The sequence below is a fragment of the Myxine glutinosa genome, chromosome 1 (assembly GCF_964187855.1).
Source record: "Myxine glutinosa chromosome 1, kmMyxGlut1.1, whole genome shotgun sequence".
Classification (NCBI taxonomy): Eukaryota; Metazoa; Chordata; class Myxini; order Myxiniformes; family Myxinidae; genus Myxine; species Myxine glutinosa.
In genome coordinates this window covers 110,979,844-111,037,712 of record NC_136261.1, presented here as the reverse complement: position 1 = coordinate 111,037,712, position 57,869 = coordinate 110,979,844, and the positions used below count along the sequence as shown (strand labels likewise).

The 57,869-nt window shown below is 45.8% G+C and overlaps 1 protein-coding gene and 1 long non-coding RNA gene across 3 annotated transcripts; both read left to right on the top strand.

Moving 5' to 3' along the window:
* Positions 1-4,622: 4,622 nt before the first annotated feature.
* On the top strand, positions 4,623-8,165 carry LOC144891769 (uncharacterized). The gene is made up of 2 exons (XR_013623089.1): positions 4,623-5,264; positions 7,298-8,165. It is a non-coding gene; the product is annotated as an uncharacterized LOC144891769 (long non-coding RNA).
* Positions 8,166-15,429: 7,264 nt separating this feature from the next.
* On the top strand, positions 15,430-57,364 carry LOC144891768 (uncharacterized). Of its 2 annotated transcripts, none has more exons than XR_013623088.1 (4): positions 15,430-15,445; positions 17,456-17,555; positions 54,320-54,463; positions 56,497-57,364. XR_013623088.1 is itself a non-coding variant. In XM_078776070.1 (4 exons), exons 1-4 carry the CDS (start codon positions 17,041-17,043, stop codon positions 56,520-56,522), a joined length of 303 nt encoding a protein of 100 aa, XP_078632196.1. In that variant the 5' UTR covers positions 17,016-17,040; the 3' UTR covers positions 56,523-57,364. The 2 variants fall into 2 exon arrangements, 1 of the variants encoding a protein (XP_078632196.1); XM_078776070.1 differs by lacking the exon at positions 15,430-15,445 and adding an exon at positions 17,016-17,073.
* Positions 57,365-57,869: the final 505 nt, after the last annotated feature.

Below are 57,869 nucleotides of genomic sequence, written 5' to 3'. Positions count from 1 at the left end.
GCTTTTCATTGTGAGGCAGTTGCAGGAGAAGTACATGGAGAAGAGGAAGAAGTTGTTTCTTGGGTTTGTTGATCTGGAGAAAGCATTCGATCGGGTTCCACGCAAAGTATTGACATGGGCATTGAGGAAGTTAGGAGTGGAGGAATGGTTGATCAGAGTAGTGATGGCAATGTACAAAAGAGCACGCACAGCTGTAAGGACGAAGGACGGGAACAGTGGTGAGTTTGAGGTGAAGGTGGGAGTGCATCAGGGGTCGGTACTAAGTCCACTACTATTTGTAGCTGTGATGGAGGTGCTGGCTCAGAACATAAAGGAGGGTTTACCGTGGGAGTTGTTGTATGCAGATGATCTGGTGTTGATTGCGGAAAGTATGGATGGACTGAAGGAAAAGATGAACACGTGGAAGGAATGTATGGAGACAAAAGGTCTGAAGGTGAATATCGGAAAGACGAAGGTGATGGCAAGTGGTAAAGCATGTGGTGAGGTGGAAAGAACTGGGAAGTGGCCCTGTGCTGTGTGTAGGAAGGGTGTCGGAGTGAACTCCATTCAGTGTACAATGTGCGCTGAGTGGGTTCATCAAAAATGTAGTGGTCTGAGAGGGTCATTAACCAGTGTGGCAGCTACATTCAAATGTAAGGTGTGCACAGAGGGAGCTGCAGATGGAGGAAATGTTGAGTTGGATCTTGGAGATGGCGTGAAGCTGGAAGGTGTGAAAACATTTTGCTACCTCGGAGACATGCTGAATGGAGAAGGTGGATCAGACTCGGCAACGGTTGCTCGAGTGAGATGTGCATGGAAGAAGTTTCGGGAATTGAGTGGCGTGCTGATGATGAGGGGAGTGTCGTTGAAGCTGAAGGGAAAGGTGTATGCTGCATGTGTGAGAAGTGTTATGATTTATGGGAGCGAGACATGGGTAATGAACGTAGAGCAGCAACGAAGGTTGGAAAGGGTGGAAATGCGAATGGTTCGACGGATGTGCGGAGTATCGTTGAGAGAGAGGAAGACAAATGATAAATTGCGAAAGATGATGGGAATAGAGCCTGTGATTGATGCTGTGAAGAGGAACAGGTTGAGATGGTTTGGTCATGTGTTGAGGAAGGATGAAAGTGACTGGTTGAGAAGAGTGATGGAAATGAATGTAGAAGGAAGTAGAAGACGGGGAAGACTGAGAAAGACTTGGCTAAAGATGGTGGAAGAAGAAATGCGGGCAAGGGGGTTAACAAGGAGAGATGCAGAAAATAGGGCAAAATGGAGAAGATTGTCATGGGGACCGCAAGGCTAACCCCCGCTCTAGCAGGGAAAATGGCCTTTAAAATGCATGTTGTGTTGTTGTTGTATGTCGGGAAGTTTGCCCGGCAAAAGCTATACCGGGCATGCCCGGGTATCAAGGGCGAGCCTTGGAAAGGTGAGTCTGGACCTGCCCGGGCGTGTTTGGCTGCGGCCTGGCAAGTCGAGGCTGGGCGTGCCCGGGCGCTCTGGACGAGCACTGGAAAGGCGATAGCGGGCATGCCCGGACGCTCTGGGCGAGCCCTGGAAAGGCGATAGCGGGCATGCCCGGACGCTCTGGGCGAGCCCTGGAAAGGCGATAGCGGGCATGCCCGGACGCTCTGGGCGAGCCCTGGAAAGGCGATAGCGGGCATGCCCGGACGCTCTGGGCGAGCCCTGGAAAGGCGAGAGCGGGCATGCCCGGGAAAGACGAGACCGGGCGTGCCCGGGAGGTTCGGGCGTGCCCGGGAACAGTGAGTCCGGGCATGCCCGGGAGAGGCGCGTCTGGCCGTGTTCTGGCCGGTGCAAGGCGAATGTGTGCATCCAGCGGTAACCGCTACAGAATAAGATATAACTATCGAACAGGGGTATTCTATTATTGGCTGACGTGTATGCTTGTGGACTAGTTATGGGACGCCCTTTTGACCTTTACACAGCTCCGGCGGAGGCAGGAGGCGCAGAATAACAATAATAATAATAATGATAAAGCACACAATCAAAAAAAAATACAGTCCTCATATCCGCAACAATATATATAAAACATCTTTCATGATGACAGAGTATTGTGATGCAGTTTCTGATTCAGGAGACCTTAAATCACCAGAAACCATTTAAAAACATTTTATGTGCACAACTTCATGTTGTTGGACTTAAATTATCTAACTTAAATTATATTATCTTAAATAACTTAAATTATCTAAAATATATGCATCTGGCAACTGGACTATGAAATGTTTTTCCCAGAATGCTTTGCCTCCATTCCCTTTGGATTTCCTCTCATCAAAACACAGTTAAATAGTTTATTCAGGACCTGAACCCCATGTTCACCGAGGCAGGTCCATACTTCACTCATATCTCCTCAGGTCCTCCTGATTTGCTAATTTTTATCACTCTTAAATCGGCTGTCTTGTCTTGCAGTACTTTTTTGTATAAATCAAAGATTCCAGGAGCAGCGTTTGAAAAGGAGTAGGTCAGTGAGTGTTGGTACACAGTTGAAATCCCACATCCAATCTTCCTTGTCTGACATTTAAATCGTTGCGATCCATCTTTGCCATGAGGATGTGATGAGGAATATAAAGAGATTTATGCTCAGTTGGAAACTTCAGGTTAACTTTCCCCACCAAGTGAAGTTAGAATTTGTCCTATCAAGGCAAAATCTTCTTCATGGTCGTGTCAACAACATGCATTTTAAAGGCCATTTTCCCTGCTAGAGCGGGGGTTAGCCTTGCAGTCCCCATGACAATCTTCTCCATTTTGCCCTATTTTCTGCATCTCTCCTTGTTAACCCCCTTGCCCGCATTTCTTCTTCCACCATCTTTAGCCAAGTCTTTCTCGGTCTTCCCCGTCCTCTGCTTCCTTCTACATTCATTTCCATCACTCTTCTCAACCAGTCACTTTCATCCTTCCTCAACACATGACCAAACCATCTCAACCTGTTCCTCTTCACAGCATCAATCACAGGCTCTATTCCCATCATCTTTCGCAATTCATCATTTGTCTTCCTCTCTCTCACCGATACTCCGCACATCCGTCGAACCATTCGCATTTCCACCCTTTCCAACCTTCGTTGCTGCTCGACGTTCATTACCCATGTCTCGCTCCCATAAATCACAACACTTCTCACACATGCAGCATACACCTTTCCCTTCAGCTTCAACGACACTCCCCTCATCATCAGCACGCCACTCAGTTCCCGAAACTTCTTCCATGCACATCTCACTCGAGCAACCGTTGCCGAGTCTGACCCACCTTCTCCATTCAGCATGTCTCCGAGGTAGCAAAATGTTTTCACACCTTCCAGCTTCACGCCGTCTCCAAGATCCAACTCAACATTTCCTCCATCTGCAGCTCCCTCTGTGCACACCTTACATTTGAATGTAGCTGCCACACTGGTTAATGACCCTCTCAGACCACTACATTTTTGATGAACCCACTCAGCGCACATTGTACATTGAATGGAGTTCACTCCGACACCCTTCCTACACACAGCACAGGGCCACTTCCCAGTTCTTTCCACCTCACCACATGCTTTACCACTTGCCATCACCTTCGTCTTTCCGATATTCACCTTCAGACCTTTTGTCTCCATACATTCCTTCCACGTGTTCATCTTTTCCTTCAGTCCATCCATACTTTCCGCAATCAACACCAGATCATCTGCATACAACAACTCCCATGGTAAACCCTCCTTTACGTTCTGAGCCAGCACCTCCATCACAGCTACAAATAGTAGTGGACTTAGTACCGACCCCTGATGCACTCCCACCTTCACCTCAAACTCACCACTGTTCCCGTCCTTCGTCCTTACAGCTGTGCGGCTCTTTTGTACATTGCCATCACTACTCTGATCAACCATTCCTCCACTCCTAACATCCTCAATGCCCATGTCAATACTTTGCGTGGAACCCGATCGAATGCTTTCTCCAGATCAACAAACCCAAGAAACAACTTCTTCCTCTTCTCCATGTACTTCTCCTGCAACTGCCTCACAATGAAAAGCGCGTCTGTCGTTCCTCTTCCTGGCATGAATCCAAACTGCATTTCGTCGATCTTCACTTTCTTCCTTATCCTCCTCTACAACACCCTTTCCAATACCTTCATTCCATGCTCCAATAACTTTTTCGCTCGGTACGAGCCACACTCCAGAGGGTCACCTTTCCCCTTGTATAGAGGGACGAAGGTACTCAGTTCCCAATCCACTGGAATGCAGCCTTCTTTCACCACCAGATTACAGATCTCTGTCATTCTCTTCACACCCCAACTTCCTGCTGCCTTCAACATATCTCCCACAACTCCCGTCGGCCCTCCGGCTTTTCTACCCTTCATTGCTTTTATCGCTTCCTCAACTTCCTTCTCAGTTATCTTCTCTGCCGGTCCTAAAACTGGGTTACTCTCTATGTTGCCATCCCATTCATTCTCTGTATTCAACAGCATTTCCATATATCTTTTCCATCTTCCTTTATTTCCATCTGGGTCGACAACGATTTGTCCCACTTCATCCTTCAAGCAACTCACCCCCATCACATCACACCTCTCTTTCGCCATCTGCTTTGCAATCCTGAATACTGCTTTCTGACCCTCTTCCGAATCCAAGCGTTCTCCGAACATTTTCCTACATGCCTCCTGCGCCTTTGCTACCTCTTTCTTTGCAGCCTTCCTGGCTGCCTTATAACTTTCATGCTCTGCTGTTTCTGCTCCCGTACCCTTTGCCTTCTGCCACTCCTTGAACTTCTTCCTCTTCTCGTCAATCCTCTTTCCAACTTCATCATCCCACTTCCAAAATGTTACTTCCAAATGTGCCCTTGGTCCAAACAATCGGCCCTCCAACATGGCCGTCTCATTACTTCCGGCTGTTTCAAAAGAGAGGCTTCATCGGCTCTCCAGATTGTATTTTTCACTCCGTGGGCAGCTGCGACCGGGCATAAATTTGACGAACTGACTTGTTGCAAAGGTGGCATCCTTTGACGGTGCCACGTTGAAAGTCACCGGGGATGGGGGGTTCGGGTCCGGGTTCAGGCTGAAGGCTAGCCCAATAGGAGTGGTCGGCGTTTGCCCAATGATTATGGTTCAAAAATATCGTAAACGTATCGATTGCATACGTTTGATTTGACAATAATTGATTGTCCTTTCTACAGGGGAAGAAGAGGTGAACAATCCAACCCATCCCGACTTTGTCCCGTCACCGTTTCTGCAGCCAGCTGACACAAGTGGACGTGCCGACCAATCTGCCGAGAAGATGCAACGCTGCGGGGGAGCATCCAGGCGGTCAAGTGCTTGTGGTGAGTGTTCTTTGTCACAATTTTAAGGAATGCAGACACGGCACTATGGCTCAGATTAGGCAGTGGCTCAGATTAGCTACAATAATTATGGTAAATTAAAGTGACCTGAAAAAATAACTCTTAGATGCCATTTCCTGGCACTTCGAGGCACACTCTGCAATACAATATTATTATTGGGTTTGTTGGCATGTAGGTATATTAATAGTGCTTTGAATGTCACGAAACAAATGTCAGTGATTGTGACCTTGGCAATGTGGGTGTCGGTGGATTATAGTCAGATTATAATATTGCTTGGGTTTCAGGCCAATACGCAGCTACGTTGTCCCGAGGGCCGAACGGCCGAGGTCAATATTCCGCCCTCGGGACAGCATAACGCGCATTGGCCAAAAACTCGAACAATATTTCCATTCTTATTATGATGGATGAAGGCAATGGTAATGGCTCCAATAATCGCAGACAAGCCCAAACTGCGCCACTCCCTTGTGGGAGTAGGCCTACATGACATGTATATGTGGTCGTGCACAGGCCACGCCCACGCGTGGCCAATATTTAGGGTGAATGTTGTTCGTATGGCGGCCATAGGCCATATTTTAAAACTTCGTTGCACCCACCCCCACCTTGTGTAAACCGACATCCCCAATAATTTCATTAAGTGCACCCATTTGGACCACATTAGGAGGGTTGTCAAGTTGTCGCGGTGTGCGGGGGTTTACGACAATGCGATTAATGTCTGCCGGTGTCAGGGTCCAAACGCGTTTTCTTGAATTCTTAAAATCACACATCACTCTGCCAATAATGGACATAGAGGGTCGTGTGAGGTGTCAAAATGATCAGAGTACTTCCATACAATATGGAAGCTGCAACCCAGCTGTCGGTGACATCTGCGGTTACCTCTGGGTCAAGAAATCTGTAAAAATGGTGAAATGTATATTTTGTCTTACATTTTGATACATCATAAATTGTCTTCATAACACAGAGAATAACGAAGGTATTGGTTTAATGTGTACTCTAAAAGTTTCCCAGTACACTGTGCAAAATAATGATACCACACAAATATATCTGATATTAATATTTCTGAGTTTAATACCGCAAAACCGAAGTGTACCCCCTTATTTTCTTCATGGTATATGCAATATGCATACAACATAAGTTTGGATACAGTCGATGTGATATTGGCAATTACTTCAGGTATAACATCGAGATAAATATCATGATTTTCGCGACTGCATTGCACATTATCAAGACTAAAGAGACCTGAATTAAAGATGCCTTAGATTATTTTGGCCACCTGTGGAATAATACACACAAACACAAAAATACACCATAAATGTTTCATTTGGAGATACAAATGTGTTTCATAATACTAAATGTTTGTCCAACAAAATCAGAATTCACTTGAATGTCCATCATATTTTCTATTCAGTTGAATGCCCATCATGTTCATGATTTAACTGAGATGTCGAGCAAAATAAAAGTTCACTTGAATGTCCATCTTGGTAACTATCCATTTTAATGTCTATCATGTTCACAATTCACTTAAATGTCCACCATACGGTAATTACAATGCATCTGAAAGTCCATCGGTTAGTCGAATCATCTGCTTCTGAATCAGATGTCTCATCACCAGCCAGAGAGTTTGCCGGCTTTGTGCATCTTGGTCCGCATTTACATGCACCAATGCATGGAGACGGACATGCTTTTACACGAGCATCTTGACGATGCACAACTTCTCTGGCATCCACAGCTTATTAACTCGCGGCAGGCATCTGGTACAGGTACGAGGCTCATTAGCTTTGGTACTAACTTCGCGCCATCGATGTGCTATCCACATTCCTCTGGTGGAGGAAGGTCAGGATATGCCTGTCCTGCATGTGTCCAGATCAGGGCTCGATAGGTAGCTCGCATGATGTCAAATGTCAGGGCATCTTTTGTTGGCGGTCGGTAGTCATTTTCTGAATGTTGCCAAATGATATTTCAGGATAAATGATGCAACATTCCCTGAAATATTGTTGTCGTCCTTGTCTTCCTTTCAGGTTGGGCAAGAACAGTGCTGTGGTGAAGTAGCTTGAATGGAGGCCTGATCTCGATTACCTTCGGGGTGATTGATTCGTTTTGGCAGTGCCAGGACCGGTGATGTCCTGGCACCACCTTGCCTGGTGTTCATGCTCATCCACCGATGGAAATGGAAAAATGAAATCCACCTCATTCAGCGGTTTTATACATCATGAATACGTCGAACGTCGATGTTATGATTGTTGCTTGACGTGTGATTCTTGAACAGCGGTTGTTCAAAACATTTTCGTCTTCAAGAAGAATCGAGGAAAAAAGGCATTAACCGAACTGTTACCTTTTCGCTCCGTTACCTTCAAAGTTATAAATGCTTGGGCAATGGGCATTCCGCCCGCCCGCCCGTGTCCATTTTTCTTGTGCTCCCCCCATAGTGTTCCGTCTTCCCCAATATGGTCGCTCCATTGACGAAGGGTCATTTGTTACAGCCTTGTGAAATAGTTTTAAAGCTGCAGTCATTGCAAACAAAATAATTGTACCTTTAACATTTCCCAATGAGAGAGAGCAAAGATTATTCATGAAAAAAGAAATCATTTGTGCAGAGAATGATCAGTTTTTGTTTTTACTCGTATAATAACGTTCTCAGTGACGCAATGAATGTGACATGTGACATGTGACATGGATATGGATATCACCCCAGGTATTTTCTATATGTGGTGTTTGCATTTTGTGAAGAGCTTTACATGAATGAACGAATGAATGATCGAATGATCAATAAATTAGAATTTATTCGAGAATGCCTCCACATATAAAATGGCAAAAGGAAAAGTAGTGTTTCAGGTTATTGGATGAATGTGCAATTGAACGTGAAATAAATCAAAAAATGTAAAAATACTTTTGAGTTTTTTTTAAATTTAATGTTGTACTCAAAAGTGTGGATATATTGGCGAAGGAAGGGTGCTTGATTTATTTATATATACTAGCGTCCAGCGTGCGTGACTCGGCGCGCCCCGCGCGCTTCACCGCACGTCGTATCGGAGGGGTCGGCATCTTTGACCATTTCGGGGTGCTTTGGGTCTTCGGGATGTTTTGGGCCTTCGGGGTCTTTTGGGGTATTGGTGGCCTGAAGGGTCTTGGCGGAATTAACGCAATTAAGAGGGTTAATGTAGAGTGTGGTCATTTTATTTGAAGAAGAAGAAGAAGACTTTTTTTTGTTTGTTTTGTTTTTTTATATACAGAATCGAGGCTCGTGAAAGAGCTAACATTTATCAAACAAAGTATATAAAAAGGGGACCGGTACACAAGATGGGGAGAGAAGGGGAGGAAGCACACAAACACAACATTTGAGAGCAGGGACATCGGGAGATGTGTGGGAGGGAGAGGGCTTGGGGGGAGGCAGGATCGGTATAAAATGCAAGGACACCAAGGACTTTCAGCAAAGAAGTTGGTATTTCAAAAAAGTGGATTTGGGGTGAAATTAGCGGGGGTAGAAAAGATCAAGGTTTTGGATTGGGGAAGATAAGAGATGGTGGCGAACAGCTGTTTTAAAGACCTGGAGGGAGGAGTGCGATTGAAGAGAGTGAGGGAGTTTGTTCCAGAGGCGGGACAAAAGAAGAATGAAGGAGTGAAGGTGAGCGGAGAGTCTTGATTTTGGCAGTTTAACCACAAGAGGGTTGCAGGCAGATCTTGTGCGACCTGTAGGAATATTTGGGGGACAGAGCACAGACAGGGCTGGGGGGTGAGGGGGCGGGCTACGCCGGAGATGAGTCGGTAGAAGACGGAAAGACCACCAACCTGCCTGCGGTGAGTAAGTGAAAGGCCCTCGGAGATGGCGTCATCGCGGGAGATTCCAATGATTCTGAACGCTTTGGTTTCAACAGCGTGAAGATGAGCTAGGTGTGAGGCAGGAGCACCGGCCCAGAGGGGAGAGCAATACTCCATTGAGCTGCGGACGAAAGCCTCGTATGTGGCGAGGAGCTCAGGTGTGCCAAGGAAGGACTTCGCACGACGGAGGATGCCCAGTCGGCGACTGGCTTTGGAGGCCGGCTTGGAAATGTGCTTTTTTTCCAGGAAAGATCATGGCACATAGTGAGACCCAACCCAAAAGCTTGAGTGACAGAACTTCTTGGAGAGGAATATTCAGAAAGTGGATGGGAGGGTTGTCCAGTCGGTCTTTTCGGAGAGACATCGTAAGAGTGTGAGATTTGTTTCGGATTGAAAGACACGTTCCACTTGTTTGCCCAGTCTGTGATTTTGTCCAGGTCTGCAGAGAGCGAGGAGGCTGCAGACTGCCGATCTGAGGGATGAGCAATGGAGCGGCACAACAGAGTGCAGTCGTCAGCAAAGAGTCAGAGAGATCATTGATGAAGACCAGAAAAAGCACAGGGCCCAGAACACTGCTTTGGGGAACTCCAGCCTGAACAGGAAGAGGAGGTGAGAGAAAGCCATTCAGGGCCACACGCTCACTACGACTAGAGAGGAAGTCCATGCGCCAGCCATGCGCGGATATTTCTATGGATACCAAAGGAGGAGAGTTTGGTGAGCGGAGCGGCGTGCCAGACCGTATCGAAGGCACGTCGTATGTCGAGGGAGACGCCTCTGATTTCCCGTTTGGCATTGAGGACCCCTCCCTCCCTCCATCCATTGTTGAGACAGCAGAAGCAGCATGTCCAGAGTGGAGTGACCTGGTCTGGAAGCAAATTGATGACCAGAGATCAAGCCATTGGAGAAGAGGAAACATTTCATATCCGAAGCAATGATGCATTCCAGGACTTTGCTGATAATAATTGGGAGAAGGCTGATTGGTCTGTAGTCGCTAGGATCTGTTTTTGTGCAAAGCGGTGATGTTGGCTGATTTCCAAGCAGATGGCAGTTGACCTTGAGCAAAAGAGAGGGTGAAGAGAACAGAGAGAGGGAGTGAAGGAGCGGAAGAACAGCATTTTCGGACCCGTGGGCTGATGCCGTCAGGTCCAGTTGCAGAATCGGAGTCGAGGGTTGACAGAAACTTTTCCACCTCGTCGGGCGGAAAGGACACGGAGCACCTGGGTACGACTGGGTACAGAGAGGGATGGGTGTGGCGCACAAGATTTAGAGGCAAACACAGAGTTGAGGCATTCAGCTTTTTCACGTGCGGAGGCAGCCGTGTAGCCGTTTGAGCTGAGGGGGGGGATGGAGGGGGAACAAACACCAGAAACAGATTTGACCAGACGCCACCAGGATTCGGAAGAGGGAGACAGACAAGACAGTTCGGTATTGAGAACGGAGAGATATTGTTTCCTGGCTCTCCTGAGGGTGGACACACACTTGTTTCGGGCTTTGTGAAAGGAAATGACATTTCCTTCCGTTGGATTTGCTTTCCAGGAGACGAAGGCAAGTTGTTTCTGGGCAACAGCCTCACCGCAACATTCCGTGCTGCACCATGGACGGGAGGAAGCGTACGACAACTGAAGACGACATGGCATAAATCTGTGCATGAGAGAGAGAGAGAGAGAGCAATTTACTTTGGAAGAATTCCCAGGATGATGTCAGTTGCTGTCAGAGGTGGTAGAGATGGGAGACCAGTCCAGATGATTGATGGCTGCTTGAAGACCGTGCCAGTTGGCCTGAGTGAAATGCCAGACTCGTCGACGCTGAGCAGAGCTCCCTGAGAATGGTCAGAGAGATGTCCACTTTAACAAGCACATGATCAGAAGAGCCGATTGGAGCAGAAGAAGAGCAGCAGACATTTTCAGGTAAGTTAGTCATAACCAAGTCCAGAAGAGAAGATGCTCCGTTGACTGAGATCCGGGTGGGGAAATTGACAGATTGTGTCAGTCCCAGTGAGTCGCAGAAGTCCTTTGCTGAGGAGCCATGGCTGGTGAGAGAGGTACCCACACCCAGCCAACTGGCATGGTGACAATTTAAATCACCACATATGAGGAAGAGAGACTTGGGATGAGTGCATAGAAGTGGGTCCATATTATCAGACAGCGACATGTAGATGGAGTCATCACCGTTTGGTGGACGGTACAACACACATATGAACAAGAGGTGGGAGCGAAGGGGAAGCCGTAGCCACAGGTATTCCAGGGGGTGAGGTGGAGAGAGTGCAGTGCAGTGCATTGCAGTGCAGGGCGACTGAGGAAGAGAGTTTTTGATAAAGACAGCAACCCCGCCTCCAGGACGAGGCTCAGGTCTATCATACCGGAGGAGGGAGTAACCTGGGAGAGATACCAAGGAATCAGAGACATCATGAAGGAGGAAAGTTTCTGTTAAGCAGATCACGTCTGCTTTGTCAGAAGCAACCTGTATGGAGAGATCGGTCAAGTTTGAACGAAGGCCCCAGATGTTTGAGGTCCATACCGTTCGTTAATGAAGAGGAAGGGGGACCATCGGATACAGAACAGGGGGGACGAGGGGTCGGGTAAGATGTGCAAGAGGTAGGGAGAGCCGTTGAAGGTGTGTCAGAGATTTCAGAATAGCTTGGAGAAAGGGAAGGATGGGGCGGACAGTCTAACTCTAATGACTGACTCTTTCTAGTGGTGGACTCGTGCACTTTGACATCGACGGTGACGAGAGCTACCTGTAGGTCCCGTGATGACATTCTGGGGTGCTCGGAAGCTTATTTCAGCATCTTGCGGTCTGCTCTCGGGCTGAACTTGCCGGGGCGGCATGGCCCGAACAAGTTGGCAGTTGTTTGGAATCTTCTCCACCTGTAGATGATCTTCCGGACAGTCGAATGATTCGTTTCAAATTGTTTGGAGATCTTTTTAAATCCCTTCCCAGACTCGTAGGCATCTATAACCTTCTTTCTGAAGGCCGCAGACAGCTCTTTTGATCTTGGCATGGTGACGCCGCACACTTCAACAACAAAGAGCAAACCAAACGAAATGTCAGATTTAAATAAGACAGGTTCCTCCAAGATCCTCTCCAACGATGTTCTAATCATTTGCACCTCAGCTGGTGCACCTGATTCTAATTTTAGGTATTTGAAGTAGTAATAAATGTAGGGGTGTACTTACTTTTTCCACATGCGAAATTTGCATTTATGTTTATTTAAAATATACAATGGACTACAAAATGTAAATATTTCATGATATTTGTTTTATTATATCATCTTTAAATATCAATATTGTTGAAATGAAGATCAAATAGCTGTATCTAAACTCTCTGGTCACGCACAGTCAGTCATGGCTGTTGTCTACCGCCCTCCCAAACCACACCCATCATTCCTGTCTGACTTCTCCTACTTTCTGACCCAGCTATGTTCCCTCTCCCCCTCAATCGTCGTCGTCCTTGGTGATTTCAATATCCACATGGACTCCACTGACTTCACTGATTTACTCACCTGCTTTAACCTCACTCAACATGTCAACTTTCCTACCCATAACCGTGGTCACATTTCGGACCTTGTCTGCTCTACTGGATTGATTTTGCACCATCTCTCTGGCTCCGACCTCACCCTCTCTGACCACTTAGCCATCACTATGACCGTCAACGTTCCCACCCCAGCACCAAGGCATTATCGCACGATCAACTTCCGTAAGCTAAACGCTCTTTCACCTACCTCATTGTCATCCACCCTCTCTGAAAAAATGTCCACTTCTCCCTTCGTTGACCTCCACACCCCTTCTGACCTCACTGACTACTACAACCGCACTCTCTCCTGCCTTGACCAACTTGCGCCTATAAAAACCAAAACCGTTTATTTCACCCATTCTGTTCCCTGGTTTACCCCTGAACTCCGCCTGATGAAAACTCGTGCTCACCAACTTGAAAGACTCAGCAATAAAACAGGTCTCACAGTTCACTCCCAAGCCTACAAGGACCACCTACAACACTATAAAGATGCCCTCTCCCGCGCCCGCTCCGCCTACTACTCTCAACTTATCCACTCTGGCTCCGGAAAGCCAAAAGCACTCTTCTCTACAATAAATAAACTCCTCAGCCCCCTGAACACCGCCACCCAGTCATTCACAGTAGACAACTGCATCTCCTTCCTTTCATTCTTCCAACGCAAAATTGAAAACATCTACAACAGCTTGACCACCGCCGCACCTGCCCCCCCTTATCCTGCCATCCCCTGTCTCAATTCTCCCCAGTCTCCCCTACTGACCTCTCTGAACTCCTCATAGGAATGAAAACTGCCACCTGCACTCTTGACCCCATCCCCTCCAGCTTTGTCAAGGCCTCCCTTTGTGCTCTCTCTCTCTCCACTTATCATTGCAACAATAAACTCCTCCCTGTCTACAGGCATCGTCCCACCATCCCTCAAAATTGCTGCTGTTACCCCCATTCTGAAAAAACCTGGACTAAACCCTGACACCCTAAACAACTTCAGACCCATCTCCAACCTACCCTTTGTGTCGAAAGTTTTGGAACACGCTGTAGCCACTCAACTCAAACATCACCTCTCTGCCAATGACCTGTATGAAACATTCCAATCCGGATTCCGCTCCAACCACAGTACTGGAAACTGCTCTCCTCAAAATCACCAACGACCTTCTCCTCTCCTCTGACGCTGGCAACCTCAACATTCTCATCCTCCTCGACCTGAGCGCCGCGCCGCCTTTGACACTATCGATCACACCATCCTCCTCACCCGACTTGAAACCACCTTTAACGTTACCGGCACTGCCCTCTCTTGGATTAAATCATACCTCTCTGACAGACGCCAGTTCATCTCCATCAATAACTGCAAATCCCCCACTGCTCCCCTCCCCCAAGGTGTCCCCCAAGGTTCAGTCCTTGGCCCCCTCCTCTTCATCCTTTACCTGTCCCCCCTCGGTCACTTAATCCGCCGTCATGGTCTCCAATTCCACTGCTACGCCGATGACATCCAGCTTTTCATCTCCACCAAGTCCATCTGCACCGCCACCCACTCTATCCTGACAAATTGCATCACTGAAATAAAATCCTGGCTTCAAATCAACTTCCTCAAACTTAACTATGATAAATCTGAAATAATCATCATTGGCCCAAAAACGCTCATAAAATCCACCCATAACTTTGCCCTCAACATCGACGGTATCCCAGTATCCACGTCCCCTCACATCCGGAATCTTGGCATAATCTTTGACCAATCCCTCTCCTTCGACAAATACACTAAACAGATCACAAAGACAGCCTTCTTTCACCTGAAAAACATCGCCCGTCTCCGTCCATCCCTCTCCTCCACGGCTGCAGAAACCCTCATCCACGCCTTCATCACCTCCCGTCTGGACTACTGCAATAGCCTCCTCTATGGTTCACCCTCAACAATCACCAATAAACTCCAATACATTCAGAACTCCGCTGCCCGTCTACTCACCCATTCCCGGACCCGTGACCACATCACCCCCCCGATGGCTCCCCATCTCCCAGAGAATCCAGTACAAAATCCTCCTCTTGACCTACAAAGCCCTCCATGACCTGGCCCCATCCCCATCCTACCTGGCTGACCTCCTCTCCAGACACACTCCCACCCCCATCCGGACCAAATTCAGATCCTGGGGGGACAGGGCCTTCTCCATCGCTGCTCCCACCCTCTGGAACTCACTACCTCACACCATCAGAGACTCGTCCTCCTCCTCCTCACTCACCACATTCAAAACATCACTCAAGACCCACCTGTTCAACACTGCATTCAACATTTAACCCACAGCATTTAACCCCTGACTATCTGTTGTCCTTCTCCCTCCTTTTTGCTTTGAATATTTCCCTGTTGATTCTTGTCTTTTTTGCAATTGTTTTTATGTTTTACACTCTGTCAAAGCGTCTTTGGGCTTCCTGAAAAGCGCTATATAAAATAAATGCATTATTATTATTATTATTATTATTATTATTATTATTATCTATATAATAATACCGTAAGGACTCGACTTTGTTATCCCTTTTACGCCGCACCCAGTGACCCAATGCCCCGGCACTAATGGATTTACGATCTACGAACCGCGCTCTTTGTTTATCACCTACAGCCATACTCGAAAAATCTGAATTAGCCGACGTTGGGGCCCAAAAGCATCCGATTAACGGCCGATACGACGCCATCTTACGACTCCATCGTATTGGCGTCTGCTGGGTGAAGGCGCAACAAGCCGTCCGCTGATTGGACAGTCGAAGGCGACAGCAAGCCGTCCACTGAGTGGACAATCCTGATCATGCATTCCGCCATTTGTGCCGGTGTCGTCGATCGCGCTGTACGCTAACCTCATCAGGTGGGTTTACCATAATGTCTTCCATATACTGTGATTACAACGAAGTGAAACTGATCAGCAGCCCATCAGTATCATATAAAGCAATAAATACCAAGGCTTCAGCTTCTGAAAGCTTAAAACAAAGTGTATTTCGCCGAGTGACGAAACGTAGGCGTAGGCCTCGGCCCTACCTATCCAGTTGTTGTTTCCGTTGTGTAAGGGGGGGAAAAAACAAACATTTTGGCCTCAGACCTTTGAGAGTACGTCGTTCCGTGAACTTTTTGAACGGGCCTCGTATGCCATGCTTCGTCAACGTTGGGTTGTTTTTAAATGATTTGAAGGATTAACTTAAGCACCTTGAATAGAGCAGTTTATTGTTCCTCAAAGACCAGTGTGTAAGTTGACTCAATATGATGGTAACTTTGCAATTCCTGCGTTGTCTCTGAATCAGCTGGCTGAGTCATATTGGCGTAGGGTAGGTCATGATCAGCCCCCCCCCTCCCCCTCCCTTTCGTTTCACCAACTCCTGCATCTGCCACCGTTCATGATTATCAAAGTAGGCTTTACCCTGTTCACGATAAGGTAGAAATCAGAGTTGTATACGAAGAGATAAAAGGATGCCATTGAATTCGAGACGGTACGTGATATTTTCAAAAGTATATCGTAGCGTTGTCATTTAATTAGCTTGCAATAAATACGTTGTTCATATACGCACTCTTCATTCTCATCTTTCTTCCTAACTCTTACTCGGACAAGCAAATCCCCTATGCCATCCATAATGGTACACTCTATCCATACACCACATCCTCCCTTCCGTGGATGTTCCACGGGTTTCGGCTAGTTATTATTATTATTATTATTATTACGTTGAAATACGTTGAAAAAGTCAAAACTTCACATGGGGTGTAGGGGAAGGCGGGGCAAGTTGAGCCAGTTTTTGTTCTTGGAATGTTAGGACTGAACTTACTGATGATCTTGCACAAATGAGTATCTTGCCTTCTAATTTAATCCTTGGGAAACATTTTGTAGCTGGTTCTCACTTTCATTTCATCACATGCAGTGTTATTTGTAAAAGTTTATGCATGCCTGCCTGCATAATAAATCTTACGCTTCCATGTAATAAGAATAATAATAATTAGTAATATAATACCGAGTGTTTAGACAATACTCAATAGTCAATACAAATGTGTTCTACTTGTGACTCGGCGCACCTCTCATATATCTAACAGTAACATGTACGCAACTACAAGGATGTAATATTGTAATGACAATATACCATCAGAACAGACAACATGTTGTTGTTGTTCAAGGAATATTATTAATATTATTGTCCAGCAATTTATGTATTTACGATTTTAGTCCAACTCCAATAGCTGATGATTTATTGGCATAAATGTGTTGCTCGATATTAATATTAATATTGTAGCGACCCATTGGTCCCCCAAGCGAGACCAGCAGCAGAATCGCCTTGCTCCAGCCGGTGACGTAACCTTGCTCCAGCCGGTGACGTAACTAGATCAATCACATGGGGGTTAAATGCATGTTCCAAGTGAGCTCCAATCGGTGGAGGCGTCGTGGTGCACCGGGCTAAGGCGGGCCACGATGACGTATCAACGATGAGATCGAGAGCTGCAAGCAAACTGCTAAAGGTTCGAACCCTCGATCCTGGGCCCCCGCAGGTGTTGCGCCGCGGAAAATGAGCCTTCAAGCCAAAGACGTCCGGACGGACGCCCCGGGCACCCGGGCCTCCACCCTTTTGAATCTAAACCAATTAATCAATAATTAATCACTGAAAAGCTAATTAATGCATTTGAAATCGTCCACCGTTCCTTGTCGTGACGTCACATTCAACCGACCGTAAAATGAAATGTTGTTGTTTTTTTGAAAGATATTTAAATAATCTCGTTGACCCTTAAGGACTTATATATATATATATAAAACCCTTCGGTTTATAATTATATATAAAATCGATGGACCATCCACAGGGTAAAGGAAAGAATAAAAGAAAAAAAATATCACTTCCCGTTCCAGATCCAGGAAGTTGACCCCCAGAGGAAGAAGAAGAAGAACAACCACCCTCCGGCTCGTCACTCGTCACTCGTCACTCGTCGTCCTCGGGCACACTGCAACTGTAAGTTGTAGGTGCAGGTAGTTGCACAGTCTCTGTGGTACGCTGCTTGTAGGTGCAGGTAGTTGGACAGTCTCTGTGGTACGCTGCTTGTTGGTTTCGGCAGTTGCACAGTCGCTGTGGTACGCTGCTTGTTGGTGTAGGTAGTTGCACAGTCTCTGTGGTGCGCTGCTTGTTGGTTTCGGCAGTTGCACAGTCTCTGTGGTACGCTGCTTGTAGGTGTAGGTAGTTGCACAGTCTCTGTGGTATGCTGCTTGTATGTGTAGGTAGTTGCACAGTCTCTGTGGTATGCTGCTTGTTGGTGTAGGTAGTTGGACATTCTTTGTGGTATGCTGCTTGTATGTGTAGGTAGTTGCACAGTCTCTGTGGTATGCTGCTTGTAGGTGTAGGTAGTTGCACAGTCGCTGTGTTATGCTGCTTGTAGGTGTAGGTCGTTGCACAGTCTCTGTGGTATTCTGCTTGTAGGTGTAGGTAGTTGCACAGTCGCTGTGGTATGCTGTTTGTTGGTTTCGGTAGTTGCACAGTCTCTGTGGGATGCTGCTTGTCGGTGTTGGTCGTTGCACAGTCTCTGCGTTATGCTGCTTGTAGGTGGAGGTAGTGGGACAGTCTTTGTCGTATGCTGCTTGTAGGTGTAGGTAGTTGCACAGTCTCTGTGGTATGCTGCTTGTAGGTGTAGGTAGTTGCACAGTCTCTGTGGTATGCTGCTTGAAGGTGTAGGTAGTTGCACAGTCTCTGTTGGATGCTGCTTGTCGGTGAACATAGTTGCACAGTCGCTGTGGTGTGCTGCTTGTAGGTGGAGGTAGTGGGACAGTCTTTGTCGTATGCTGCTTGTAGGTGTACATAGTTGCACAGTCGCTGTGGTATACTGCTTGTAGGTGTAGGTAGTTGCACAGTCTCTGTGGTATGCTGCTTGTAGGTGTAGGTAGTTGCACAGTCTCTGTTGGATGCTGCTTGTCGGTGAACATAGTTGCACAGTCGCTGTGGTGTGCTGCTTGTAGGTGTAGGTCGTTGCACAGTCTCTGTGGTATGCTGCTTGTAGGTGAAGGTAGTTGCACAGTCCTGTGGTATGCTGCTTGTAGGTGTACATAGTTGCACAGTCGCTGTGGTATGCTGCTTGTAGGTGTAGGTAGTTGCACAGTCTGTGTGGTATGCTGCTTGTAGGTGGAGGTAGTTGCACAGTCTCTGTGGTATACTGCTTGTAGGTGTAGGTAGTTGCATAGTCTCTGTGGGATGCTGCTTGTAGGTGCAGGTAGTTGCACAGTCTCTGTGGTACGCTGCTTGTAGGTGTAGGTAGTTGCACAGTCTCTGTGGTGCGCTGCTTGTTGGTTTCGGCAGTTGCACAGTCTCTGTGGTATGCTGCTTGTAGGTGAAGGTAGTTGCACAGTCTCTGTGGTACGCTGCTTGTAGGTGCAGGTAGTTGGACAGTCTCTGTGGTGCGCTGCTTGTAGGTGCAGGTAGTTGCACAGTCTCTGTGGTACGCTGCTTGTAGGTGCAGGTAGTTGCACAGTCTCTGTGGTGCGCTGCTTGTTGGTTTCGGCAGTTGCACAGTCTCTGTGGTACGCTGCTTGTAGGTGCAGGTAGTTGGACAGTCTCTGTGGTACGCTGCTTGTTGGTTTCGGCAGTTGCACAGTCTCTGTGGTACGTTGCTTGTTGGTGTAGGTAGTTGCACAGTCTCTGTGGTGCGCTGCTTGTTGGTTTCGGCAGTTGCACAGTCTCTGTCGTACGCTGCTTGTTGTTGTATCTAGTTGGACAGTCTCTGTGGTATGCTGCTTGAAGGTGGAGGTAGTTGGACAGTGTCTGTGGTATGTTGCTTGTCGGTGTACATAGCTGCACAGTCGCTGTGGTATGCTGGTTGTAGGTGTAGGTAGTTGCACAGTCGCTGTGGTATGCTGCTTGTAGGTGCAGGTAGTTGCACAGTCTCTGTGGTGCGCTGCTTGTAGGTGCAGGTAGTTGCACAGTCTCTGTGGTACGCTGCTTGTAGGTGCAGGTAGTTGCACAGTCTCTGTGGTGCGCTGCTTGTTGGTTTCGGCAGTTGCACAGTCTCTGTGGTACGCTGCTTGTAGGTGCAGGTAGTTGGACAGTCTCTGTGGTACGCTGCTTGTTGGTGTCGGCACTTGCACAGTCTCTGTGGTACGTTGCTTGTTGGTGTAGGTAGTTGCACAGTCTCTGTGGTGCGCTGCTTGTTGGTTTCGGCAGTTGCACAGTCTCTGTCGTACGCTGCTTGTTGTTGTATCTAGTTGGACAGTCTCTGTGGTATGCTGCTTGGAGGTGGAGGTAGTTGGACAGTCTCTGTGGTATGCTGCTTGTCGGTGTACATAGTTGCACAGTCGCTGTGGTATGCTGCTTGTAGGTGTAGGTAGTTGCACAGTCGCTGTGGTATGCTGCTTGTAGGTGCAGGTAGTTGCACAGTCTCTGTGGTGCGCTGCTTGTTGGTTTCGGCAGTTGCACAGTCTCTGTGGTACACTGCTTGTAGGTGCAGGTAGTTGCACAGTCTCTGTGGTACGCTGCTTGTAGGTGCAGGTAGTTGCACAGTCTCTGTGGTGCGCTGCTTGTTGGTTTCGGCAGTTGCACAGTCTCTGTGGTACGCTGCTTGTAGGTGCAGGTAGTTGGACAGTCTCTGTGGTACGCTGCTTGTTGTTGTATCTAGTTGGACAGTCTCTGTGGTATGCTGCTTGGAGGTGGAGGTAGTTGGACAGTCTCTGTGGTATGCTGCTTGTCGGTGTACATAGTTGCACAGTCGCTGTGGTATGCTGCTTGTAGGTGTAGGTAGTTGCACAGTCGCTGTGGTACACTGCTTGTAGGTGCAGGTAGTTGCACAGTCTCTGTGGTGCGCTGCTTGTTGGTTTCGGCAGTTGCACAGTCTCTGTGGTACGCTGCTTGTTGTTGTATCTAGTTGGACAGTCTCTGTGGTATGCTGCTTGGAGGTGGAGGTAGTTGGACAGTCTCTGTGGTATGCTGCTTGTCAGTGTACATAGTTGCACAGTCGCTGTGGTATGCTGCTTGTAGGTGTAGGTAGTTGCACAGTCGCTGTGGTATGCTGCTTGTAGGTGTAGGTAGTTGCACAGTCTCTGTGGTATGCTGCTTGTAGGTGTAGGTAGTTGCACAGTCTGTGGGATGCTGCTTGTAGGTGTAGGTAGTTGCACAGTCGCTGTGGTATGCTGCTTGTTGGTGTACGTAGTTGCACAGTCGCTGTGGTATGCTGCTTGTATGTGTATGTAGTTGGACAGTCGCTGTGGCATGCTGCTTGTTGGTGTAGGTAGTTGCACATTCGCTGTGGTATTCTGCTTGTATGTGTAGGTAGTTGCACAGTCGCTGTGGTATGCTGCTTGTATGTGTAGGTAGTTGCACATTCGCTGTGGTATGCTGCTTGTATGTGTAGGTAGTTGTAGTGTCGCTGTGGTATGCTGCTTGTTGGTGTAGGTAGTTGCACAGTCGCTGTGGTATGCTCCTTGTATGTGTAGGTTGTTGCACAGTCGCTGTGGTATGCTGCTTGTCGGTGTACGTAGTTGCACAGTCTCTGTGGGATGCTGCTTGTAGGTGTAGGTAGTTGCACAGTCTCTGTGGTATGCTGCTGGAAGGTGTAGGTAGTTGCACACTGCACAGTCTGTGGTATGCTGCTTGTAGGTGTACATAGTTGCACAGTCGCTGTGGTATACTGCTTGTAGGTGTAGGTAGTTGCACAGTCTCTGTGGTACGCTGCTTGTTGGTGAACATAGTTGCACAGTCGCAGTGGTGTGCTGCTTGTAGGTGTAGGTCGTTGCACAGTCTCTGTGGTATGCTGCTTGTAGGTGAAGGTAGTTGCACAGTCCTGTGGTATGCTGCTTGTAGGTGTACATAGTTGCACAGTCGCTGTGGTATGCTGCTTGTAGGTGTAGGTAGTTGCACAGTCTCTGTGGTATACTGCTTGTAGGTGTAGGTAGTTGCATAGTCTCTGTGGGATGCTGCTTGTAGGTGCAGGTAGTTGCACAGTCTCTGTGGTACGCTGCTTGTAGGTGCAGGTAGTTGCACAGTCTCTGTGGTGCGCTGCTTGTTGGTTTCGGCAGTTGCACAGTCTCTGTGGTACGCTGCTTGTAGGTGCAGGTAGTTGGACAGTCTCTGTGGTGCGCTGCTTGTAGGTGCAGGTAGTTGCACAGTCTCTGTGGTGCGCTGCTTGTTGGTTTCGGCAGTTGCACAGTCTCTGTGGTACGCTGCTTGTAGGTGCAGGTAGTTGGACAGTCTCTGTGGTACGCTGCTTGTTGGTTTCGGCAGTTGCACAGTCTCTGTGGTACGTTGCTTGTTGGTGTAGGTAGTTGCACAGTCTCTGTGGTGCGCTGCTTGTTGGTTTCGGCAGTTGCACAGTCTCTGTCGTACGCTGCTTGTTGTTGTATCTAGTTGGACAGTCTCTGTAGTATGCTGCTTGAAGGTGGAGGTAGTTGGACAGTGTCTGTGGTATGCTGCTTGTCGGTGTACATAGCTGCACAGTCGCTGTGGTATGCTGGTTGTAGGTGTAGGTAGTTGCACAGTCGCTGTGGTATTCTGCTTGTAGGTGCAGGTAGTTGCACAGTCTCTGTGGTGCGCTGCTTGTAGGTGCAGGTAGTTGCACAGTCTCTGTGGTACGCTGCTTGTAGGTGCATGTGGTTGCACAGTCTCTGTGGTGCGCTGCTTGTTGGTTTCGGCAGTTGCACATTCTCTGTGGTACGCTGCTTGTAGGTGCAGGTAGTTGGACAGTCTCTGTGGTACGCTGCTTGTTGGTTTCGGCAGTTGCACAGTCTCTGTGGTACGTTGCTTGTTGGTGTAGGTAGTTGCACAGTCTCTGTGGTGCGCTGCTTGTTGGTTTCGGCAGTTGCACAGTCTCTGTCGTACGCTGCTTGTTGTTGTATCTAGTTGGACAGTCTCTGTGGTATGCTGCTTGGAGGTGGAGGTAGTTGGACAGTCTCTGTGGTATGCTGCTTGTCGGTGTACATAGTTGCACAGTCGCTGTGGTATGCTGCTTGTAGGTGTAGGTAGCTGCACAGTCTCTGTGGTGCGCTGCTTGTTGGTTTCGGCAGTTGCACAGTCTCTGTGGTACACTGCTTGTAGGTGCAGGTAGTTGCACAGTCTCTGTGGTACGCTGCTTGTAGGTGCAGGTAGTTGCACAGTCTCTGTGGTGCGCTGCTTGTTGGTTTCGGCAGTTGCACAGTCTCTGTGGTATGCTGCTTGTAGGTGCAGGTAGTTGGACAGTCTCTGTGGTACGCTGCTTGTTGGTTTCGGCAGTTGCACAGTCTCTGTCGTACGCTGCTTGTTGTTGTATCTAGTTGGACAGTCTCTGTGGTATGCTGCTTGGAGGTGGAGGTAGTTGGACAGTCTCTGTGGTATGCTGCTTGTCGGTGTACATAGTTGCACAGTCGCTGTGGTATGCTGCTTGTAGGTGTAGGTAGCTGCACAGTCGCTGTGGTATGCTGCTTGTAGGTGCAGGTAGTTGCACAGTCTCTGTGGTATGCTGCTTGTAGGTGCAGGTAGTTGCACAGTCTCTGTGGTGCGCTGCTTGTTGGTTTCGGCAGTTGCACAGTCTCTGTGGTACACTGCTTGTAGGTGCAGGTAGTTGCACAGTCTCTGTGGTACGCTGCTTGTAGGTGCAGGTAGTTGCACAGTCTCTGTGGTGCGCTGCTTGTTGGTTTCGGCAGTTGCACAGTCTCTGTGGTACGCTGCTTGTTCTTGTATCTAGTTGGACAGTCTCTGTGGTATGCTGCTTGGAGGTGGAGGTAGTTGGACAGTCTCTGTGGTATGCTGCTTGTCAGTGTACATAGTTGCACAGTCGCTGTGGTATGCTGCTTGTAGGTGTAGGTAGTTGCACAGTCGCTGTGGTATGCTGCTTGTAGGTGTAGGTAGTTGCACAGTCTGTGGGATGCTGCTTGTAGGTGTAGGTAGTTGCACAGTCGCTGTGGTATGCTGCTTGTTGGTGTACGTAGTTGCACAGTCGCTGTGGTATGCTGCTTGTATGTGTATGTAGTTGGACAGTCGCTGTGGCATGCTGCTTGTTGGTGTAGGTAGTTGCACATTCGCTGTGGTATTCTGCTTGTATGTGTAGGTAGTTGCACAGTCGCTGTGGTATGCTGCTTGTATGTGTAGGTAGTTGCACATTCGCTGTGGTATGCTGCTTGTATGTGTAGGTAGTTGTAGTGTCGCTGTGGTATGCTGCTTGTTGGTGTAGGTAGTTGCACAGTCGCTGTGGTATGCTCCTTGTATGTGTAGGTTGTTGCACAGTCGCTGTGGTATGCTGCTTGTAGGTGTACGTAGTTGCACAGTCTCTGTGGGATGCTGCTTGTAGGTGTAGGTAGTTGCACAGTCTCTGTGGTATGCTGCTGGAAGGTGTAGGTAGTTGCACACTGCACAGTCTCTGTGGTATGCTGCTTGTAGGTGTACATAGTTGCACAGTCGCTGTGGTATACTGCTTGTAGGTGTACGTAGTTGCACAGTCTCTGTGGGATGCTGCTTGTATGTGTATGTAGTTGGACAGTCGCTGTGGCATGCTGCTTGTTGGTGTAGGTAGTTGCACATTCGCTGTGGTATGCTGCTTGTATGTGAAGGTAGTTGCACAGGCGCTGTGGTATGCTGCTTGTATGTGTAGGTAGTTGCACATTCGCTGTGGTATGCTGCTTGTATGTGTAGGTAGTTGCAGTGTCGCTGTGGTATGCTGCTTGTTGGTGTAGGTAGTTGCACAGTCTCTGTGGTATGCTGCTTGTAGGTGAAGGTAGTTGCACAGTCTCTGTGGTATTCTGCTTGGAGGTGTACATAGTTGCACAGTCGCTGTGGTATGCTGCTTGTAGGTGTAGGTAGTTGCACAGTCGCTGTGGTATGCTGCTTGTAGGTGTACATAGTTGCACAGTCCCTGTGGTATGCTGCTTGTAGGTGTAGGTAGTTGCACAGTGTCTGTGGTATACTGCTTGTAGGTGTAGGTAGTTGCACAGTCTCTGGTATGCTGCTTGTAGGTGTAGGTAGTTGCAGTCCCTGTGGGATGCTGCTTGTAGGTGTATGTAGTTGGACAGTCGCTGTGATATGCTGCTTGTTGGTGTAGGTAGTTGCACATTCGCTTTGGTATGCTGCTTGTATGTGTAGGTAGTTGCTCAGTCGCTGTGGTATGCTGCTTGTATGTGTAGGTAGTTTCACAGTGTCTGTGGGATGCTGCTTGGAGGTGTGTGTAGTTGTACAGTCTCTGTGTTATGCTGCTTGTATGTGTAGGTAGTTGTACAGTCGCTGTGGTATGCTGCTTGTATGTGTAGGTAGTTTCACAGTGTCTGTGGTACGCTGCTTGGAGGTGTGTGTAGTTGCACAGTCTCTGTGGGATGCTGCTTGGAGGTGTAGGTAGTTGCACAGTCTCTGTGGGATGCTGCTTGGAGGTGTAGGTAGTTGCACAGTCTCTGTGGGATGCTGCTTGGAGGTGTAGGTAGTTGGACAGTTTTTGTGGGATGCTGCTTGGAGGTGTGTGTAGTTGCACAGTCTCTGTGGGATGCTGCTTGGAGTGCAGGTAGTTGGACAGTTTTTGTGATTTGGTGTTTGGAGATGTAGGTAGTTGGACAGTTTTTGTGGGATGCTGCTTGGAGGTGTGTGTAGTTGCACAGTCTCTGTGGGATGCTGCTTGGAGTGCAGGTAGTTGGACAGTTTTTGTGATTTGGTGTTTGGAGATGTAGGTAGTTGGACAGTTTTTGGTGTTTGGAGATGTAGGTAGTTGGACTGTCGCTGGTATTGTAAAGTCATATCTGGATTTTGATCAAGTTTTATTTCTCAGGTGATATGATTGTTGCCTGCCCTTGCCTTCTCTCAGCTACAACACCTTTTATTATCTCTGGGCATGCATGGTGAGGGCTTTGGTCAGTTTGCTGTTTGGAAATGTTCACCCAGATTCGAACATGGCAGCAGGTCGCATGTAAAACTAGACCGGCACTCGGTAGAGCGCATACCCCTGCCAGGCTGAACAGTTTACGTTTTGTATCCACTGACAGGTCGGATCTAGACCTGGACCTGAACTCAAAGCTAATCGGCTTGTTCTTGTCACTTACCAAACTCATCCACCAAGTTTTGTCATAAATCATCCACACCTTTTTGAAATATGATGCTGCATATCTTTTGGTCCAATCACTCAATGGTGAAGAATCACTTAAAATTTTCAAAAATTCTCGTATCCGGATTCGTATCTTCACCAAAATCGAATCGATTCGACTTCATCACACACTCAACCTGTCCACAATTTTTTGTCCGAATCTGGCCACAAACTTTTGAGATATCCTGTTCACAAACAGATACAGACCTCCATCCACCTTCGATGGCAGAGGTAGAAAGTCCAAGCGAGGGTGTGCAACCAAGAAACTCATTTTGCAATAAATGTTCGTTTCCCATTAATCGTACACTTTCTAAAATCAAATCTCACCCCTCTCCTCCAAATCTTCCCCATAACCCCTCCCCTCCAAATCTTCCCCATCACCCATCCCTTTCAAATCTCCCCCCTTGCCCCTCCCTCCTAAACTACCCCCTCACCCCTCCCCTCCTAGACTCCTCCCTCACCCCTCCCCTCCAAATCTCCCCCATATCCCATCCCTTTCAAATCCCTCCCCTTGTCCCTTCCCTCCCAAACTCCCCCCTCGCCCCTCCCCTTCAAATCTCCCCACCCTCATTTCTTCTCAATTTCCGCCCTCTCACTCCCCCTCCTCAAAGCGTCCTCCCCAATTCTTCCCCCTTCCAACTCTCACCTCCATCTCCCCCAACCTTCTGCCTCGCTCTTCCCCCTCCTCAAATAACACCTCATTGTGCCTCACCCAATCACCATCAAACCTTTTGTCCGCCCCATCCTTCTCTTTCTCCGAGCTATTCTGAAATCTCTGACACACCTTCAACAGCTCTCCCTACCTCTTCCACCTCTTCCACATCTTACCCTGCCCCTCCTCCCCCCTGTTCTGTATCCGATGCTCCCCCTTCCTCTTCATTAACGGTATGGACCTCAAACATCCGGGGTCTTCGTTCAAACTTAACTGATCTCTCCATACAGGTTGCTTCTGTCAAACCAGACATGATCTGCTTAACAGAAACTTTCCTCCTTCATGATGTCTCTGATTCCTTAGTATCTCTCCCGGGTTACTCCCTCCTCCGGTATGATAGACCTGAGCCTCGTCCTGGAGGTGGGGTTGCTATCTTTATCAAAAACTCTCGTCCTCACTCGCCCTGCACTGTACTCTCTCCACCTCACCCCCAGGAATACCTCTGGCTACGGCTTCCCCTTTGCTCCCACCTCTTGTTCATATGTGTGTTGTACCGTCCACCAAACAGTGATGACTCCATCTACATCTCGCTGTCTGATAATATGGACCAACTTCTATCTACTCATCCCAACTCTCTCTTCCTCATATGTGGTGATTTCAACTGTCGTCATTCCAGTTGGCTGGGTGTGGGTACCTCCCTCACCAGCCATGGCTCCTCAGCAAAGGACGTCTGCGACTCACTGGGACTGACACAATCTGTCAATTTCCCGACCCGGATCTCAGTCAACGGAGCGTCTTCTCTTCTCGACTTGGTACTGACTAACTTCCCTGAAAATGTCTGCTGCTCCTCTTCTGCACCAATCGGATCATCTGATCATGTCCTTGTTAAAGTGGACATCTCTCTGACCATTCTCGGGGAGCCTGCTCAGCGTCGACGAGTCTGGCATTTCACTCAGGCCAACTGGCACGGTCTTCAAGCAGCCATCAATCATCTGGACTGGTCTCCCATCTCTACCACCTCTGACATCAACTCATCCTGGGAATTCTTCCAAAGTAAATTGCTCTCCCTCATGCACAGATTTATCCCATCTCGTCTTCAGTTGTCATACCCTTCCTCCCGTCCATGGTACACGGAATCTTGTGGTGAGGCTGTTGCCCAGAAACAACTTGCCTTCGTCTCCTGGAAAGCAAATCCAACGGAAGGAAATCTCATTTCCTTTCACAAAGCCCGAAACAAGTGTGTGTCCACCCTCATGAGAGCCAGGAAACAATATCTCTCCGTTCTCAAGACCGAACTCTCTTATCTGTCTCCCTCTTCCAAAACCTGGTGGTGTCTGGTCAAATCCGTTTCTGGTGTTTGTTCCTCCTCCATCCCCTCCCTTACCTCAAACGGCTACACAGCTGACTCCGCACGTGAAAAAGCTGAATGCCTCAACTCTGTGTTTGCCTCTAAATCTTGTGTCCCAAACCCATCCCTCTCTGTACCCACCATACCCAGTCGTACCCAGCTGCTCCTGGACTCCGTGTCCTTTCCTCCTGACAAGGTGGAAAAGTTTGTCAACCCTCGACTCTGATTCTGCAACTGGACCCGACGGCATCAGCCCACGGGTCCTAAAATCCTGCTCTGCCGCTCTATCTCACCCTCTCTCTGTTCTCTTCACCCTCTCTTTTGCTCAAGGTCAACTGCCATCTGCTTGGAAATCGGCCAACATCACCGCTTTGCACAAAAAAGGTGCAAAAACAGATCCTAGCAACGACAGACCAATCAGCCTTCTCCCAATTATCAGCAAAGTCATGGAATCCATCATTGCTTCGGATATGAAATCTTTCCTCTTCTCCAATGGCTTGATCTCTGAGCATCAATTTGGTTTCAGACCAGGTCACGCTACTCTGGACATGCTGCTTCTGCTGTCTCAACAATGGATGGAGGTCCTCAATGCCAAACAGGAAATTAGAGCTGTCTCCCTCGACATATCACGTGCCTTCGATACGGTCTGGCACCCCGCTCTGCTCACCAAACTCTCCTCCTTTGGTATCCATGGAAATCTCCACGTATGGCTGGCTGACTTCCTCTCTAGTCATCGTCAACGTGTGGCCCTGAATGGGGTTCTCTCATCTCCTCTTCCTGTTCAGGCTGGAGTGCCCCAAGGCAGTGTTCTGGGCCCTGTGCTTTTTCTGGTCTTCATCAATGATCTCTCTGACTCACTTGAAAATCCTCTCTATCTTTTTGCTGATGACTCCACTCTCTGCCGCTCCATTGCTCTTCCCTCAGATCGGCAGTCTGCAGCCTCCTCACTCTCTGAAGACTTGGACAAAATCACAGACTGGTCAAACAAGTGGAACATGTCTTTCAATCCTGACAAATCCCACACTCTTACTATGTCTCTCCGAAAAGATCGACTGGACAACCCTCCCATCTACTTTCTCAACAATCCTCTCCAAGAAGTTCTGTCGCTCAAGCTTTTGGGTCTCACTATCTGCCATGATCTTTCTTGGGAAAACCACATTTCCAAGCTGGCCTCCAAAGCCAGTCGCCGACTGGGCATCCTCCGTCGTGCGAAGTCCTTCCTCGGCACACCTGAGCTCCTCACCACATACAAGGCTTTCATCCGCAGCTCAATGGAATACTGTTCTCCCCTATGGGCCGGGCCGGTGCTCTTGCCTCACACCTAGCTCGGCTTCACGCTGTTGAAACCAAAGCTTTCAGAATTATTGGAATCTCCCGCGATGAAGCTATCTCTGAGGGCCTTTCACTCACTCACCGCAAGCAGGTAGGTGGTCTTTCTGTCTTCTACCGACTCCTCTCCGGCCTTGCACCCCCAGCTCTCTCTGTGCTCTGTCCTCCAAATATTCCTACAGGTCGCACAAGATCTGCCAGCAACCCTCTGATGGTTAAACTGCCGAAATCTCGGCTCTCTGCTCACCTTCACTCTTTCATTCCTCTTTTCTCCCGCCTCTGGAACAAACTCCCTCACTCCCTTCAATCCCACTCCTCCCTCCAGGTCTTTAAAACAGCTGTTCACCACCATCTCTTATCTTCCCCCATCCAAAACCTTGATCTTTTCTACCCCCGCTAATTCACCCCAGATCCACCTTGTTTGAAATTCCAACTTCTTTCCTGGAAGTCCTGGCCGTGTCCATATGTTTTATACCTCTCCCACCCCCCCTCCCCCTTCCCATGCCCTCCCCCAAAGCCCTCGCCCTCTCTCAGATCTCTCGATGTCTCCATGTCTCTCGGTCCCTGCTCTCAAATGTTGTGATTGTGTCCTTCCCCCTCTCTCCCCATCTTGTCTACCGCTCCCGATGTTATATGTTTGTGTGTCGGTTTGTCTTTCTGTGTGATTAATGTTCGCTCTTTCACGAGCCTCGATCTTGCAAACAAACAAACAAAAAAAAAAAAAAAAAATACAGACCTCCATCCACCTTCGATGGCAGAGGTAGAAAGTCCAAGCGAGGGTGTGCAACCATTAATTGCTCTTTCTCGTTCTGTATGTTTTTGAACGGATAGAAATGTGTTTATCCAAAATGGTTGATGAAAAGTATACGATGGACCACACGACCCTGGATCACAGCTCAACGTTGGTGGGCGGGCATCGCGAAAATGCACCCTTCCCTTAGCTGGCTCACCCGAGAAGGTTCAGTGAGGCTGCCTCTGCTCAACCCCTACCCCATCTCACAGGATGTAAGGAGGAGTATGACCCGGAGGGAACTCTGCAGATGTGTGAAGTCACATGAGATCACCAGCCAAGGGAAGGGAAGAGATGGCCCCCAGTGCCACGATCCACCACCATGAGAGCAATACCCCTTGCCCTCAACATATCCACTGACCTTGGTCGTTGTGCTCACCCCAACCACTGACGGGAACCTCAAGAACCCATAAAATTCATGCTGGACCAAAGAGTAAAACTTCAAGAAAGGAATCCAGCAATTTAGAGAACACGACCCTGCACGTGATCCACTCTCACCCTCATGGATCTTTCGGTCCTACAATCGCCGGTCGAGACCTACCAAATCGCCCAAACGTCCAAACTCTATTCAAACATGACGGTCGGATCCACTAAAGGAACCCGCTTCGCTTTCCGTCTTGTGCGCAAGTGGTCAGGAGTACGCTGGCCCATCAAATGCAGACTGAATTCACGAGAACGGCACTCAGTATAGAGCATACCTCTGCCAGGTGGATAGTTTACGTTTTGTATCCCAGAGTAGACCAGAAAATCACAATACAGAATCACATTTAATCAAAATCATCCGTCCACAACTTTTGGAGATTTCCTGCTGTATCGTTTTTCCCATTAATCGTTTTTGTCGTTTTTGGCAAATCGTTTGTGAAACAAAATCGTTTTTGGCCCAATCTCCCATTGGTGACGAATCACTTTAAAAAATGTGACTCGTCGGATCCGGATCTTCAGCAAAATTGAATCGATTCTTCCTTGTCACACACACAACCTGTGCAATCTGTTTCGTCAAAATCCGTCCATAACTTTTTGAGATATCCTGCTATGTACCGTTTCTGACCCTATCTCTCAATGATGAAGGATCACGTAAAACATTCTCGTAGCCGAATCCGGATCTTTACCAAAATCTAATCATTTCGTCTTTGTCACATACACTACCTCACTGCCAAATTTTGTCCGAATCCGTCCACAACTTTTTGAGATATCGTGTTCACAAACAAACAAACAGGGGTAAAAACATAACCCCCATCCACCTTTGGTGGCGGAGGTAACAAAGAAAGAAAATTCTTCACGATTTGACCGAATCATTTACAAGTGCAATCTTAGACGAAAGTACTTTCACCGAGGATGGAGCGGGTCAAGACCCAATGCATGTAAAATATTTCATTGATAAGTTACATTGATTTGTTTTGCAATATTTGTCAACACATGTATTTAACTTTCATTGAAATCAATGGGAAATTCCCATAACAGGTGTATAACCACAATTGACGTTATTTACTTAGTTATTGACAATAATTTGCACCCCATGTCCACTCTTGATCCAATATTCCCCAATAACATCTCACAAGAACTGAATTGATTATCTTCCTCGTACGTTCAATAACAAGCAGGGCTCCACAAGAATTAATTTGAGCGTCCTTAAATAGGACAAGTTGATCGATTTGTGGGATAAATGTTACAAACCTGTATTTGTTCAAAGAACAATAATCAAAATACATTTATCGGAGTAAAAATAGTTATTCTCTTACATCAACAGCAACTTGATCAGGATTCCTTTCTTTTCAATGTGGAATATTTTGGGGGTTTTCCCACATCTCAGAATGAGGCATTCCTGGAAATCTCCTCTGAGGTTTCTCAGAAAGGTGAGTGTCCAGGTGTACCATTTGGTAGATGGAGGGGTACGGGGTAATGTTATTGTCGTGTCTGCCCTGTCGTGAACACCGCAGGGCGACACAGATGACCAAACGAGCTTTAACTCCAAGGCGTTCAAACCTATGGCGCACCTTCATTATACGCACGGGGGAAGAGTGGGTGGTGGGGCTGGGGGGGAGAGGGGGGGGAAGTCGGGGTCCACCAGCAGTCTTTGAACCTGCAACAATTAACTCAAACCGACACACAATTAAAATGTTCAAAATATACAGGTTTATTGAAAATAAATGCCAGCAACAAAAAAATTCACGTTAAACTAATATCCTAAATGGGACGTCCCCAGACAGACTCAAATACACACATAGGGAAATATAAAAGAACGAAAGTAAAAAATGTGTGTTTGTTTAGTGGGCACATAGCTCCGATCTGCTCTTAAACCTCGTTAGGAATCGTCCAAACCCCCGCGTCCTTGGCGGGAACAGCACGCTTTGTCGTGCAGCACGCGAGCAGGAACCAGGCCTCCGTGCACAGTTCACCCCTCTAGCTGTCGAGTGCGCAGCGAGCAGGCCGCGCCCGTTCACTCGTCTCTGCTCCACACAGCACCGCCGCCTCTCCGGTTCACTCGGCATGGCCCTCAGCCATCACAAAGCCACGGCCAAGCGTGCCAGAGTCCACAAGCCACGACCGCCTTTCCTCACGATCGTCAAAACCCAAAGTTACGGATATGAAATGCTGACTGCACAGCACCAATGCCCAACGCAAGAGAGCAAAAATGCCACCGTTCGCTATGATCTCCCGGGTGTAAGGGGCAGAAAATGTCGGAACAACGTCTTTTGTCTTCTAGAGGGACAGCAAAGAGGAAAAAATGTCGGGGAGAGCGTTATTTTAAACTCAATGCTCTGACTTCATCCGTGCCTACTCCACCAATCACTAATCCCATCTTAGCAGTCCTTGCGCCAATCAATCCCGGACCAATCACTGCTCTTCAGGGCGTCGCCTCCCGGACCTCCTGTGCCTGTGTGCTCACCAGGTCGGTGGTATCAGTGGTAGTTTTCAATGTCCTGCTTCCAGTTGGTTTTTATTTAGTGTTATAAATGCGTGATTGCCTGGCTATCTGTGTGTGTTGCTGGTGTCATAAGAAACAGAGGAAAATAACAGAGGCCATTACATACAAGGGATTAATTACCCATAGTCCTTCACCAATTAACATAACCCCACCCCTCGTGATGGGAACGAAAATACGCTCTTGCACGACATACGGTCTACCGGATCCCTACTTATGATACATGGGGCTTCTTCTTCTTCATGACAATCAGAGCACACTATCTATGCAAATCTACCTGGGCTAAGGTATTGCCTACTGCCCACCCTCCCCCCACAAACGTAACATTATTTTCAAAATAAACTTTTCAAGAATTTTACCAAAACAAATTTTTTTTAACACAATGTTGGGCTTCTGCCAATTTAGATGACCTTTTGACCTCTGTCGACAGAAATTAAATTTATTGCGAAGCTATTATTTTTCTACTTTGTGCTTATACAACTTATTTCGCACGAAGATTGTTAATAAAGGAGTATAAGTTGTGGGTGGAATGGTGCCAAACTTCATTTCCTCTACTCCTGAAAAAGGAGACGTCTTAAGACTCGATCCCGGTATTTTTAAAATATATATATATATATATTGTTACGGGTCGCGGACAAGATGTTACTTTGGGCCGAGCGGATGGTCAACCGCGACCGTTGCAGGATCCCCGATTGGCCCGACTTCCTGAACGTTGACCAGATCGCGCCACAGGTATTCAATCGGGAAACCTCTAAAGCGACCGAATGTAAAGAGGAAGAGAGAAGAAAACAGAGTACGGAGGAATAACAGGATTTATTATACACACAAGCAAAAAGAAAGCAGTCACGTTTATTTACAACACATAAGACGCAGGTGACACAGTGCAAATACTAGCTTACCTACAGTCTTAATTAACCCAGGACAGAACAAACAAAAGACAGACTCACGCGGGGAATGACAGGAATGGCAGGAGGTGGATGGCTGGAGGTGAACGCTTGGTGGAGCCAACGCGGAGCTTGGTGGAGCCTTGGTGGAGGTGAACGCTTGGTGGAGCCAACGCGGAGCTTGGTGGAGCCTTGGTGGAGGTGAACGCTTGGTGGAGCCAACACAGAGCTTGGTGGAGCCTTGGTGGAGGTGAACGCTTGGTGGAGCCAACACGGAACTTGGTGGAGCCTTGGTGGAGGTGAACGCTTGGTGGAGCCAACGCGGAGCTTGGTGGAGCCTTGGTGGAGGTGAACGCTTGGTGGAGCCAACGCGGAGCTTGGTGGAGGGTTGGTGTGACGGGTTCTCTCTCCTTCCCTCACAAGCTTCAGGACTCTTTCTCTCTCTTTCTTAGTCCCACCCAGTCCAACAACTTCCTCTCTTGCTTAGTCCAACTCAAGGCCTTCCTGTCTTCTGATCTCCTCCCTCCTCGACTCTACTCAAAGCGCATCTCTTTTCGGAAACGCCCCGCCGTGGGTTATATAGGCCCCGCCCCTCAACCTTTGCGAACCTCCCCCAAACGTTCTCTCTCCGCCCTCTCAAGCCAAACCCCTTGTTCATGGTTGGTCGAGTGGGGCTGGCTCACTCCTCCCCTCTATGACGAGGTGGAGGCACGCCTTTCTTCCCCAACCCTGCCTCGTGGTCAATGGCGGATGAAGGGAAAACCGCCCAAAATGCAGTTGGCAATTGGAAGGGAGGTAATTGGCAATGGGAATGGAAGTTTTGGGAGTGGGAATGAAGGGAATCTATCTCTTTCACTGGTGCAATGGAGTATTTCTATTAATGGGAGACACAGCCTTACCCTAAAACACAGAATTGAAGGAGCTGTGCTCCAACGCGAGTTGAAAGAATTGACGCGACCAAAGATGGAAATTCGTCCGAGTAGGTTTAATAAATGTATCACACTCGGGTACTCTCAAAAGCCCGTTTATCGGGCAGCAATATATATACACATTTATGTCGGGAAGTTTGTTCCCAATCGTGAAGTTCCCAAATCCGCTTCCGGTCCCTCGAGCGACGGGGCTTGCTTTGATCTCTCCACGGCATCAAAGTTTGAGTGTTTTCCCGTTCGTTTCTTTGTCAAATTTCCGCTGCGTATTTTGTTGTGTATGTGTTATTGTGTGTTTCTATTTGGTTTTGGTTTTGTAGTTGTTGCAAATTTGTGTGTAATTAGTCGTTTCTTTGTCCGCGCCTCGTGCGGCCTGGTGTCTCGTGCGGCCTCCTCGTCTCGACTTGTGCCCCGCCCCCTATATTCTCGTTTGTTCTTTCACCTCTGCTCCTGCTTTCTCAAATCCACGTTCTCACTTAGAGACTTTTCCCAGATTGTTTTCATGGTTTTGTTGAAATATTTCTTTAAATATGTTTAAACCGCAGCGGTGATCCCCCCCCCCCCCCCCCCAGGATTTCCATGTTTTAAACGTTTCCCAGTGTGTACCCTGGATAAGAATAGGTACGCCGTATCCCTGCGTGTCGTAGGAGGCGACTAAGTGGGTTGGCGTCGGGAAAGGCATCCGGCCATAAAAAAAAAAAAACATTGCCTCAAAAAGAGAACCATGACAATTACAACTACATGTGGGCAGGGTACAGCCCGAAGTGGAGATCGGTTTCTGAGGTTTGGGACATGGAATGTAGGGACAATGACAGGGAGATCAGGAGAAGTGGTGGAAGTATTGGTCAGAAGAAGAGTGGACATATGTTGTGTGCAAGAGACGAGATGGAAGGGAAGTGGTGTGAGAATGGTGAAGGGTAGGCAGGGACAGAAATACAAGTTTGTGTGGCAAGGGTGCCTGGAGGGCATGAATGGTGTTGGTGTCCTGTTTTCTGAGGAGTTTGTAGACAGTGTGGTGAGTGTGACTAGAGTGAGTGATAGGTTGATGATGGTGAAAATGATGATTGGAAAGCTCTTGGTGAACGTCATCTCGGGATATGCTCCGCAGGTTGGTCGGAGCGATGAAGAGAAGGACATGTTCTGGTGTGCGATAGAGAAGCTGATGGAAAACGTGAAAGATGAGGAAGTTGTTGTGGTAGGAGGAGACCTAAATGGACATGTGGGAAGGAGTATGGATGGTTTTGAAGGAGTTCATGGGGGTTACGGAGGATTTTGGAGTTTGCTGATGGAGCTGATTTGTTGATTTGTAATACTCAGTTCCAGAAAGAGGATAATAAGCTTGTTACATACACGTCAGGTGGGTCGACGACAACCGTTGACTACCTGATGGTGCGTAGGCGAGATAGGGGGCACCTCCGAGACACAAAGGTGATCCCGGGGGAGGAGGCTGTTTCACAGCACCACTTGGTTGTCTGCGACGTAAGGGTGAAAGGTGCGAGGAGAGCTCGGCGGGTGAAGTACCAACCGAGAATGAAGGTGTGGAGGTTGAAAGAGGTGACAGTAAGGGAGGCATTAAAAGAGAGGCTGAGTAGGGTCGAGGATGATGTGGTTGAGCTTGAAAGTGGTTGGATGTCAATGAAAGCTAGTCTGTTGGGAGCCGTTGGTGAGGTATGTGGATGGACAAAAGGACCACCAAGGCACTCGGAAACATGGTGGTGGGATGATGAAGTTGGAAAGACGATTGACAAGAAGAGGAAGAAGTTCAAGGAGTGGCAGAAGGCGAAGGGTACGGGAGCAGAAACAGCTGAGCATGAAAGTTATAAGGCAGCCAGGAAGGCTGCAAAGAAAGAGGTAGCAAAGGCGCAGGAGGCATGTAGGAAAATGTTCGGAGAACGCTTGGATTCGGAAGAGGGTCAGAGAGCGGTATTCAGGATTGCAAAGCAGATAGCGAAAGAGAGGTGTGATGTGATGGGGGTGAGCTGCTTGAAGGATGAAGTGGGACAAATCGTTGTCGACCCAGATGGAATTAAAGGAAGATGGAAAAGATATATGGAAATGCTGTTGAATACAGAGAATGAATGGGATGGCAACATAGAGAGTAACCCAGTTTTAGGACCGGCAGAGAAGATAACTGAGAAGGAAGTTGAGGAAGCGATAAAAGCAATGAAGGGTAGAAAAGCGGGAGGGCCGACGGGAGTTGTGGGAGATATGTTGAAGGCAGCAGGAAGTTGGGGTGTGAAGAGAATGACAGAGATCTGTAATCTGGTGGTGAAAGAAGGCCGCATTCCAGTGGATTGGGAACTGAGTACCCTCGTCCCTCTATACAAGGGGAAATGTGACCCTCTGGAGTGTGGCTCGTACCGAGCGATAAAGTTATTGGAGCATGGAATGAAGGTATTGGAAAGGGTGTTGTAGAGGAGGATAAGGAAGAAAGTGAAGATCGACGAAATGCAGTTTGGATTTATGCCAGGAAGAGGAACGACAGACGCGCTTTTCATTGTGAGGCAGTTGCAGGAGAAGTACATGGAGAAGAGGAAGAAGTTGTTTCTTGGGTTTGTTGATCTGGAGAAAGCATTCGATCGGGTTCCACGCAAAGTATTGACATGGGCATTGAGGAAGTTAGGAGTGGAGGAATGGTTGATCAGAGTAGTGATGGCAATGTACAAAAGAGCACGCACAGCTGTAAGGACGAAGGACGGGAACAGTGGTGAGTTTGAGGTGAAGGTGGGAGTGCATCAGGGGTCGGTACTAAGTCCACTACTATTTGTAGCTGTGATGGAGGTGCTGGCTCAGAACATAAAGGAGGGTTTACCGTGGGAGTTGTTGTATGCAGATGATCTGGTGTTGATTGCGGAAAGTATGGATGGACTGAAGGAAAAGATGAACACGTGGAAGGAATGTATGGAGACAAAAGGTCTGAAGGTGAATATCGGAAAGACGAAGGTGATGGCAAGTGGTAAAGCATGTGGTGAGGTGGAAAGAACTGGGAAGTGGCCCTGTGCTGTGTGTAGGAAGGGTGTCGGAGTGAACTCCATTCAGTGTACAATGTGCGCTGAGTGGGTTCATCAAAAATGTAGTGGTCTGAGAGGGTCATTAACCAGTGTGGCAGCTACATTCAAATGTAAGGTGTGCACAGAGGGAGCTGCAGATGGAGGAAATGTTGAGTTGGATCTTGGAGATGGCGTGAAGCTGGAAGGTGTGAAAACATTTTGCTACCTCGGAGACATGCTGAATGGAGAAGGTGGATCAGACTCGGCAACGGTTGCTCGAGTGAGATGTGCATGGAAGAAGTTTCGGGAATTGAGTGGCGTGCTGATGATGAGGGGAGTGTCGTTGAAGCTGAAGGGAAAGGTGTATGCTGCATGTGTGAGAAGTGTTATGATTTATGGGAGCGAGACATGGGTAATGAACGTAGAGCAGCAACGAAGGTTGGAAAGGGTGGAAATGCGAATGGTTCGACGGATGTGCGGAGTATCGTTGAGAGAGAGGAAGACAAATGATAAATTGCGAAAGATGATGGGAATAGAGCCTGTGATTGATGCTGTGAAGAGGAACAGGTTGAGATGGTTTGGTCATGTGTTGAGGAAGGATGAAAGTGACTGGTTGAGAAGAGTGATGGAAATGAATGTAGAAGGAAGTAGAAGACGGGGAAGACTGAGAAAGACTTGGCTAAAGATGGTGGAAGAAGAAATGCGGGCAAGGGGGTTAACAAGGAGAGATGCAGAAAATAGGGCAAAATGGAGAAGATTGTCATGGGGACCGCAAGGCTAACCCCCGCTCTAGCAGGGAAAATGGCCTTTAAAATGCATGTTGTGTTGTTGTTGTATGTCGGGAAGTTTACCCGGCAAAAGCTATACCGGGCATGCCCGGGTATCAAGGGCGAGCCTTGGAAAGGTGAGTCTGGACCTGCCCGGGCGTGTTTGGCTGCGGCCTGGCAAGTCGAGGCTGGGCGTGCCCGGGCGCTCTGGACGAGCACTGGAAAGGCGATAGCGGGCATGCCCGGACGCTCTGGGCGAGCCCTGGAAAGGCGATAGCGGGCATGCCCGGACGCTCTGGGCGAGCCCTGGAAAGGCGATAGCGGGCATGCCCGGACGCTCTGGGCGAGTCCTGGAAAGGCGATAGCGGGCATGCCCGGACGCTCTGGGCGAGCCCTGGAAAGGCGAGAGCGGGCATGCCCGGGAAAGACGAGACCGGGCGTGCCCGGGAGGTTCGGGCGTGCCCGGGAACAGTGAGTCCGGGCATGCCCGGGAGAGGCGCGTCTGGCCGTGTTCTGGCCGGTGCAAGGCGAATGTGTGCATCCAGCGGTAACCGCTACAGAATAAGATATAACTATCGAACAGGGGTATTCTATTATTGGCTGACGTGTATGCTTGTGGACTAGTTATGGGACGCCCTTTTGACCTTTACACAGCTCCGGCGGAGGCAGGAGGCGCAGAATAACAATAATAATAATAATGATAAAGCACACAATCAAAAAAAAATACAGTCCTCATATCCGCAACAATATATATAAAACATCTTTCATGATGACAGAGTATTGTGATGCAGTTTCTGATTCAGGAGACCTTAAATCACCAGAAACCATTTAAAAACATTTTATGTGCACAACTTCATGTTGTTGGACTTAAATTATCTAACTTAAATTATATTATCTTAAATAACTTAAATTATCTAAAATATATGCATCTGGCAACTGGACTATGAAATGTTTTTCCCAGAATGCTTTGCCTCCATTCCCTTTGGATTTCCTCTCATCAAAACACAGTTAAATAGTTTATTCAGGACCTGAACCCCATGTTCACCGAGGCAGGTCCATACTTCACTCATATCTCCTCAGGTCCTCCTGATTTGCTAATTTTTATCACTCTTAAATCGGCTGTCTTGTCTTGCAGTACTTTTTTGTATAAATCAAAGATTCCAGGAGCAGCGTTTGAAAAGGAGTAGGTCAGTGAGTGTTGGTACACAGTTGAAATCCCACATCCAATCTTCCTTGTCTGACATTTAAATCGTTGCGATCCATCTTTGCCATGAGGATGTGATGAGGAATATAAAGAGATTTATGCTCAGTTGGAAACTTCAGGTTAACTTTCCCCACCAAGTGAAGTTAGAATTTGTCCTATCAAGGCAAAATCTTCTTCATGGTCGTGTCAACAACATGCATTTTAAAGGCCATTTTCCCTGCTAGAGCGGGGGTTAGCCTTGCAGTCCCCATGACAATCTTCTCCATTTTGCCCTATTTTCTGCATCTCTCCTTGTTAACCCCCTTGCCCGCATTTCTTCTTCCACCATCTTTAGCCAAGTCTTTCTCGGTCTTCCCCGTCCTCTGCTTCCTTCTACATTCATTTCCATCACTCTTCTCAACCAGTCACTTTCATCCTTCCTCAACACATGACCAAACCATCTCAACCTGTTCCTCTTCACAGCATCAATCACAGGCTCTATTCCCATTGTGGAAGTGTAATTCAGTGTAACTTATTAATTGGCACTGGTAACTTATTGGTTGACCTAGTAACAAAGCAGATGCATTTTACATGCAAACTCTGTGGGGGACGGGTTTGTAAATGAGTTAGGAATGTGCACGAACATGATGGTCTCTTGAAACACCTGGTCACAGCCCCAGGCTGGAGCACCCCCCTATTGTTTGATAAAAGGAACTCACAGCAGGGGGGGGCTAGCTGGCGCCAGGAAGGCGACCGGTGACGTCGGCGGAGAGGAGATTACGAGTTCAGCGGACAGAGGATTAAGTCGAGTTGGTCCATATAAGCGGGAGCTGCGGCTGGAGTCGAGAGGACTTGCTGCGAGGAGCTCTGACGAACGGGACCATGGCGGAGGAACATCAGCCGAACGAAAAGGACCATGGAAAAGAGTTAATCTCAGCCATTGAATAATGCGGTATTATTTGGTAAATGGAATCAAGTGAATAACCAGTTAATAAAGTTGTGACCTTTTGTAAAACCTGTTTCCGACCATTGGCGTCTTGAGTCTCACCCTCCACTTCCGCGACAATATGGAGGCACCGCTGAAATTTCGAGTGGACGTCGCCAAGGTGAGCATGTAAGCATGACGTCTTGGGGATCTGTCCATTATGAAATATGAATTCTGAAGATGGAGGATTTGGTGTGTGGGACTTGCATTCCGTAGGTAATCCAAGGAGTGTAAAAGTATTTTTGTCACGACCGTCCAAGGTAAAAGTCACGGATGGAACGGTTTAAATGATTCTATTATTCGTGTGCTTGCATATGCGTACGGTATACGCTGGGTGTTAAGAGCCTTACTCTGGTCTGCGGGCAAGTCGGCTCATGAAGTGCACCATGAAGCGATTTGTTTGCCGGGTCGGTAAGGTTCGGTAAGGTCCGTACACGTGTACAATCGTGTACACCCGTTTTAAATAGAGAATTTTTTTTCAGTTTTCCCGCCATAACTAAAACTTGTTGTTTTTTTTTGACGAAATTTGCTAGATAAATAGCATGGGTGACACGGATTAAATGATTTTATGATTATGAATTAATGAGAAAATGATTTTATATTTAAATATAAAAATTGATCTGCTTGGTGTTAGTTTAAGGGCTGTTCCAAATTTATCTTGATTATGAGACAAAAACAGCAGAATGGGAATCGGCAGACAATGGAACAGCTAGCGACGAGTGTTTTGTGAGTAGCAACCACTCTCTGGTCGAGGCTCATAGAAAAAATTGATACTTATTGATTTGGCACGCTTACAATAGATATTAATGGCGAGGGTTCTGTGGTCGTTCGTTTTGGCTTTGCGAATGGACCAAAGAGACAAAGTGAGAAAGAGAGACAGACAGAGAGAGATAGACAGAAAAAGAAAGAAAGAGAGACATAGAGACAAACAGAGATAAAGATGATAGTCAGACACATAGAGAGAGACAGACAAAAAGAGATAGACAGAGTGAGACAAAGTGAGAAAGAGAGACAGACAGAGAGAGATAGACAGAAAAAGAAAGAAAGAGAGACATAGAGACAAACAGAGATAAAGATGATAGTCAGACACATAGAGAGAGACAGACAAAAAGAGATAGACAGAGTGAGACAAAGTGAGAAAGAGAGACAGACAGAGAGAGATAGACAGAAAAAGAAAGAAAGAGAGACATAGAGACAAACAGAGATAAAGATGATAGTCAGAGTCAGACACATAGAGAGAGACAGACAAAAAGAGATAGACAGAGTGAGACAAAGTGAGAAAGAGAGACAGACAGAGAGAGATAGACAGAAAAAGAAAGAAAGAGAGACATAGAGACAAACAGAGATAAAGATGATAGTCAGAGTCAGACACATAGAGAGAGACAGACAAAAAGAGATAGACAGAGTGAGACAAAGTGAGAAAGAGAGACAGACAGAGAGAGACAGAAAAAGAAAGAAAGAGAGACATAGAGACAAACAGAGATAAAGATGATAGTCAGACACATAGAGAGAGACAGACAAAAAGAGATAGACAGAGTGAGACAAAGTGAGAAAGAGAGACAGACAGAGAGAGATAGACAGAAAAAGAAAGAAAGAGAGACATAGAGACAAACAGAGATAAAGATGATAGTCAGACACATGTTTTACAGATGGATACAGGTGGGACAAAGGGAAACACCGTATCAAGACAAGCCGACCAATCAAGGGAAACCAGAGACTTCTACTTCAGATACTCCTTGAAAATGGTGATATTTATCCAAGGAATGGGTTCTCTGGTAGTGGGGACTCTGTGTTGTATGGATTATTTTGGGGTAATGAGGGAACAAAACGCAACACCAGCAAATGATACACAGATATATGATCATGCGGAACGACAAAAGCAGAAGAGAAGTTTGATGAAGGATAAAGACACACCTTTAGAATCCGATGGATTGCACGGGATTAATACTTTTTTACATTTAGCCCATACAAGGGCTGCTATAGCAAATGAAAGTAATTGTTGGAACTTGCTGTTGGAACTTGTTGGAACTTGCTGTTGGAACTTGTTGTTGCAACTTGCTGTTGGAACTTTCTGTTGGAACTTGTTGTTGGAACTTGCTGTTGGAACTTGTTGTTGGAACTTGTTGGAACTTGTTGTTGGAACTTGTTGTTGGAACTTGCTGTTGGAACTTGTTGTTGGAACTTGTTGTTGGAACTTGTTGTTGGAACTTGCTGTTGGAACTTGTTGGAACTTGTTGTTGGAACTTGCTGTTGGAACTTGCTGTTGGAACTTGTTGGAACTTGTTGTTGGAACTTGTTGGAACTTGCTGTTGGAACTTGTTGTTGGAACTTGTTGTTGGAACTTGCTGTTGGAACTTGCTGTTGGAACTTGTTGGAACTTGTTGTTGGAACTTGTTGTTGGAACTTGCTGTTGGCACTTGTTGGAACTTGTTGTTGGAACTTGTTGTTGGAACTTGCTGTTGGAACTTGCTGTTGGAACTTGCTGTTGGAACTTGTTGGAACTTGTTGTTGGAACTTGTTGTTGGAACTTGTTGTTGGAACTTGCTGTTGGAACTTGTTGTTGGAACTTGTTGGAACTTGTTGTTGGAACTTGCTGTTGGAACTTGTTGTTGGAACTTGTTGTTGGAACTTGCTGTTGGAACTTTCTGTTGGAACTTGTTGTTGGAACTTGCTGTTGGAACTTGTTGTTGGAACTTGTTGGAACTTGTTGTTGGAACTTGTTGTTGGAACTTGCTGTTGGAACTTGTTGTTGGAACTTGTTGTTGGAACTTGTTGTTGGAACTTGCTGTTGGAACTTGTTGGAACTTGTTGTTGGAACTTGCTGTTGGAACTTGCTGTTGGAACTTGTTGGAACTTGTTGTTGGAACTTGTTGGAACTTGCTGTTGGAACTTGTTGTTGGAACTTGTTGTTGGAACTTGCTGTTGGAACTTGCTGTTGGAACTTGTTGGAACTTGTTGTTGGAACTTGTTGTTGGAACTTGCTGTTGGCACTTGTTGGAACTTGTTGTTGGAACTTGCTGTTGGAACTTGCTGTTGGAACTTGCTGTTGGAACTTGTTGGAACTTGTTGTTGGAACTTGTTGTTGGAACTTGTTGTTGGAACTTGTTGTTGGAACTTGTTGGAACTTGTTGTTGGAACTTGCTGTTGGAACTTGTTGTTGGAACTTGTTGTTGGAACTTGCTGTTGGAACTTGTTGTTGGAACTTGTTGTTGGAACTTGTTGTTGGAACTTGTTGGAACTTGCTGTTGGAACTTGTTGGAACTTGTTGTTGGAACTTGTTGTTGGAACTTGCTGTTGGCACTTGTTGGAACTTGTTGGAACTTGTTGTTGGAACTTGTTGTTGGAACTTGCTGTTGGAACTTGCTGTTGGAACTTGTTGGAACTTGTTGTTGGAACTTGTTGTTGGAACCCGTACTTATTTAATTAATTACATTTCTTATTACATTACAGTAATTACATTACAGTAATTACCTGAGGTAATTACAGTAATTTCAGTTCCGGTAATTACAGTAATTACAGTAATCATTACAGTAATTGCAGTAATCTTATTACAGTAATTACATTACATTAACTCAGGCACCTTTTGAGTAAGGAAGCTGATATTTGGACATGACACTGACCAAGGGATGTGGCTGTCAAGGAAAATATTGATTTATTGATTAATCATTTAATAAATTAACTCGTTGATTTATAAATGACTTATTTAATTAAAATTCCTGAGAGATACATCTTCGGATGAAATACTTGCAGATTGGTTATGCTATGAGCCAATTGATTAAGGAAAATATTTTGTGATGGCCATATTGGCAATTTCGTGGCCATATTCGTGGCAACTCAGTTAGTGCCACTGCACCTTTAAAATGCATCCCTGCGTTCATTTTTCGATCGATTGAGTTGAAATTTTGAACAATCGGATCTGGACTGTCGTTGTTAACGACTCTAGCACGCACTCGTCCAATCAGGATGGAGCGGTATGGTCCCCGGATCATCACTGCCCGCAGTTTTAATTAATTTTACTTTTTCTCTTGGGCATATAATTTTGAAGACATGCATGTCATGATAGAGGAAATGTTTGTTCTGTTAAACGGAATAAATGTTGTTTATTTGTGTGGGTGTGTATTTTTGTGAATTTGGATATATTTTTCACGACTAATTCCAGTTAACATCCTGCACAATTTGCTCGTTTGCTGGCCGAGTCGAAATTGCGTTGAGTTTCTATGGCATGCGCCATTAAAAGCGCAGTGTAATGGTTGAGCTCCCTTTATTTCGTTTTGGTCATGCGGATGAGCAAACAAAGTGACAAATGCTGCGACTGGAGCAGTAAAGGCGATGTTTTTTAAATGGAAACGATTTAATGAGGAATTAAAAGTGGGAGGGGGCAACACCACGCATACCTCTTTTAAGGTGTGTATAAACCCTGGAATAAACGTGGGAGGGGGCAACACCACGCATACCTCTTTTGAGGTGTGTATAAACCCTGGAATATTTCAGCAATCAATACGATGCTGAAATGATGTAATTTATTGTGTAATATGGTCGACCTTGGGTTTGTTTGGGTTTGTTGTTTATTTTTGTGGGTGTCTATTTTGAGTATTTTGGATATATTTTCACGACTAATTCCAGTTATCGTCCTGCAAAAGGTCTGCTCGTTCTTTTCCTTTGAGTCGTAAATTCCTGTTGAACTCTCATTAAAAAGCGGAATTAAGTACGCTGTGTGATGATGGAGATCCTTGATGACGAATCAGGAATAGTGAATGAGCAGACAAATATCACGGATGGTACACCAGATAGGGAAAATGTAGATGAAACCCCTTTTGCTCAGGTGCTGTGTAGCGCTGCACAAAGATCCATATGAGCGGGGCCTGGGTGCTGTGTAATTAGTACACAAAGAACCAATTACTAGGGTGCTGAATAAACACAAAGATCCATTTTTGGAGCTGGTTCTCCCGGTGCTGTGATTTATTCAAAGAACCAAATCTTGCAAGAATTAAGATATGATTTGTCGACATTAGAAATACTTTAATATATGTAACGATTTTGTAACGATCATCCTGCAAAAGGTCTGCTCGTTCTTTTTCCTTTGAGTCGTAAATTCCTGTTGAATTCTCATTAAAATGCGGAATTAAGTACGCTGTGTGATGATGGAGATCCTTGATGACGAATCAGGAATAGGGAATGAGCAAACAAATATCACGGATGCTGCGGCTAGAGCAGTGGAAGCGATTTTTGAATTGTTCAATGATTATTCGATATTGTTATGACTTTTTGTCAATAGGTATACTAAGTGGCCATGAGGTAGCCTGTTGCTATGTACAGTTTTATTCTATTGTTGATTATACCACATAGCTGTGGTGATAAAGGAAATGTTCGTTTAAATAGATGATTATGATAGGACCATGACTATAAAATCATGATGATTATTATGAATGATATCATAGGGTTCAAATGCAGAATGATTGCATGAACTTGGGAAAGAACTTTCAAGCCCTATGGGATAAATTGGGTATTACAAGCGATGGAGTTTCAAAATTTAGCATGATTGAAGGAATTTGACAGTCCCATTTCAGGAGTTTTACGAAATTTATATTGCCAAGAGATTTTGGGTACTATTAAAAGGAAAATGATGAGATATTTTTCCCAAAGAACTTTAATATCTGGCATCCATTTTGGCTGTCTCACGAATGAAGGATGAGTTGCCTTTAGTGGTTGCAAAGAAAAATTTGTGGAGACCAGGCAAAATGGGAAAATATGTCAGATATGACCCTAGGACAGGACGGCGATTCATCAATTGACATGAGGTACGAATCCGAGGTGACGACCGATGAAATTCGATCTCAGTCAATGGATGGACCTGTCCTGACATCATTGGGGAAAGGGCTTATGCAAGGAGTCATTCAAAATGATTAATTTGATTTATTGATGAATATTGATGAATTAATTGAAATTGAATAATTGATTGAATTGTTAATTGATTGAATATTATTTGATTGAATTTAATTGCATAAATTGAACTGAATAAATTGAATTGAATATATTGATTGTTTGATTGATGAAAATGCGGTCTCAAAAAAAGAAGCTTTGATATCTTTGCGAGATATTATCAATGTGGAGACAACCTGGGAAAATTGAGCAAGGTGGTGAGTTTATATACAGATATATATGTGCGGTTACCATTGTGTGATTTCCCCGTCAAACAGAGCGGACACCTGAGGATTCACCCACTTCATACTGACCCTCCGGCTCATCTGCAAATACTGATCTGTGAGATTGGATTGTGCAAAAGCCACAGCTGAGGGAGATTCTCTGGAAATCACCGTGTGAACAGGTGGAGAGATCCTTCCTGGAGGTACGAGTGAAGCTTTAGAGGAACCTGGAACAAGCTACAACACATCCAACGCTACTTTGATAAAAGGCAGAATGGGAAATGGAGCCTGCAAGAACACACAAGGACAACCAGAGATTCCACAAAAAGGTACTTGTACACATCATATGTACGACCGTTATGGTGCCGAAGCTATAAGGCAGGTCGAGAATTGGTATTTGTGGACAAAGGGACATGATGAGGAGTTTCCAAGAGATGGTACATTTGAGCGAAGTCGATTGGAAAGATTGGAACAAAGATTGAAAGCCAGGAAGAGACAGAATCTAACGGTAGACTGGCTTGCATTCCATCTTTGGGATGGTGAATCCAGACAACGGGAACAGCAAGAACGGATAACGGAACTAGAACTTAAAATAAAAAGGATACAGGATACAGTGGAGGAGACAAATGCACAACTGCCCTCGAAATTAGGAATGAAAGTCACAGTTGTCCCATCTGATTTCCAGTTGTCTCCCCCAAAAGGACGGTACAGAGAATTTTTTCGTGTTTCAGGAGATAACGAGAGATTGCAGTGGCAACTCAGGGATGTAGAGATGCAGCCCAGCAATACAAGTGCACAGGCGCACAGATCAGACAACGACAGAAACCGGTGTTTCGAGTGTGGAAAGATGGGACATTGGAGAAGAAGATGTCCGTATGTCAACAGGAAGACAAGGTCATGGGGCAAACCAAGATCAAGGGTACCAGTGCTTACCGGTACCTCAGACAATGATTAGGCCTTCATTGCTGCAAATCCCAAATGATGATTGGCCTCAACAGATTCGATTACTGGACAAACATGAACAACTGTCAATGATTCTTGTGTCTGAAAAGTTTTCAGAGCAAGAATGATTCATTTTTCTTTTTGCTTGTTAACAAATTAATAATTAATTGATCAAATGCCAAAATTGGATCTTCTATTTTGGGCACAGCAATTTTAAATTTACAAAGTTTGGAACAATTGCGTTGCAATTGTTGGCAAACCAAGTAACAAGAGTCACATGATGATCAGGTGGGAATTTCGGACTATTGTTCCGCACGATTGATAGGTCAATGGTCGACTGACATGCAAATGGGTGTGTAGTCAAAATTTGGATAGATTATTGTGAAGGCAGAAAGGGTAATTTCAATTTGACATCATAAGGGTTTTCTAAGAATGGACTTTTGGTTTATTTGTCTATAAGCATTTTGAATTTGATTGACAAATTTTATGAAATTGAAATAAAATTGACACCCATCTGATCTGTAAATAATGGTTCCAACGCAAACAAATATGCAAAATGCATGTGTGTGTGTGTTTTTGTGTATCAATCTTACAAGATTGTTGACACCGACAGTGTGCCTGTCTGGAAATGGATAGTTATATGTGGATGGGATTGGGATATGTGGATGGGATTGAATATCCAGAGAATCCGTAAAATAAAATAGAAATATAATTTGATTATGAACATTATCTCTTTTGTCAAGGGAAATGGAATATAAAAAAAATTTTTTTTGATGTGCTGGGTTATGAGCAGCCATTAATTAATAGTAAAATTGTGAGTAATTTTGGGATTCCATTTTTGATAGAATGTATATGAGAATAACATCTATTTATGGATATGAGCTTCATAAAAGGAATTGAGGAAGTACAAAATCATCCAAATTTGGGAGAGGTCTTACACTGACTTCCCAGAATACTCTGCTCATGGATTTTATATATATAAACTTGAATTTTATCAGCATATAAATTGTGCTGTATGTATGGATGTGTTTTAGGCATAGATGATATGGGAAAAGAGTAAAGAAAATTTTGCTGGTTTGAACTATTGTGGGTTTTTCAGTTCTGGAGTTCAAACAAAGTCACTGGTTAACAGATGAGAAAGGATAGTAAATAAATTATTCTCTGCTGGGCAAATTAAGTACGATATTACTAAGACTTATGAGAGCTATTGTTCCGCCTTACAGCAGTGGAAAATTATTGGAAAAAATTAGATCCAACATAATGAATCTATAAAAGAATGTGATAGGGATAATATCCTCAATTTGTACTAATTATTTGATTGTGGGTAAAGGAATTAAGTCATCGTAGTGGATTGTTAACAGCAGCCTGAAAATGTCCTGAGAGTGTGCATCCATGTAATCAGAAATCCCAGATTTGTTTTTACAAACAACATTTTGGTAGAGGTCTTGTGTGGAACACTTCCTTGGTAGATAAAAACGGTACTGCATGCTGGCAGCCACTTTTGCGGCCAGTTAGGCCAAACAAATTGAGAGGAAATTGTAGTTAAATACGTAAGTTACACATGGCTATTTGTAAAAAAGGAAATTTGTTGAGATGGGAAACATTTTTTCGAAGGTTTATTAAGGTGTTATAATATGACATGTGGCAAGGCAAACTATTGGATGGGAAAATTAGATCTGGCTATAGAATAAATTTATTGACCCCTTGAAGTTAATCCTTCGAATCATTGTTTCACTGGCATTTTTGTTCAAATTGGAAATAGTTTGGTAGAGCTTTGGTTAAAACCTTTGGTTGCGGTATCTTGGAACGAATTGATAAACCATAGGAGATTGATAAGAATAGAAACAAATATGGACCCAAAATAGAAAGTTGGATTCATGCCTCTCATTGCAAGCAAGCACATGGGGCTAAGGTGGACGATCCCACAGAAAATGAGGCTGCACCTAGCAGCCCAGCAGAACATTCAGTGGTAGAAAAATGATAGTCATGATTTACAGTCATTTGAATTACATTTTAACACCCCTTGCATTGATAAACATTACATTTTCAACATGTGATATTCCTACTTGGAATAGTGACATTTATTTGCCTACATGACATACAATTACCTGCTGATATTAATACAGCATGAGTGAAAAAATGTATCACAACTACACTCATGATCAGGGGATTGAGTTCAACCCCGGGAGATAGGGGGATCAGGGTAAGACAAATAATCTGATTATGTTACATATTAAGGGATTTTCTTTATTTACCTTTTAGGAAGCTTGTTAGTTTGGTATATAATGTTAAATGTCATCGACATATAACTATGTCATAGATATGAATATACAAGGAGTAGCAGACTTGTTTGTTGGTTTAGTAGTTATATTGGCAATTGTTTTAGTGGTGGCTTGCTTGAAAGCCTTAGTGACGGTGTGTTTGAATAAGGTAACCAACAACACGATGATAACGCATGAAGTGACAAATGAGGAAAGAAATGTGGAACCAGAAAAGGAAGACTTTTATGGCGACATAAATACTGAGATTAAAAGACTAAATCAAGTGATGTTGCAAATGAATACAGTAGAATTAAGATAATGGCATAACGACAATGTTATGAGTTGTGTCAATTACAATATCAATGAACTCATATCACCACGAGTGACACACTGTTAGGAGAAAAAAAAAAAAAAAAAGAGGGAAAAGAAAAAGTGGAGAGGAATTATGGTAATAATACATTATGCTTAATTTGTTGGTTTGGGAAAATTGTTGTTGGGAATTAGGTATTCCCGTGTGTGATTGTAATCATATACAATGCTATTCTTAGTTTAGTAATAAAATACATACCTGATTGAATATTATTTGTGTGACGCATATAAATGAATATAACTTTTTGTGTTAAGGAAAAACAACAAATTGTTGAATGTGAAACTGTCGGAAGATATACATGATTATGCTGATTTCATGGTAAGATGTACCCTATCTGATTCAGTGTGTGCGGAAAGCAGATTCAGATATGACTGAGCATAAGGATAAGACGAGATCACATTTTGGAGGGATTGCTAACGGAATTGGGAAGAAGAAAGAAAGAAAATTTGTGGCTAAAAAATGAAGTTAATCGTGGCATACACCCTCTTTCTCAAAGAATGATGAAGACATTCTCCCGTGTAACTTGGAGATGAATGCTTACCTTCACCAAGGAAATTTATGTGACCATTTGCCTGGATCACACTGCAACATATGAAAGAAAGGCGATCACTTACTCTTGTTCGAAGACTTCGAACATTCACCACATCAGAAGTTGCAGGACAACGACATTTTACCTGCAACCTCTGTGAAATGCGGGGACATATGTTATTACTTCACCAACGTCCGGGGAACCAGCATGGAGCTGCAAAAAACGGCTGTGCCCTTGTCACAACAGCTGTGCACGATTCTGCTGGATTGCTCCTGGTAAGGACCATGAATGACCTGAACACCATGGTCCCAACATCATTGTGGATGCATCCGGCATCCCTGTTCCACATCTTGCTGGCCAATCAATGTCACACCAATACTTGCTGCCCACTCACAATAAGGGAGGAGGCAAGTCAACTACAACTGGGTGAAGGCCTTGTTCAGGAATTACTATGGTTTACAGCAAAAAGTGGCAAGAATGCTACAAGGAGAGCAGGGTCAGTCTATGACTCCGCAATGTTACCACAACAGCGAAATCCTACACGAAGTAGTGCAGGAGCTATGAAGACATTAGGAGAAAATGTTTCATACCTGGATTCAAACACAAGTGATCAGCCCTTCCTTTCAAACAAAGTCAACATTTGTGTGGAGGCAAACGTTTTTGCCAGATGGTGCAGATGCTTTACAAAACTTGAAAATGAAGTGAAATTGTTGTATCTTGGTGATGGTGAAGTGTTGTTTTGAAAATATATTTGTGATGCAAATGCAATAGATTGAACAATATGGAAGGAGTCAATGACCAACGAAATGTTTTGTGATTCTTGCAGGATGACGGTGTATGCCTAAGGGAATTTGATTACCAAAGTTATGATTATTTACTTATACTTGTAATGATGTTTACTTGTAGTGATTGATTGTTTACTTATATTGATGTTTAGATTAATGGTTAATATAAACAAAAACAAAAAGATGAGGGAATTGTGGAAGTGTAATTCAGTGTAACTTATTAATTGGCACTGGTAACTTATTGGTTGACCTAGTAACAAAGCAGATGCATTTTACATGCAAACTCTGTGGGGGACGGGTTTGTAAATGAGTTAGGAATGTGCACGAACATGATGGTCTCTTGAAACACCTGGTCACAGCCCCAGGCTGGAGCACCCCCCTATTGTTTGATAAAAGGAACTCACAGCAGGGGGGGGGGGCTAGCTGGCGCCAGGAAGGCGACCGGTGACGTCGGCGGAGAGGAGATTACGAGTTCAGCGGACAGAGGATTAAGTCGAGTTGGTCCATATAAGCGGGAGCTGCGGCTGGAGTCGAGAGGACTTGCTGCGAGGAGCTCTGACGAACGGGACCATGGCGGAGGAACATCAGCCGAACGAAAAGGACCATGGAAAAGAGTTAATCTCAGCCATTGAATAATGCGGTATTATTTGGTAAATGGAATCAAGTGAATAACCAGTTAATAAAGTTGTGACCTTTTGTAAAACCTGTTTCCGACCATTGGCGTCTTGAGTCTCACCCTCCACTTCCGCGACACCATCATCTTTCGCAATTCATCATTTGTCTTCCTCTCTCTCACCGATACTCCGCACATCCGTCGAACCATTCGCATTTCCACCCTTTCCAACCTTCGTTGCTGCTCGACGTTCATTACCCATGTCTCGCTCCCATAAATCACAACACTTCTCACACATGCAGCATACACCTTCCCCTTCAGCTTCAACGACACTCCCCTCATCATCAGCACGCCACTCAGTTCCCGAAACTTCTTCCATGCACATCTCACTCGAGCAACCGTTGCCGAGTCTGACCCACCTTCTCCATTCAGCATGTCTCCGAGGTAGCAAAATGTTTTCACACCTTCCAGCTTCACGCCGTCTCCAAGATCCAACTCAACATTTCCTCCATCTGCAGCTCCCTCTGTGCACACCTTACATTTGAATGTAGCTGCCACACTGGTTAATGACCCTCTCAGACCACTACATTTTTGATGAACCCACTCAGCGCACATTGTACATTGAATGGAGTTCACTCCGACACCCTTCCTACACACAGCACAGGGCCACTTCCCAGTTCTTTCCACCTCACCACATGCTTTACCACTTGCCATCACCTTCGTCTTTCCGATATTCACCTTCAGACCTTTTGTCTCCATACATTCCTTCCACGTGTTCATCTTTTCCTTCAGTCCATCCATACTTTCCGCAATCAACACCAGATCATCTGCATACAACAACTCCCATGGTAAACCCTCCTTTACGTTCTGAGCCAGCACCTCCATCACAGCTACAAATAGTAGTGGACTTAGTACCGACCCCTGATGCACTCCCACCTTCACCTCAAACTCACCACTGTTCCCGTCCTTCGTCCTTACAGCTGTGCGGCTCTTTTGTACATTGCCATCACTACTCTGATCAACCATTCCTCCACTCCTAACATCCTCAATGCCCATGTCAATACTTTGCGTGGAACCCGATCGAATGCTTTCTCCAGATCAACAAACCCAAGAAACAACTTCTTCCTCTTCTCCATGTACTTCTCCTGCAACTGCCTCACAATGAAAAGCGCGTCTGTCGTTCCTCTTCCTGGCATGAATCCAAACTGCATTTCGTCGATCTTCACTTTCTTCCTTATCCTCCTCTACAACACCCTTTCCAATACCTTCATTCCATGCTCCAATAACTTTTTCGCTCGGTACGAGCCACACTCCAGAGGGTCACCTTTCCCCTTGTATAGAGGGACGAAGGTACTCAGTTCCCAATCCACTGGAATGCAGCCTTCTTTCACCACCAGATTACAGATCTCTGTCATTCTCTTCACACCCCAACTTCCTGCTGCCTTCAACATATCTCCCACAACTCCCGTCGGCCCTCCGGCTTTTCTACCCTTCATTGCTTTTATCGCTTCCTCAACTTCCTTCTCAGTTATCTTCTCTGCCGGTCCTAAAACTGGGTTACTCTCTATGTTGCCATCCCATTCATTCTCTGTATTCAACAGCATTTCCATATATCTTTTCCATCTTCCTTTATTTCCATCTGGGTCGACAACGATTTGTCCCACTTCATCCTTCAAGCAACTCACCCCCATCACATCACACCTCTCTTTCGCCATCTGCTTTGCAATCCTGAATACTGCTTTCTGACCCTCTTCCGAATCCAAGCGTTCTCCGAACATTTTCCTACATGCCTCCTGCGCCTTTGCTACCTCTTTCTTTGCAGCCTTCCTGGCTGCCTTATAACTTTCATGCTCTGCTGTTTCTGCTCCCGTACCCTTTGCCTTCTGCCACTCCTTGAACTTCTTCCTCTTCTCGTCAATCCTCTTTCCAACTTCATCATCCCACTTCCAAATGTGCCCTTGGTCCAAACAATCGGCCCTCCAACATGGCCGTCTCATTACTTCCGGCTGTTTCAAAAGAGAGGCTTCATCGGCTCTCCAGATTGTATTTTTCACTCCGTGGGCAGCTGCGACCGGGCATAAATTTGACGAACTGACTTGTTGCAAAGGTGGCATCCTTTGACGGTGCCACGTTGAAAGTCACCGGGGATGGGGGGTTCGGGTCCGGGTTCAGGCTGAAGGCTAGCCCAATAGGAGTGGTCGGCGTTTGCCCAATGATTATGGTTCAAAAATATCGTAAACGTATCGATTGCATACGTTTGATTTGACAATAATTGATTGTCCTTTCTACAGGGGAAGAAGAGGTGAACAATCCAACCCATCCCGACTTTGTCCCGTCACCGTTTCTGCAGCCAGCTGACACAAGTGGACGTGCCGACCAATCTGCCGAGAAGATGCAACGCTGCGGGGGAGCATCCAGGCGGTCAAGTGCTTGTGGTGAGTGTTCTTTGTCACAATTTTAAGGAATGCAGACACGGCACTATGGCTCAGATTAGGCAGTGGCTCAGATTAGCTACAATAATTATGGTAAATTAAAGTGACCTGAAAAAATAACTCTTAGATGCCATTTCCTGGCACTTCGAGGCACACTCTGCAATACAATATTATTATTGGGTTTGTTGGCATGTAGGTATATTAATAGTGCTTTGAATGTCACGAAACAAATGTCAGTGATTGTGACCTTGGCAATGTGGGTGTCGGTGGATTATAGTCAGATTATAATATTGCTTGGGTTTCAGGCCAATACGCAGCTACGTTGTCCCGAGGGCCGAACGGCCGAGGTCAATATTCCGCCCTCGGGACAGCATAACGCGCATTGGCCAAAAACTCGAACAATATTTCCATTCTTATTATGATGGATGAAGGCAATGGTAATGGCTCCAATAATCGCAGACAAGCCTAAACTGCGCCACTCCCTTGTGGGAGTAGGCCTACATGACATGTATATGTGGTCGTGCACAGGCCACGCCCACGCGTGGCCAATATTTAGGGTGAATGTTGTTCGTATGGCGGCCATAGGCCATATTTTAAAACTTCGTTGCACCCACCCCCACCTTGTGTAAACCGACATCCCCAATAATTTCATTAAGTGCACCCATTTGGACCACATTAGGAGGGTTGTCAAGTTGTCGCGGTGTGCGGGGGTTTACGACAATGCGATTAATGTCTGCCGGTGTCAGGGTCCAAACGCGTTTTCTTGAATTCTTAAAATCACACATCACTCTGCCAATAATGGACATAGAGGGTCGTGTGAGGTGTCAAAATGATCAGAGTACTTCCATACAATATGGAAGCTGCAACCCAGCTGTCGGTGACATCTGCGGTTACCTCTGGGTCAAGAAATCTGTAAAAATGGTGAAATGTATATTTTGTCTTACATTTTGATACATCATAAATTGTCTTCATAACACAGAGAATAACGAAGGTATTGGTTTAATGTGTACTCTAAAAGTTTCCCAGTACACTGTGCAAAATAATGATACCACACAAATATATCTGATATTAATATTTCTGAGTTTAATACCGCAAAACCGAAGTGTACCCCCTTATTTTCTTCATGGTATATGCAATATGCATACAACATAAGTTTGGATACAGTCGATGTGATATTGGCAATTACTTCAGGTATAACATCGAGATAAATATCATGATTTTCGCGACTGCATTGCACATTATCAAGACTAAAGAGACCTGAATTAAAGATGCCTTAGATTATTTTGGCCACCTGTGGAATAATACACACAAACACAAAAATACACCATAAATGTTTCATTTGGAGATACAAATGTGTTTCATAATACTAAATGTTTGTCCAACAAAATCAGAATTCACTTGAATGTCCATCATATTTTCTATTCAGTTGAATGCCCATCATGTTCATGATTTAACTGAGATGTCGAGCAAAATAAAAGTTCACTTGAATGTCCATCTTGGTAACTATCCATTTTAATGTCTATCATGTTCACAATTCACTTAAATGTCCACCATACGGTAATTACAATGCATCTGAAAGTCCATCGGTTAGTCGAATCATCTGCTTCTGAATCAGATGTCTCATCACCAGCCAGAGAGTTTGCCGGCTTTGTGCATCTTGGTCCGCATTTACATGCACCAATGCATGGAGACGGACATGCTTTTACACGAGCATCTTGACGATGCACAACTTCTCTGGCATCCACAGCTTATTAACTCGCGGCAGGCATCTGGTACAGGTACGAGGCTCATTAGCTTTGGTACTAACTTCGCGCCATCGATGTGCTATCCACATTCCTCTGGTGGAGGAAGGTCAGGATATGCCTGTCCTGCATGTGTCCAGATCAGGGCTCGATAGGTAGCTCGCATGATGTCAAATGTCAGGGCATCTTTTGTTGGCGGTCGGTAGTCATTTTCTGAATGTTGCCAAATGATATTTCAGGATAAATGATGCAACATTCCCTGAAATATTGTTGTCGTCCTTGTCTTCCTTTCAGGTTGGGCAAGAACAGTGCTGTGGTGAAGTAGCTTGAATGGAGGCCTGATCTCGATTACCTTCGGGGTGATTGATTCGTTTTGGCAGTGCCAGGACCGGTGATGTCCTGGCACCACCTTGCCTGGTGTTCATGCTCATCCACCGATGGAAATGGAAAAATGAAATCCACCTCATTCAGCGGTTTTATACATCATGAATACGTCGAACGTCGATGTTATGATTGTTGCTTGACGTGTGATTCTTGAACAGCGGTTGTTCAAAACATTTTCGTCTTCAAGAAGAATCGAGGAAAAAAGGCATTAACCGAACTGTTACCTTTTCGCTCCGTTACCTTCAAAGTTATAAATGCTTGGGCAATGGGCATTCCGCCCGCCCGCCCGTGTCCATTTTTCTTGTGCTCCCCCCATAGTGTTCCGTCTTCCCCAATATGGTCGCTCCATTGACGAAGGGTCATTTGTTACAGCCTTGTGAAATAGTTTTAAAGCTGCAGTCATTGCAAACAAAATAATTGTACCTTTAACATTTCCCAATGAGAGAGAGCAAAGATTATTCATGAAAAAAGAAATCATTTGTGCAGAGAATGATCAGTTTTTGTTTTTACTCGTATAATAACGTTCTCAGTGACGCAATGAATGTGACATGTGACATGTGACATGGATATGGATATCACCCCAGGTATTTTCTATATGTGGTGTTTGCATTTTGTGAAGAGCTTTACATGAATGAACGAATGAATGATCGAATGATCAATAAATTAGAATTTATTCGAGAATGCCTCCACATATAAAATGGCAAAAGGAAAAGTAGTGTTTCAGGTTATTGGATGAATGTGCAATTGAACGTGAAATAAATCAAAAAATGTAAAAATACTTTTGAGTTTTTTTTAAATTTAATGTTGTACTCAAAAGTGTGGATATATTGGCGAAGGAAGGGTGCTTGATTTATTTATATATACTAGCGTCCAGCGTGCGTGACTCGGCGCGCCCCGCGCGCTTCACCGCACGTCGTATCGGAGGGGTCGGCATCTTTGACCATTTCGGGGTGCTTTGGGTCTTCGGGATGTTTTGGGCCTTCGGGGTCTTTTGGGGTATTGGTGGCCTGAAGGGTCTTGGCGGAATTAACGCAATTAAGAGGGTTAATGTAGAGTGTGGTCATTTTATTTGAAGAAGAAGAAGAAGAAGACTTTTTTTTGTTTGTTTTGTTTTTTTATATACAGAATCGAGGCTCGTGAAAGAGCTAACATTTATCAAACAAAGTATATAAAAAGGGGACCGGTACACAAGATGGGGAGAGAAGGGGAGGAAGCACACAAACACAACATTTGAGAGCAGGGACATCGGGAGATGTGTGGGAGGGAGAGGGCTTGGGGGGAGG

Bases quoted from the DNA above. Each gene is read 5' to 3' on its own strand.
- LOC144891768 (XM_078776070.1), top strand. From the start codon at position 17,041: ATGAGATCGAGAGCTGCAAGCAAACTGCTAAAG. The intron at 17,556-54,319 runs GTAAGTTGTAGG...TCCTTTCTACAG, and splicing joins TCCTCGGGCACACTGCAACT to GGGAAGAAGAGGTGAACAAT. The intron at 54,464-56,496 runs GTGAGTGTTCTT...TCTTCCTTTCAG, and splicing joins CAGGCGGTCAAGTGCTTGTG to GTTGGGCAAGAACAGTGCTG.